Source organism: Palaemon carinicauda, chromosome 16, assembly GCF_036898095.1.
Source record: "Palaemon carinicauda isolate YSFRI2023 chromosome 16, ASM3689809v2, whole genome shotgun sequence".
Classification (NCBI taxonomy): Eukaryota; Metazoa; Arthropoda; class Malacostraca; order Decapoda; family Palaemonidae; genus Palaemon; species Palaemon carinicauda.
This window is the reverse complement of record NC_090740.1, coordinates 132,516,447-132,581,446: the sequence shown is the minus strand read 5'-3', so window position 1 is coordinate 132,581,446 and position 65,000 is coordinate 132,516,447. Positions and strand designations below refer to the sequence as shown.

Sequence of the window (65,000 nt, the reverse complement as noted above, 5' to 3'; positions counted from 1 at the left end):
ATATATATATACATATATATATATATATATATATATATATATATATATATATATATATATATATATATATATATATAATATACTCATATATATATATATATATATATATATACTCATATATATATATATATATATATATATATATATATATATATATATATATATATGAGTATATATATATATATATATATATATATATATATATATATATATATATATATATATATATATATATATATATATATCCTTAACCATATTTACCAATTCATATAAGGTGGTATAAGGAAAAGTACATGGTCTCATATAATATATTTTCCTTTTGCCTTTTTATATTATCATTTAGCATCAAACATTTGTCGCAAATCCCATAACTATAATTCCAACCTCACCTACTAAAACTTAAACTTCTCTCCTAAATGAATAACAACGCCCATTAATATTTCATAACTATTACATGCTCCTTTTACTCCAATATATTTAGCTCAAACCCGCTTGTCCGGGAATCCTTATTTCATTCTTCATTTTTCAATCAATTTTATTTTTGAATTCTAAAACCAACTGCTTTCTTCACAAACTTAAGCAGCTTCGTCCTGTTCAGACCTTTTATTTATGTAAGACATTTAATGTTGTTACTGTTCTTACAATATACTATTTTAGTTGTTCATTCTTTATTACTCATCTTGTAGATTATCTATTTCCTTATTTCCTGTCCTCATTGGGCTGCTTATCCCTTTTGGAGTCCTTGGGCTTATAGCAATCTGCACCCTGAATAGCGTTTACGCTTCGAGGGGGAAAGCGGCAGAATTAGAAGGGGAGCCGTATTAAGGTTACCCTAGTTCCCATACTACTATTGAGTATCACAACAGCGCCATATTCAATATGGCGAACATTCCTTGTAGCATTGAGCATGGTGCTACAGATACAGTAGTTTGGGAGGGATACTGTGAAGATCTTTTCTTTAGAAAAGAAGGGTGGGTCCATCAGGACGACATGGCCATCTCACCCAAAAATTCGTTTTTTGGGCTCAAGCCATGTCGTCCTGATGGAAGCATACCAGAGAATTAATGTATCTGTGGATTTTCATCAGTGCCTTAACCTTAGGACAATATTTCTATGGCCATTTGGACCATTTGAGACAAATGACGTTACAGTTATCCGTCATCATCACTAATCATAAACGATGTTAGTGCTTCCTGCACCCTACAGGGAAAAGTCATTCTAGACGGTAGAAAAGGGGCCTCAAGGTTAGCATATATTGTATGAACAAACGTAAGTATACACTGAATATACAAACAGTCTTATGGTTTGTATATATTGCCGAACCAGTATCAGTGTCCCTTATATCCATTGTTTGCAAGCATACAATGATATGAAATACACTTACATCAGTAAGTCAAGGAATTCTGGCATCTTAACATGCAATTTTTGGGCGAATTAGGATGCAATTACGTTCTAATAGACATTTATTTCGAATAAATGGCTAAATAAATTAACATGTAAAACGCATGTGGAATGATAAAGGAATTATACCTGCGACGTATACAGAAATTATTTTTCCCTTTTTTGAAAGGGAAGAAACGATGAGTGCCACTCTCAGACTGAAGAAAAGTTTTAATAAATTTCTCTTCATAATTTCCGTACCTGTTATATTCTATCAGTACTGTGTACTACATACACACGGCACTAGTGCTATCTGTATAATTCCACACCTGAGATATTGAACAGAGTTAGTGTCACCCTAGTAACCCTATCTAAAAGGGGATCACACTAAAAGTGCTGACACCTTCTCCCTTTAATTGACAGTCCCAATCAATTAACTGTTCATCGCAGAATTAGACGACAGGTTTTAATTCACTACCTGCCGCCACCACATAGTGCTTCAGTTCATGGACCTGCTTAGCATAGTGTTTGTAGAACACCCTGGATGATTTCCATACAGTATATGAGCGAAGACGCTCAAAAGTCCATATACTGAAAAAGTTCAGTGATGAAGCAGTCTTTCTCGGATCATGACCTGCGGGAGTACTGTCAGGATCTGCTCTACGAATAAAGTAGGTGAGCTTCGCCCTCAGTTGTTTCAGGGACAAGTTTGATCCAGAGGTTTCTCCTTTAAAGAGTTGTCCTCCCCTGAAGTCTGAAGTTCTACGAAGATAGACCTTTAGACACTCTACAGGACATAGAGAGATATTCTCCTTCAGAGGGCAGATTCTCCAGGGACCCCACCTCTTAGTGGGTAGCTCGTTCTTAGCGAGAAAGGATGGATCAGGAAAGAGATTCAGTTCTCCCACTTCTGTGAACTGAATGTGGCCCTCATCTCTGGGTAGGGCCACTTTTTCACTAACTCTAGCCCAAGAGGCTATAGCGAACAGAAAAATAACCTTTTGGGTTATATCCTTAAGGGAACAATCTTCATTGTTCATAGATGAGGCATAATGTAGGACCTTGTCCAAAGACCATGAGATGGGTTTTGGTGGTGCTGCAGGCCTAAGCCTTACACATGCCTTCGGAATCTTATTAAAGATTTCATCCGCCAGATCCACTTGAAAGGCATATAGAAGAGGTCTAGTCAAGGCTGACTTACACGAAGTAATCGTGTTGGCTGCCAGACCTTGATTATGAAGGTGGACAAAGAAGGACAGGCAGAAGTTCATTGAAATTTCTTTCAGTTCTTTTGCTTTTACAAAAGCAACCCACTTCTTCCAAGATGACTCGTATTGTCTTCTAGTTGACTTGGAGTTGTATTCTTCTAGGAAATCTATATTACCTTCTGAGATCCCAAATCTTTTCCTAACCGCTAGTGCAAGAAAATCATGAAATGAAGGGTTTAGGCTCTCTGTGATAAATCAAAGGCAATTAACTTCTGAACCTTCTGAGATAGCGGTGGGTTCAGAACTAGGGCCAACCTCAGCTTCCATTCCTTCACCAAAGGGAATAGATTGCTCTTGGGCTACTTGGGAGTCCACAGAACCACTCCTCCCTGGAAGGAACTCAGTATGTTGAGGACCTTCAGCAGGAGATTGGATGGGATGACCAGGAATTCCTGAGTCCATCCCTTCTATACTAGAGACATGATGTCTGTTATTTCCACTAGAGAATCCTCGTATGGGGCTACTTATCAAGGTAGTTTTTTTATGACGCTTGTGATGGAGAGGTCGATCGGCAGTTCTGGGACTCGTTTCCATCTGGGAAAGAATAGGTCTGTGTCCATGGACCATTCCAACTCTACCGGCTTGAGCCCAAGTAGAGCATCCGCTGTCACCTTGTAGATCGATTATACATGAACAGCTGATAGGTGCCATCCTTTTAGGTAAGGGATGGTTAACGTCACCTAGTTTAGATTTCTTTGAGCTTTTGATGCGTATCTTCTCCAGACTCCTAACGCATCTATCAGTTGTGCTCTTAGCACTGGGTCTGTCAGTATTGCGAACTGGAGAGAGTACTGAACTTCTCCCTGTTAGCATCCTGGAATCCTGACTGATTACTGAAGTCTCTTGACCGACCCTGCGATCTCCTTTTACATCCCCAAGGGAAAGGAGAGTTGGTGTGACCACAGGTTTTAATAGTTTTTTAGCCTCTGAAGCCTTTGAGCTGGAGAGAATTGAGACTTCTTGAAGCTTATCTTGCATTCCCGATGTTCCGGGAACCGGATCACTTCCTTGGATGATCATAGACCAGTCACTATGGGTGCTGCCCACCCCAGCCTTTTGTCCAGGCTTGGTTTTTGCGCGACTGTGTCCGCTAATCCCGTGAAAATTCTTAGGACTATGTTTAGTCCGACAAGTATCTATCCTAGGACATACGTTATGCTCCCTAACTTGAATCCTAGGTAGGAGGGGAGGGGGTGACTGACTAGAAGTTGTCAATGGACATCTTTCAGGTCTGACAAGACTACGAACACCCCTTCTTGAAATAGGGTCCTTATGCTCAGAAGGATTAACATCCTGAACTTGCTGTTTTATTGGAACTTGTTGAGTGGCGACAAGTCCACAATGACTCTGACTTTTCTTGAGTCTTTCTCGTGAACACCAAACAGCCTTCCCTGGAATTCGATGGACTCTACTTTCCTCGCCGCCTGTATGCTCAAGAGCTCCAAGGTATACTCTTCCAGGAGGGTTTTGGAGTGTAGGAAGAGTTGAGGAAATGATGGTGGAGGCATGTCTATTTCCCATCCTAGTCCCATCTTCATTAGGCCTTGGACCCAAGGATCGAAGGTCCAGCGATCCTGAAGGAACTTCCCTCCTACCAGAAGCGTTTGTTAGCTTCGCATAATCAGAAGGTTTACATATCCGACCGCTTGCTTGTGCACCGCGGTCATTGTGATTGTGGGATGTTGTTGAACATCCCGAGGAAAACTACTAGACAAGACTACGAACACCCCTTCTTGAAATAAGGTCCTTATGTTCAGAAGGATCAACATCCTGAACTTGCTGTTTTATGGGAATTTGTTGAGTGGCGACAAGTCCACAATGACTCTGACTTTTCTTGAGTCTTTCTCGTGAACACCAAACAGTCTTCCCTGGAATTCGATGGACTCTACTTTCCTCGCCGCCTGTATGCTCGAGAGTTCTAAGGTATACTCTTCCAGGAGGGTTTTGGAGTGTAGGAAGAGTTGAGGAAATGATGGTGGAGGCATGTCTACTTCCCATTCTAGTCCCATCTTGATTAGGCCTTGGACCCAAGGATCGAAGGTCCAGCGATCCTGAAGGAACCTCCCTCCTACCAGAAGCGTCTGTTTGCTTCTCATAATCAGAAGGTTTACATATCCAACCGCTTGCTTGTTTATTGAAAAGCTCCCGAAATTTAAAAATAGAATACAAACATACTTTGATAAAACTCAATTAAAAACAATAATGTCTAATGAAATATGAAAGCTTAATAATGAACCAAATTCAATTACTGTATGAAGCTTTAAAAATAAACTAACCGTACGCAAACACACACAGAAAAAGAGAGAGAACGTATTCGTATGCTAACTAATAATAATGGCTATAAACAAACTGTATGAAAACTATGATACAGTAGCGGAACCTTCAGATCAGCTGATCTCAACCAAAGGTAAACAAAAAAGTTAAAATGATTCCGAAATTGAAAATGCTTCCGAAATAGAAATGTATATTACAAAATGCTTTAATATATATGATATCTTATGAAACAATAAAATGAAATGATGATATGCAGTAGGAAAATATTGATAAAATAGGACTTGGATGATTGCCGAATCATGATGCGGCATAAATCTACGGAAACTTCACTACCAGTATACAGTACATAAAAACATTACAATTATGTTTAAATATATGTATATACTGTACATAAAAACACATGAAGAAAAACCAAATTAAGTCACCGGCCAGTAAAAACAGCCAAAAGAAAAGTGATCAGAATACACAGGTGTGTGAAAGAGGGGTGGCCGGTTATCCCGGTTACCCATCCCACCCACTACCGCTATTCAGCGGAAGGATAGTTCCACCTCGCTTAAAAGTCTTATGGGTAGTTTCAGCTTTGCCAAAAGGATAATACCTAATAAACAGCACTAGATTTGTTGGTGAAGAAACAAACTTGCTTTCTTTGTATTGATGTAGATATAAATTGGTTTAAGAAACATTATAGTTTTATAAACTTTCATCATTATACTTGAAAACATTGTTACATATTAATTAATTTTATAATAATTTTACTGTGCCAACTAAGTGGCATTATTTGGATAATATACATTAAATGAAAAAGCACATTCAAGACCTTTTTGGGAGGAATTTATAAGATTTGATACATTACAGTATAGCATTCAGTTGCCTTGAAATTTTTATCTCCGGGACTAAATCAGTATGTGATATTCCAATCATCACTTCTTAAATACAACATGCTTTGCACATTATACACAGCATCTTTTTCCCTGTATAAAGAATCACTGGATATCAATCTCTTCCTTATAGCCCTCACTTGCCTGAAAACCAAAAATTCTTTGACAACAATTTAGTTTTCTAACACTTCTAAAAACTAGTTAAAGGAGAAAAGTGAAAAGACAGGCAATTACTGAAACCTTTATTTATTACAGATTATTTACAGCTACTAGCTTGACTGGCCAGCCAGCCCCCCCGGGTACCCTCGACACTCGTTATGTAAGGCATTCAAGCCAATATGCTAATAAACATATTAACCCCATCAATTTGTATGGGTGGAAACAGTTCAAGAAAGTAAATACCAACACAAAATAAGTCTACATAAAAAGTAACAGAAAAAAAAAAACACTGCTAATGCCCAATTTTAAACCTTAATCAAATTCTCCAGACCAGTCTGTATAGTACCTCGGCACCACATCAAAGATTTCAATGCCTTTTTGAGGATGTACTCTCGGATATAATACAGTACATAATTCCACTAACGATAATGATATAAAGCTTTCAAAGACAATTGACATAATGAATTAAAAAATTAAATTGCTACAGTTTACACAATATGCACACAAGCACTAGTTGAGGAAGTACATTCAATTCAAATGTCACAAGCTTTATAAAATATGTTTCCCCTGCATATTTCTTTTGTTGCCAAGCAAAAAAAAATTAAATTATTTGTACTTCCTCAGTCACATTTGAAGAAAGATTATTAAATGGTAAAAATTGTAAAATGTGTCAATACATAAATAATGCCACTATATATAATTTCCCTTTAAAAAAAAAACAAGGCAGACTATTTACAATCTATTTTCCACAAATGAAAACATTGATAGAAAATGTCAACTTATCAATAAGCATGCAGTCTCCATATACAGTATAATCAAATAAATAAAACTTTGCAAAACAGAAGGCAAGCTCAATTTGAGCATATTGGATAAAGGGAGTCTTGAGGGAAATCATGGTTTTGAGAACAATAGAATTAAAAACAATCTGTTTAGCAGGCACATTTAAGACATTTCTTCAACAAACTTTATGCATAGATACTATAGTACCACCTTTAAACTTTGCCCTGTCACTTGCTCAGAAAAAAATTAACCCGACGAATAACAGTGAATTATCGAGCTCAAAATATGATGAAATCAGAAGGATAAAAGGACGACCTTGTTTAATAACGGTTCTATTTTTTCTATATTTCCATCGTGTTTTGAACTTTGCCAAATTAATTCAGTCTTCAAGTGATCTTTAATCCTCATAAAAAAAATTTTGATTAAAATTTTATATACAAGTGAATTGTGCATCACTTTCATATAGTCTTTGAAATTAAATTGACTAGTATAGTAGGTTACAAGTCCACTAAAAAGTTCTAGGATTTCAAATACTTTCCAATTCCTTAACAAATGGATGCAAAACTCAAATCTGCCTCATTCCTTTTCCCAAATCAAGGAAACTTAATACTTTAGTTTTTGGTCTAGAAACCTTTTATTGATCTTGAGGCTTGTAGAGGAGCCGAGCCTAATGATAGTTTTTCTTTATTTTCATTATAGAGATGAGAGGTAGTTTTCCTTTCTACTGTATTTTTTATAAAGACAAAATTTCTATATTTCTGCTCCTAAGTTGACGGTTAAGTTCCCTAAGTTAGTAAAAGATTCTTTTTGCATTGTTGGAAAATTGGTTATGTTACTCTATTGGCTGAATATGATTGTGTAACTCTAGTCCAGCCAATTACAACGAAAAATAATCCCTTGTTCTCGTTTGCAGTTTAGCTTTTGTAAGAGCCCAGGAGCTTGTGATTCCATTCTTACAATTTCTGATGCACAAAAATATCTTTTTTTTTTTTTAAGAAAGTTTGGATGCCTGGTCTTGACTTTAGTGCAGCTTTTGACTGTTCAGCATGAGACTGTTGTTTTCAAACAAACAAATGGGAGTCAATGGATAACTTCTAATTACAGTATTATCGATCTTTCAAATCGTACACTGAAAAAGTTTTTGATGGCAATCCTAGTAACTAATGATACATAATCTATGGCTTGTTGCTTATGCAGCTGATGCTACTCCATTTGCATCAATGCATCGCCTGAACGTAGACTTGAGGTTGATGAATCTCAATGAATATCACACTAAAATTAGTTAATGGTGCACAATTATGTGGGGATAATGTTCATTAGCAATATTCCTTTTATCTAAATGGAGCTCATTTCAAGTTTTATGAGTGATTATTGATTATATAATCCAGTCTGTCTCTTCTTCCATTTCATAAAAACTGGTATATTGATGAAGACTTTCAAAATTTCTGCAGGTCTGCCTTTAACTTTAAACAAAAACTTACGGTCCATTAAATTCCTCATTCTCTGTTAAAAGTTATTCAACTTGATTAGCTCGTAAGACATGATATACCGTAAAATTTTTCATAATGTGGATTGTCCTTTACATTATATGAATTTACACAATACAAGGCTCAACAATATTACTGTACTGTGAAGCTTCACCCTGGCAGCAACCAAATTGTGGTATCACTTTCCTAATCAAATGAGTAGTGAAATTGCTGAAATTAACAAGTTAAAATTTGGTATAAATGCTTCTTGTTTGTTGACCAGGTTGACAAGTCTTCTTTATAAGGTATCTACCACTTATCTCTTTAAAAAAAATGTCCTCTTCATTTTTTTATTCTAATATAACTTATTTCCATACTGGTCTACTTTCTCTCTTGGCTCCCTGGGCTTATGGCATTCCACTATTCAACTACGGTTGCAGTTTGCTGGTAGCAATAATTTAATATCATTAAGATCTCAGATAAAAGAAAAAAACAGCACTTAAAACATTATTCTGAGATTTTGTCTGAGCAGCAATACAGTAACAAATGCTAAATCGGAAGGTAAATTATGTTTGAATGTCAATTATTCTATCATGAGGTTTCAATGGAAATAATTTAAATTCTATATATCGCTCTAATATATTCCTATGCTCTATAATTTTGTACAAACCAGTTACAGGACCCTGCTCCATGATTTTTTCAATAATCAATAAAGCTTCAAATTAATCTTAATGAAGCTGGTAATAACAAGGCAATTACTTATATTCCTAAAAATTCTTTGGCAATCTTACAATCACCAACAGCAATTTTAATTATTTAAAAAACAAACAACAGTGACAAGGCAAAGACAGCATGACTCAAAAATTACTTGGCTTGCTTGGTACCTATCATACTAGGGGAAAGCCTCATCACATACTTGCAGTGCACAAAAACTTTTTATGGCATAATAATTTACTACTGTCCATCTGGGACAAAAAAAAAAAAAAAAAAAAAATTAATAATCATTACAGTAAAATACTTCTTAGGTAAAATATTGGAAAAACTTAAGTATATGAATCTGTACATATAATTACAAAAACACATATATAAACTCATAGTAGTATACGTAGATAAATACTAAAATGACTAACAGCCATATACTGAAAATTCAGTCAAATTTTCATCTGACCCACAGAGGAATCACATAACCATCAAGTTATATGAGCTTTGCTTTACTGTACCTACTTTAATCTAAGGGCTCAAACAAGTCAAATGAGAGATGAACTTCAAAAACAAAGGTTTGAATACATTTGCTCTACAGGTAATAATGTTTACAGTACACATTTTACTCAGACTGCTGTTTGTTCTTTAGATATAGTTATGTAATCAGACATGAAACTAACATACATGGTACTGTCAAAACAAGCATTGAAGCTACCACTGCTTCACAAATGAATTAAGTGAAGAATCTTCACCTTATAATAAGCAGTGCTCCATTCAAGACATTAAAATACAAATATAACAGAAGTTAGATCAATTAAAAGCAGAATAACCTTTGATTTGTTCTTGAACTTTATGGCCTTTTTTTGTGGAGCTTGTAATGCTTGGGACATAAAGAAAACGAAAATAAATAATTTAAAATATTAGATATGGAAGCCTAATCAGAAAACCAAAATGCATTTAACAAAGGAGCCTTGAAGTAATAAATCATCAAAACGTCTTTAGTCAAACAGATGACATATAGACCAAGGGAATAGTCTCAAGTTTTAGAGAACTTTCTACATGATTTGAAGGTCAAGTTTAACACTTCTTTCTCTTCTAATCTTGATAAAAATCTGATAAAGCAATGCCAATGTAAAGTAAAGGTTATGTTTTCACATCCAATTGGGTCTATGTAAAATCTAATCTTGGGCCTATCAAAACAGCTAAAATGAACTGTGATTTGGTCTGTATACAATCATACATAATCAAATACAGTATAGCTGGCTGTACTGTGTATGTTTATTTGTGTGCATTTATATCAAATGTATGAAAACAAATTTCATAAGCATTTTGAATCATATCCTAGCTTTTAAAAGTAATGCAGTAGTTAAAAACTGACCACTCAAAGCTTAACAACTTAAACTAAATAGCATAACCCATGTAGAAGTTGTAGATACCCGGGGGGGTTAAAGTGGGCTGGATATGGTCTGGGGTGAGACCGTGTACAGGCTTTTTGAAACTTACGTTGCAAAATAAATAAACAAAATACTCCATTTGATTGCTCAACTATAAAAAAGGCAAAACAAAATTAGAAAAGAAAAAAACTGCGTCCAGATATACGATCGAGACTGATAGGTAAGATTGTGTTTCTTTCACCATCAAAAAAGAAGTCATTATGACCATCACTAGAAATAGAAGACTGCTAACCAAAAATCAGGAAAACACTAATAAAAGATATAATGGATCTGAAAAGTTATGAGTTAAAACAAAATTAAACATAGTTATGCAGAAATAAATTGCACAAAATATGTTGTCATTTGTAATGGAAACTGTAACTAATCAAATTGCTGCAAATTCATGCAAATGAAAAGCAACAATAAACATAGCTGTTCTAATAACATAACTCAATTAAAATAAGAGCAAAAAATATAGGGATGTTATGCAAGCCTTCAACAGTATTCGGCATTAATTACAGTACTGCACCCCAGGCCAAGACAAATGGTTACTTCTGGACCTATAAAAAGAATCACAGTCTGTTCAGGGGCTTAAACTATGTACAGAGGTGCTCGCGCGTGAGGGGGGCAAAATGACCACACACTGACTAGACCACTCGTTCGCACTCCACACACGATTGCAATGCTGGTGGTACATAGTTTAGATTTTCCCTACAGTTTTCAACATGTGTGGATTTGACCCAAGAGTAGCAGCAGCAGCAGTAACCTTTGCTATCGATAATGGTGCACCGCGAGCCACCGTAACCACACTCGCTCAGGGTAGGGGTAAACGGAGGAGGGTTTTAGAAGGGCAAGGCCATCTACCTCAGGGTAACAATGCTACCCATATTATAAGAATAAAAATTAAAGATGGCAATAGTAATAATAATAATAATGACAGTAATGATACCTATGAAATTCATATAAATACATCAACACAAAGAGGGTCTTTTATCTTATTACAAAGTTACATCAAAATGAATTTTTTTTACCAATTTTGATGGCATATACTTGCTATATCTCAATGACCTTGACAATTTTAAAATCTATCTTGATACCCTAACACTGCCACAATAATGAATGCCAAAACACCCAAAGCCTGTTATCTTTCAAAATATTAATTTGGAATCGTTTATTCTGCTATTTCATTGTTTACTTGCACTAATGGTATTTACCTTGGGATCTTTCATGTTAGCCCACAATATAAAATATAACCTCATAAGAACATAACATACAACAAAAGTTTTCACTAGTTCTTCAGTGCAGCATGTCTACATATATTTCATTTATACTATTCTATCTCTAAAACACACACTTTTTTTTTTTCAAAATTAAGACCAGTTCTTCCAAGACAAAAAATCTTATAAAATAAGATCCAACAAATTAATTTTAGCTGTAAATACATTTCACAAGTCTGGCAAAGGCTAAATAAAATTTAGTCTACAGAAAAAGTTGATAAAATATTTTGCTTTTTGAAATCCATGTACTGTATTCCACAATATGTACAAAATTGCATCAAAACAAAGCTTAGCGAAAGATTTAATGGCCTTTCCTACTTTATACTTCAAGAAACTAAGATTGCAAACAAGTACTGTACTGAAAAGAATTACAGTACAACTTTAAACTCTACTAAGGGTATCTCAGTGTATCTGCTGAATGAAAAGTCAAAACGGCAGAGATCATTGTAACGAATTTGAAGCTGGAGAGGACTTCCACCACTCATGTTAGGTGGTGAATGAAAGATTTATGTGAAAAACAAATATTATTAAGACAAGCACATACTCATGCAAGAAAAATATGCATATCATTCACACAAATTTACACATTTAATAGTAATTTTCAAACACTTACACCAGTATATTCAAAACATCTATTGAAAATATTCCAAAATTTGTTAAATTTTCAAGATCATAAAAATTGGACACAATTCAAGAATTTAGGCATATGGAACAGTGTTGGAACCTATGCAATTATTCAGTGCAGCGGTTCATCCAGGAAAAAATTTTATTTTCCTTCAGTTGCTGAATCATAAGAATTGCATCAGAATATGATCAGTGGATATTAATCTGACACAATGATTTTAAAATATTTTACAGTCTATTCCTTATTCATTACTTTCCATATCGTTTGCTTATTTCCTTATTACCTTTCCTCACTAGGCTATTTTTCCCTGTTGGAGCCCTTGGGCTTATAGCATCTTGCTTTTCCAACTAGGGTTGTAGCTCCAGCTTCTTGGTTTCTACTGGAACTTGCAGAGCAGTGACTAATACTTTTTGTCTTTACATTTCTTATCATTGGCAAGGAAGGGGGCAAAAACATCTCTTGCCATTTTCTTAAAATGTGTAATCTAGATGTTTTTTAACCCTGAAGTCCTAAGAAAAGGTATCCAGTACAGATTAATAGTTTAATTCCCCAAAAAATGCAACACACTGAGCTTTTGGAACTAAAGGCTGGAAATTAACATCCTAATATTTTTAACTGAAGTGGAAACTTGAAATTTTACAAATACACTAAAACTAGAGGAGCACTCAGTAAAAAACAGACCTCCACCTTGACCTTTGACCTTAACATGTATTAATTGGCGTGAATTTTCATACACTCAAATATGAACCAAGTTTGAAGTCTCTGTGACAAGGATGTCCAAACTTATGGATGATTAGTTGATATGAAAGTTTTTCTCATCCATGACGTTGACCTTTAACCTTCCAAAATTTACTCATTCTATGCTCTTAACACAAGTTTAAAATCCCTGCAAGTTTCATTACTTTTCGATTAAATTTGTAGCTATATATTTGATGACCGGAATTTCACCTTTTGCTTGACCTTGACCTTTGGCCTTAACATGTAGTAATTGGCGTGGATTTTCATAAAATCAATCATGAACCAAGTTTGAAGTCTCTATGACAAGGATGTCCAAACTTATGGATGATTACGTGATATGAACCTTTTTATCTCATCCATGACCTAGATCTTTGACCTTCCAAATTTACTAATTTCAAGCTCTTAACACAAGTTTAAAATCCCAGCAAGTTTCATTACTTTATGATTAACATTGTAGCTGTATGATTGATGACTGAAATTTCACCTTTTGCTTGACCTTGTCCATGGACTTGACCTTGACCTTCGACCTTAACGTGTAATATTTGGCGTGGATTTTCATACAATCAAATATGAAAAAGTTTGAACTCTGTGACAACAATGTCCAAATTTATGGCTGATTATATGAATTGGACATTTTGCTTGACAATGACCTTGCCCTTTGACCTTTAGCTTCCAAAATTTAATTATTTCCAGCTTTTTACATAATTGATAATCCCTGCAATTCTCATTAATCTACAATTAAAAATGTGGTCAGGAAGATATTCACTAACAACCCCACATACAAACGGGGTAAAACATAACCTCCTTCCAACTTCGTTGGCGGAGGTAATACCAAAACCTTGTCTAATTTCCTTGGAACCATTAGTAAATAAAACAAGTTTATCCATTGAAAAAGCATAAAGTTGCAAGGTTTTTAAAATTAACCTCTTCTATAATAATAGTCTTCTTTGTGAAGGATTTCAGGTACCAAGAAGTTTCTGGTATGAAGGCAGGTTGGATTTAAGGATGGTTAATTTTCGGATATTCCTGCCTCTGAAGAGAGCTATTGTCAACTTCATTTTTTCAATCCAATCTGAAAATGATTCTATGATATTGCCATAATAGCTTATTTTAAGGAGAGGTCACTAGGGTCTGTTAATTCTACACATATACTGCACTGCAGTCCTAAGACACATTCTCCCAATTTTGCTTTATGCGTAGATAAATATATTTAACAAGTCACACTTGACCTGGGTCCTACACACCAACATACAACCTCAATAACACCAGAAAAAAAGTGAAAAAATTTGAGATAATTTTATCAATTTTAGGGCGTAGATGTGACATTACAAACTACAGCACACTGTATCTACCACATTGTATGAAACTTCCAACCCTTTCAAATGCAAGTTCAACATGAAAAGTTATTAAAATGACCATTTAAAATTATCAAAGCAATTACAGTACAACTTAAACAAGAAGCACTTTAAAAGATTCTACTGCATACGAAACAGAGAACAGTATTGTGAGGTAACATTTCAAGATCCAAGGCAATATGTCAATCACATCTTTGATGCATCCAGTAAAATACAATCAAAGAAAAAATTTAAATTCTCAATTTCATAGTTAAAGAAAAATCCCAATTTGCATGTTGTGGAAAACCAAGAGAAATCAAGGGTTTGATTGAATGGAGACATAAATCCATAATATTTTGATTATATGGTAAAAATCTAATTAATATTCCCTTACTGTGTTCATTAGTAGACAAAGTTACAGATACAGTATAGTACATTGAGATATATAACTTTTTATATTTACAAGAATGATTCTGAAAGGTTTTGATCCAAAATGTAGATCACTGCCATCAATAATATGATAGAAACATAGATCACTGCTCTTATAAAAAGTTTATTACAAGGGGGCTAAAATTAATGACTTTCAAATAAGGCTAAAATCATTAGCATTCTTATGCAGCAGTCATTGCAGTTCTTATACTGTTAAAAACATATCAGAAACTTGGTAATTATCCAAATTAATGATAATTTTGAAAATTATAATTTAAATTGCAAACCATGCATGACAATATGAGATGTGGCACATTATAAGCGTTACAACTTTAAACTGGCTGTCAAACATTGACTCCCTTTCATATCTCCATTACATATATTTTTCCCTACCTCTTAACTGTAAATGAAACTGTTGAAGTGTAAGATGGCATAGTAATTAACCACAAGTACAACATAGTGTGTGAAGACATTCTGATGTAAGTGAAGAAAAAAGCATAACAATGTTTCCAAAGTCTACTTTTAACATCTTTAGGATACTGAAACAAGAGTAAAAAAAAAAAAAGTGAACCCCATTCAATAACAAATGATTCTTCCATGCTACGTTACAAAGGGAATATATATGCCGACAGTATTAAAGTTATCTACCTTATAATCATCAAACATGAATGCTTCTATAAGGATCAGGTACGTCTATCCAAAAGAAAAAAAATAAGTTGTTAGATAAGGCCTAACTTAGAACTAGCTGTCTATGTGAACCATTCCAAAAGTAGTAATTTAAAACAACAAGCATTGCCTAAATGTCATACTTGTGACTTTAGCAACCCCTGTCCAAGTGTGTCTATCTCCTCTAGCTGATAAAATGTACCCCTTCAAGGAATAAGACTAAGCCTACAGCCTGCACTGTCACATTGCTTCCATGACAATCTTAAAAGATTCTCAAGAAACCACCAACCAATCTCATCTTACCGTTTTAATGCAAATCTGGTGCACCCTTTACTGTACTAGCTTGTGCGCACACACGCACACACACACACACTCAGTCCCCAGAACACGTACTGTACCTATTCATAGTTGCAGACCCTCTCTTAGAATAATGAAGATGTACAGGTGAGATAACATGTAAGTCATATATAGTACATATCATAGCAGTGACTACGTCTAAGTTCCACATCTGAGTACAAAAATAGCTCATCGATACAAAGGGACACCACTTTTAAAATGTACAGCCTAACTGGTCACTTCAACAAATACCCACAAATACTATTTATAATATTAATCATAATATCTTGAACCTCATGTTTCTTTACTATTTTGTGACTTGCTGACCCCTATCATCCCCAAAAATATCTAATCAGAAATAACAAACAGAATCTTTGGCAGACTCTTCGTACTACACATTGAAGGTTAACCTTGCTTATCATCAAGGACACTTCCATTGGAAATTCTCCCTTTTTTTAGATGAAAACTGCTAAGTTATTTAAACTGCCATGAAGAAACAGTTTTGAATACAAATCTCTGCTGAAACGAATGTGAACACGTCTTACTGTCCATTTACCCATATACTGTATTCAGACTGCCCAATATCACTAGCTCTTACTCTGCACTTTGCGCTTGATAATCATGAAAATTCACCATTTGTATACAGCTTGGAAACTCTTATAGCGGAAAGTATTAAAATACTTTGATACATCTGCTACCATTTTACCAAAAGATATTGCTCATCAATTCAATATAAATACTGAAAAAACTTTCACATTTCCTTTATCACACTTATGAGATCTCTATACCTTGTGCATGTGCATGGGATGTATGAATGCATTGATATTCTGTAGATATACCTGCTTTTTTGCAATGCACACTCACAAACACACAACATTTCTGCTTGGTGAGCTTAATTAAAAAAAAATATTACTAAGAAAAATTCACTGCCCATGACTTTCATACTATAAATCAACACTAAATACTAGTAGTATAGTTGATATATTTTCCCTTTAACTATATATAGCTGGTTAAAGCTTAACATCAGTCCTCTATATTAGGCACACACAAATTATTTCCAGTAGCAAACCCTTTACATTAAGCAACCATTTTTAGTGCATATCATACTAAACAATGCTTGGCAAACCACACACCCAACCTAGAATTTAGGCTGCAAACCTTTACACAGTAAACTGTTATGGTGCACAGGATGCATATATATGATTAATTCTTTGTTTTGAAAGCCAGGATATCAAACAGTTCATATATCGACATACACACTTTATGAAAGTTGCGAGGCAGTGCATGATAATCATTCAAAGAAAATTTAGCAGATGCAAACAGTAGAGCCTTATTTTTCTCTGTGAATGGCTAATTCTGCTGCACAGACTCTACCAGTAAGTATGCAGACAAATCAGAATACTATAAAGTCAGAGGCAGTTGTAGTGAATTCATTCATGGATAGGTAATGGTGATTTACACAGGATAAGTCATTATATAAGGAGGAACAAGATCTCGGAAGATTTTCCACTATTTCAATCATACACAATCCTATTTAGAATGAATACTAAAGTATGCCAAAGTTCCTCAATTATTTTCCAAAATGTTATTCACACACTTTCATTGACATACAAAGAAATGCAATAAGGAAAACTCCATTTTCTTTCAACTTCCTTTTGTACAAAATGTAAACACCAGGAGGTTTTTATGTGTTAATTACAATCTATGCCTGATGCATGATATGAAATGTCATCAATAATGTTCACCTTAATTTTAATAGTGGTTATGCACTACACTACCAACAAAACTAATAATGACCACTTGGTTTTACATTTGTTTTCTTCGTGGAAAAAGTACATCACTTGCTGCCTGAGACGAGATACTTCAATGAACAGCGAGGGGGACAGTAACAAACTCTGAATCATTCCTCCGAACACAGATCCGAGATTCATGCAGTGCAGCAGCGTGTGGGGTGAGTCAAAGAAGGCAAAAGGATCGTCGTATTCAACTCCTTTTTTGCGTTACTGCATCCCTCAGTCATTGTTAATTATTACTCAACAACCAAACGAATACACAATTACTGTATTTTCAATTTATTCCACCAAAGCTCAAGAGCTTAAACTTGCAATTTCAATCAGCTTGCTAGAGTAAAATTTAACATTGAATATAATCTAGTTGCATAAAACACCTGTTAAACAATATACAGTAGATGTACGACTGGTAACTTCAATTTGTAATAAATACTATATTTCATTAAACTGTAGAGTGCAAATAAAACTGTGGGTTGGTGATATGATTCCAGAGGCTGCCCCACACACATAATGCTACGATATATAAAGGGAGGGAATTTAATCGCAGTTGTCTTGAAATATAAGTCGGACAAACCCTGGGTCCCCCTCTAACGGAGAGGCGCAGAACGGACAGGCTGCATGGAACCCATTTGTTCCATGGGGAATAGGCACAGCAGCCCAGTACCTGTAGCACAAAGATTCAGTTAAAATATAAATGCCACAAAATCCAACATCTAGGTTTTATAAAAATAATATTACAAGGCATACTAAAATGTAATTTTTGGAATAAAAATGAACACAGATACAGTAAGCAATAAGGAAAAAATAAATTGATTACAGAGTACAGTTACCTCTTTGAATTCAATAACACATTCTACATCAGGGGATTTCTAATCCCTTCATCCCAAGAAGACGTACTGTATGTAATTTCTGTTACTTTTTCTCTTTTATTACTGGCACATGTATATGGAAATTTAATTTATGTCAATGGTAGGGAATTTTATTCTGCCAAACTATATAAAATACTGTATTCACATGCATTGTTTGAATAGCATTTTTTTGCTACAATGAGGTTAGATAAGATTAACCCCAATATTACTTGGTGTTTAATTGACAAATTTATGAGTGGGGTTGGGATTGAAATGGTATAGCTAAACCTAAATCAAATATAACATGTATTCATAGAACCAATACAAAATGTATTTTTAAATATAATTATGTGTTTCTTAACATACAAACTCTGATTTTACTGATGCCCTATTTCTACCCTTGAATGACCGAGTAAATAAATCATTGGCCTCACTACAGCACAACATTTCACTTTACAGAAGAAATTCTGGCCAAAGGGGACCAAATTAAAGAATTCAGTATAAACCTATGCTTTAGCATTGATTGAAATAAACTGCATATTATAACATCTTAATACTTTTGACTTCAGTGTAGCATTTTCGAACTCCAATTAGTCCCGTAACACAAAAAAGTTTATGTTTCAGGAAGTTCATTATAAGGAAACATGAGGGAAATAACATAAGAAAAATGTCATAACTATTCACTGCTATTAACAAACTTGGACAACAATAAACCATACAGTACTGTAATATACATGAATATAGGATCTAATCATCAGACGCTTCTGGTTTCTAACCTTGTAAGAAATAAAATCTGACAAAGTAACTCACAAATTGGAAAATTTAAGGTATATATCCTTCAGATAATAGTTTTAATTAATTTTTCTATCCTAAAATCAATTGCACTCGAAGCTTATCTAAGCAAATACTGTATTCAAGAGAATACGTGTGGCATCATCTATCAAAAGGCAGCAAAAAGTATAATAGTCCAAATAGAGAGGAGTTACTGTCATGGCACAGTTCTACGTTTTGCTCAGCCTGGAGGATGATCTCACTGGAATTAGTAAGGACTAGCAAGGTCAACTGCCTTAGGTGGATAGGCACTGCGCATCACAAGGAACTGGATATCCATCGATACATCAAGACAATGACTCCTCTATGGATTTAGTCAGCTTAGGAAAAGAGAAAATGACAGAACGGACCCGCAGTCCTGCGTGTGGCAGGGTGCTAAGAAGCTCCCTAAATACTAAAGAAAAACTGAGAATTGGTATTTGGAATGTTAGAACCATGAATCTGATTGGTAAGTTACAACAAGTGAAGAATGTATTTATGAAATAATAAGATATCTTGACCCTAAGTGAAATATGTTGTAAGGGGATTGGTAAGGAAATATTAGACCAAGGGAATATATACAGCATATCTATTCAGGAAGATCAGATGGAGTTGGAAGAGAAGGGGAAGGAATCATGATGATACCAAGAGCAGAAAAGGTAGTAACAGAGTGGCGAGCTGTAAATAGTAGATTTTTACTTGCAAAGTTTTAACCAAAGCAGTGCAATAAGAGTGTTACAGTTTGCTATGCATAAAAACATGATTCCTCTGAAGAAAGGAAAGATAAATACTATGAAGAACTGCAAAGTGTAATAGATGAGATCCCAGAGAGGGATATGAAAATTGTGATTGGTGACCTCAATGCTAGTTGGAAGGAATAATCAAGGTATACAAAATATGATGGGTGATGAGGGTCTTTGCAGAGTTGCAAATGAAAATGGAACACATTTTATAAGTTCAACAAACAATCTTGTTATTAGAGGTACTCTTTTCCTAGCACAAGGACATTAACAAATATACATGGACTTCACCATGTGGCAATTACAAAAATCAAATAAGATCACATGTCCACTAATAAAGAGAAAAGGAGGCCTCTGAGAAATGTAAGAAGCTGGAGGGGCAAACGCTCCTCATTGCCACTCTGAAATTAAAACAAAGCACCAAAAAGCAATGTAGATAGAATACAGTACCCAAGTTTGATACACCTTAGTTTCTAGAAGATGAACGCTGAGAAACTTTTGCAACTGAAAGTGTCTTAAGAGACTTTAAGAGATGAAGAGCAAACACTTAAAGAAAGGTGTGATATTAAGAACATGTATCAGTCAGTTGGCAGTGAAGTTGGAACAAAGTTACAAGGAGAAAGCCATGGATACAAATGATATTTGGGAAAAGGAGACAAAGAAACTGACTATTGAAAGTTTTTGAGGAATTAATGAAAATTACAAGCTAGAGCATGCTAAGTATTCCAGTACTGACAATGAGGTCAAAAGAAAAGCCAGGAATGACTAGAGAGAATATTTAGATAGGAGAGCAGATGGGGATGACAAAGCTATGAATTAAGGAAGTGGATATGGTATAAGAATTGCTCATAGAATTATTAATGAAATATCTTCAGGGGGCAAAGAAGAATAAGCATATACCCATCAAAATGAGAGATGGGTCTATTTTAACAACAGAAGATGAAGAAAGGCAACATTGGATGGAACACTTTAGTGAGGTCTCGAACAGGAAATATGAAGGGAATAATTTGACTGATATACCCGAAGCTTAGAAAGACCTTGGCATGCCCATTAATGAATCCAGTGTGTTTGAAGTCAAAGCTACCATTAGAAAACTCAAGGTATGGAAAGTCCCAGGACACCAACCACCCGTTGAGGTACTACCGCTAGAAAGTTATTGGGTCCTTTGACTGGCCAGACAGTACTACATTGGATCCTTCTCTCTGGTTATGGCTCACTTTCCATCTGCCTACACATACACCTAATAGTCTGGCCTATACTTTACATATTCTTCTCTGTCCTCATAAACCTAACAACACTGAGATTACAAAAACCATTCTTTCTCGCTCACAGGGGTTAACTACTGCAATGTAATTGTTCAGTGACTACTTTCCTCTTGGTAAGGGTAGAAAAGACTTTAGCTACAGTAAGCAGCTCTTCTAGGAGGACACTCCAAAATCAAACCATTATTCTCTGGTCTTGGATAGTGCCATAGCCTCTGTACCATGGTCTTTCACTGTCTTGGGGTAGAGTTCTCTTGCTTGAGGGTACACTCGGGCACACTATTTTATCTTATTTCTTTTCTTGTTTTTTTTTTCAAGTTATTGAAATTTTGTTATTCTTAAAATATTCTATATTAATTGTTAATTACTTTTCTTGTAGTTTCCTTATTTCCTTTCATCACTTGGCTATTTTTCCTGCTGGAGCCCTCGGCTTATAGCATTCTCCTTTTCCAACTAGGGTTGTAGGTTAACAAGTAATAATAATAGTAATAATAGGATGGAATAACTGCTGTGATGATATTGCCTGAAAATGAAGTGACTACTGTACCAGAATACTTACAAGATTATTTTGTAACATGGCATGAAGAGGCAAAACCTGATGAATGGGAGCTGGAAGTGTTGGTGAAAATGGCAAAAAAAGATCTGACCAATTACAATAATTACAGAGGCCTCAAACTTGTGTCAGTTGTCATGAAAATATATAGTATACTTATTCTAAAGAGACTAGAGAGATAGATTGATGAAAAGCTGAGAGATTAACAAGCAGGATTTAGAAAGGGTAGAAGTTGCATTGACCTAATTTTCATTTGAAGACTTGTACAGCAATGTGCAGATTATAGAAATCCACTTTTGATGGCCGTTGTGGACTAGGAAAAAGCCTTTGATAATGTGCACAGTCCAATTTTGAGGACAGTCTTAAATTGTCAGGGAGTTCCTCTTAAATATGTAAATTAGATAAAGTCTGTTCATGGGCATAACAAGTGCAAAGTTGATGATAGTGGAATCCTATCAAATTAACTTCCAGTGAACAGTGGAGTACTCCAAGGGAGTATGTTGTCACCTATGTTGTTTATCATCCTCATGATATTTGTAATGCATAGAAAAGTTGGGGATGGTAGAGAAGGATTGGAATGAATTGGAAATAGAAAATTAGCTGACCTAGAGTATGCTGATGATGCTGTCCTTATAAGCAGAACACCACAGAATTTGCAATACTTGCTTACCAGAATGCATAAAATATCACGAGGTTGGGCTCAACATGAATAGAATAAAGAAACAAATGATGAGAACGGAATATGCAATGGAAGAGGAAATATTATTTGAAAGAGAAAGGATTAATGAGGTAGAATCATTCAAATATTTAGGAACTATGATCTCATACTGGGTCTTTAGAATTGGAGTTTAATGAAAGATTGAAAAAAGCAAATCAAACAATGACTATACAGTATTAAGCAAAATTTGGAAATCAAATCGCCTGAAATTAAATATAAAAATCAGGCTATACAATATATGAATTTCATGAGATCAATGTTACTGTATGAACATGAGTCATGGTATGACAATGAAACAATATCCAACAGATTTTGTAAATTTGGAAACAAAGCCCTCGAAAGAATGTTGAGAGTTAAATGGCAGGACAGGATTAGAAATGAAACTATAAGAGATTACTCTAGTAGCTTATATGGATGAGATCATGGCGAGTGGTAGATGGAGATGGTTTGGGCATGCTCTTTGCACTTCCTAGGAGAGATTAGTTCACCAAATGTTTAACTGGGCTACACATGGGACTAGAAAAGTTGGAAGACCCAGGAATACATGGCTGAGGAATACTTAGCATGAAGTAGGATAGGATGAATGGAGAAGTATTGATTTAAAAGCTCAAGATAGAGAGGACTGGCGAAATCTAACCGAGGTCCTTTGCATCAATAGGTATAGGAGATGGTGATGATGATGAGATTGGGTCATGAATTAATGTACAGTATCCAAAAATACCAGAGGGTCAAATAAGTGATGAACTTAGACAAGATAAAATTTTTATAATGAGGCATTCTCTCTGAAAATAAGACTACCACAAGCTAAATGTGTTGAAGATTATTTCATTTATCACATACAAAATTCATTATTCCATAAAGCCTATCAATTTTTAAAGATGAAATGTTTCAATTACAGGAAAAATTCCTGACACAAATAGGCAATCCCCACAGGTGCAACAATTTAAGTCAAAAAGTCTCATTTTACATTAATGATACTGGTTCAACACTTTGACAGCAAGTATTCAAAAAACACCTAGAGTTACCCTTGCAATTAGTACTTTTGTAGCCATAAAAATATTTAAAAACTTGAAATAAAGTCAAGTGGTTATTACCAAAAGAACAGTGTACGGAATACTACTGTACTTACCTCACTGTTTTTTCGGAGGCCATGTGTCCGCAAGGATTAAAGCAGAAAGTTGGATAGCCACTGTCAACATAGAATGCAGGTTCGATACCCATGCACAGTTTGACTACCGGCCCAACCTGAAGGAAATATTTGGTATTGATAATGGTGATGAAGAATTCAATTTACAAGGACAAATCAACTTTAAATTTTGTGAATTAATTACATTTGTGTAAACATCAAAGTCTACAATAGTGTAATAAAAAAATTAAAATGATTAACCACTACGAAGGATTTTTAACTTAAAGGTAAAACTCAGTACTTATTCGACTGACCCAAAATGGCTTCTTAGAAATTAACACAAATATAGTTTAACTAACAGATAATACCACTGCAAATTTTTTTAAACTGGGAAAGAGGAAATGATGAAAACTAGAAGACATTTAGGCATTCACACAAAATACTATCTTATGCTGTTAATAATCTACTGAAGCTCATTAGTTTCACACAAATTGAATCATGAGTGGTAACTTAAATCTACCCCCCAGGGACAGACAGTACAAAACCCCAAGTTTTTTTCTTTAGTACTGACGACCAATTTTCTGAAGATTTTCTTAAAAAAAGAATGTTAAACATCATTCAAATGGAATATACAGTATACCATATAATTTCCACACCTAATGTATTATAATGTGAAAATAACCCATTATTAGTTTTATCGCAAAACAAATCTTGACATTTATTCATCATAGACTTCAGCTGTCATGTAAGTACAAAATCCCACAACTAGATATTCTCATCCATTGCATATTCCTACATAAACACCAAACAGAAATGACTGGTCAATAATGGGTAAAAATACATAAAATGTTGAAGGAAATTAACTGGTAAGAGATGTGGTTGGGCTGGTAAGGATGTCTACCTCTATTCCTGGTACCCAATCACCCTTCAAACATGAATCTGTTTATTTGCTTCCCATCCATGTGCTATTTAAAAGATATTTTGTATATAATCCTGGAAATTCTAGAAACTGCCACACCTTGAAGTGACTCCATTACTACGAATGCACTAAAATTTAATACTGATATCACAGGAAAAAATACCATAGCAAACTTCATAAAATACTAATATTAATTGGATTTAGAAAATTGAGCCACATGAACTGGTACCTGACCAACCATTTAGAAGGAAACAATAATGAAGGAAAGATAGAAGATACTTTTTATGCTATGAAATTTAAGATTGGTTTCCCAATTATTTTTACTGATGAACAAGTGAATGCAGTATCTTAACATTTCCAAATTTATCCCTTAAAATTACTATGTTTATGGATATATAACATTATACCTACCTACCCAATGAAGCTTTCTAATACAAGATTTATCTTCCCTGGCCCCATAAAGAAATCAAGACCACTTGTTAATCAAAATATGAAGTTCTGGGCTATACAGTACAGTATATGGGCATATGTAAATAATTTCATGTTAGTTTAAAATTTTTGTCAGAATCTTGGCAACCATGTTTAAAACCCTTTTATATACATCTTTAACTAAGAAAAACATGAATGTCATTTTTTTTCATGACTTTTTAGATAACCATATTGGAATTCAAAATGGCTACCTTATATTTTCCTTATTTGTTAATATCCCAACTTCTATTTGTGATAGAGAAATGATTCTATAGTCTATAACTACATTTTCTGGTTAAGTAATTAATAATTTATCATTCTTCATTATCTAGAAATAAAACTACACAATTTTGTGGGGTTTATATAATTTCAACGTATTTTTATTAGGAAAATACTTTGATAGGATCATCTGAATGTAAGAATCCTTTTTACCACTTAATCATTTAAATAACTTTATAGACACAAATAAGATTAAAGGTGTGTTAAATCATTTCAGTTCTAAGGATATAACATTTTAAATATAAATTGAAGTGTTTCATGTTACGAGACAGTCAATACAGAAAACTGTTTTACAGAAAGAATTTTGCTTCTCAAATGTTTAGTCCTCATACAAATGTGCATCTGTATTTGAATATCTCTCATCATCTGCACAGCCAGAAGTTCAGTGCACTCCAATTTGCATTTCCTGCAGGAACACCTTCCTCTGCATGTATTCAGATTCCATACTACTGACTCCAGACTTGCGCCTTATCAACTGAGAGATAGAATCAGGTACAGTTGGAATGTTTGACAACAGAGGGACAAATCTGTTATTTTCTTTAAACCATCCCAGCTTTAGTGGATCATGAAACACAGAAGTTATAACAAGATCCTGTTGGCAGATGGTGGAGGTAGTCTTTCCCTTCCATTAGATTTAAGCTGCTTAAATAGCTGCCATCTGAGATTTAATGCTGTTCTAATGTCCATACCCTTACGACGAAACAAGTAGGAAAGAAATTCATCACAATCAGTATGACTTTAGCTGATGGTTGTTGTTCTTTACCCAAAGATGAGATTGCAAACAAAATTTTTGAATTCAACTCTATAAATGTATTGAAGAACCATTCTTGCCTGGGATATGACCTGTTGAGTCATAGCTTGTCCGTGCATGTCAGTTCATCAAAGCAGATGCTTTTTCATGTCCCAGTTTCACATTAAAGATAATTTACAGTAATTTGTATTTTTCCTAGCTATACTTTCAACAAACTTCCTTCTTAGTATATTTGGTCTGTTAAACCCAGTCACGACCAGACAATTCTGTTGGGTTTCCTTAAGCATCATACATCTGGCAGGACCAAGAATGCCCTACCTAGGATGAGAACACATTCCAGGACAGGGTAGCAGCGTATGTACAGTATAGGTCCTCTGCCTTCCTGCTGTCAGACCATTGTTCCTTTGTGTTGCGTTGCCCGTGTACCCTTTCTTCAATTGTGTCTGCTAGTGTGCTTTCCATTCAGCATGGAGTCAAAAAGAATGAAACATCATTGTCCAGGTGTGAATGAAAATTCATTCGGGGCTTTTCTGTCATACATGGAAGTGTATCCACACTCATCGTGTATCTCATGTCGGGGTCAAGATTGTGTACATGAGGACACCTGTCCCCGAGAGCATTGAGTGGCCTGATTGGTAAGCTACGAGGAAGAAGGCCAGGAAGGAATGCGCTCCTTCGAAGAGGAGTAGAGGTTCCAGGACGCTTTCTAGGGCTTCGACTACAAGGAGCCCTTCTATTCCAACTGTATCCCCTGCCCCATCCAAGGGAAATGCTGCTTCCCCTTCAAGAGAAGCAGGACCCTCGTCGTTACAGTCATCGGCCTCCCAAAAGCCCTCCGTGAAAGAAATTTCCGCTGTTTGGACCCAGTTGTAAGATTCATTGGGACTGCATTTGCCGACATTTTGTCCTAGATGGCCGCGGCTGTATGTGATGTCTTGCTCAATACTTCCTGGCAAAGGCCCTTCCCTTGCAGTCTCTACCACCCCCCCTCCACCTCGATGCTCTCAGGGTCAGCAGCAGGCCATGTGGCCGCTCCACCTCCCTCGCGGGTTCCCTTGTTGAATTACGTGGGTGTGCCAGCTGTCTCAGGACCTGCCTCACTAGGCCTAGTGAGTACACCTGTCATTTCGTACTCTGATTTGCTGGGACATGAAGGCAGGCCAGCCTCTCCGCTGCCGCCAATGCTCAAAGAGGACTTCTCGAGCTCCCCAGAATGGCGGCCGAGGTCCTGTTCGGGTACCGTCCTTACCTCCTTTAGGTCGCCTCAAAAGGGACCGTAGTCATTCTGGTCCATGCTTGCCAAGCCGTTGTCACCTGCTTCTCAAGATTAACAGATTCCAAAGTTACGAAGAATGTCTGCAGAGCCTGTTGGATATCTTTTTGATTTCTGTATACTTATGCAAGCTCCTTAACGCTTAACTAGAGTGTCATAAACTACTGGAGTTTCTTCTAGGAAAGTTTTAACCCACAGATCAAAGAGAACTGGAAGATTTATTTCATCAGTTTCAATTGGTCTGTTGTGGTGCTTTCCGTTGATGATCCGATTGACAGTAATACTACTATAGAGATCAGCCTCCTCCCATGCTTCATCAAGTCCACTTCATTCAAATGTCTTTCCTAAATAGCAAATTGCACATAGTGAAGTGTGAAAAGCTCCAGGACAGAAGATCCATTTGTCTTTGTTATTTTGGGTTGAGATACTCTAGCTTCAGGACCTTTTTATAAAGGTCCATGACATATCTTTATTGCGTAAACATACTTTGTTATATTTAAAATATTTTATTTTAAAATGTATGTTGTATCAATAAAATTAAGTTAATATGCTGATCGATACAAGATTTATAGCTAATTGTGTGCGGCCATCTTGAATTATACCAAATTACGAGCAGCCATCTTGAATTTAAAAATGCGTACCTTAAAAGTTCTGAATAAAATCCACAAACATATTTTTTTCTTATTTGAGATATGTAAAGAAGAGATTAAGAATAGTTTCTATTCTATCAATTTTTTAACATCATCTTATGTTTGCTCATCCACTAGTACAGCGAAACCTTAAAGTATGAAAGTTTCGTTATACGAAAAACTCGTCTAACGAAACGACAAACAAATATTTTTTCGCCTCTTATTACAAAAAAACTCGACACACAAAAGGAAATTCACACAGCTACTATTGTCCTGCTCTCTTATTGATCCACATCTTTACCATCATGTTTCTACCAGCATCCCTCTACCATTTAGTTTTGGCATTCACTATTGTTCAGATTGAATTCAGGATGGCGATTTCAATTTCATACTTATATTTTTTGTGTTTTTTTATTTAACCAGTAATTCTATGACCATGGGTCCCAAGAATGTTGTTGATGTTCAGGGAAAGAAGAGGATACTTTCTATAGAGACAAAGCTGGAGATAATCAACAAGTATGAGGCTGGCACAAGGTTGAGTGTGATTGCTAAGGAATAAGGCCAAAATCCATCGACGATAGGCACTACCCTTAGTCAGATGGATGCCATCAAAGCAGCAACACTTTCTAAGGGCATAACTATTCTTTCTAGTATGAGGAGCCATGCCCATGACAAGATGGCAAGACGACTACTCCTCTGGATTAAGGACAAGGAAATTGCAGGAGACACAATCACCACAAGGCCAGCGCCATTTTCTATAATTATGAGGTGCCGGTGATGGGAGATGAGAATGAGAGAGAGATTACATGAGAGGAAGTGAGGAGAGCACTAGATGAAACGAGAGTGGGAAAATCATCTGGTATGGATGCTGTGAGAGCTGAGATGTTGAAGGAAGGGGGTGAGACTGTACTTCAATGGTTAGGGAGATTGTTTAATATGTGTTTTGTGTTGTCAATGGTACCAGTAGATTGGGTTTGTGTGTGTATTGTACCACTATATAAGGGTAAGGGAGATGTGTATGAGTGCTGTAATTCAAGGGGTATTAGTTTGTTGAGTGTAGTTGGAAAAGTGTATGGTAGAGTACTGATTAATAGGATTAAGGATAAAACAGAGAATGCAATATTAAAAGTACAGGGTAGTTTTAGAAGAGGTAGGGGTTGTATGAATCATATTTTTACAGTTAGACAGATATGAGAGAAATATTTAGCAAAAGGTAAGGAGGTGTATGTTGCGTTTATGGATCTGGAGAAAGCGTATGATAGAGTTGATAGGGAAGCAATGTGGAATGTGATGAGGTTATATGGAGTTGGTGGAAGGTTGTGGCAAGCAGTGAAAAGTTTCTACAAAGGTAGTAAAGCATGCGTTAGGATAGGAAATGAAGTGAGCGATTGGTTTCCGGTGAGAGTGGGGCCGAGACAGGGATGTGTGATGTCGCCGTGGTTGTTTAACTTGTATGTTGATGGAGTGGTGAGAGAGGTGAATGCTAGAGTGCTTGAACGAGGATTGAAACTGGTAGACGAGAATGACCATGAATGGGAGGTAAATCAGTTGTTGTTTGCGGATGATACTGTACTGGTTGCAGATGCGGAAGAGAAGCTTGATCGATTAGTGACAGAATTTGGAAGGGTGTGTGACAGAAGGATGTTAAGAGTTAATGTGGGTAAGAGTAAGGTTATGAGATGTATGAGAAGGGAAGGTGGTGCAAGGTTGAATGTCATGTTGAATGGAGAGTTACTTGAGGAGGTGGATCAGATTAAGTACTTGGGGTCTGTTGTAGCAGCAAATGGTGGAGTGGAAGCAGATCTACGTCAGAGAGTGAATGAAGGATGCAAAGTGTTGGGGGCAGTTAAGGGAGTAGTAAAAAATAGAGGGTTGGGCATGAATGTAAAGAGTTCTGTATGAGAAAGTGATTGTACCAACTGTGATGTATGGATCAGAGTTGTGGGGAATGAAAGTGACAGAGAGACAGAAATTGAATGTTTGAGATGAAGTTTCTAAGGAGTATGGCTGGCGTATCTCGAGTAGATAGTTTTAGGAACGAAGTAGTGAGGGTGAGAACGGGTGTAAGAAATGAGTTAGCAGCTAGAGTGGATATGAATGGGTTGAAGTGGTTTGGCCATGTTGAAAGAATGGATAATGGCTCTCTGCTAAAGAAGGTGATGAATGCAAGAGATGATGGGAGAAGTATAAGAGGAAGGCCAAGGTTTGTGTGGATGGATGGAGTGAAGAAAGCTCTGGGTGATAGGAGGATAGATGTGAGAGAGGCAAGAGAGCGTGCTAGAAATAGGAATGAATGACGAGCGATTGTGACGCAGTTCCGGTAGGCCTTGCTGCTTCCTCCGGTGCCTTGGATGACCGCGGAGGTAGCAGCAGTAGGGGATTCAGCGTTATGAAGCTTCATCTGTGGTGGATAACGGGGGACGGTGGGCTGTGGCACCCCAGCAGTACCAGCCGGATTCGGTTGAGTCCCTTGTCAGGCTGGGAGGAACGTAGAGAGGAGAGGTCCCCTTTTTTGTTTCATTTATTTGATGTCTGATACCCCCCAAAATTGGGGGAAGTGCCTTGGTATATGTATGCATGTATTTATTATTTTTCATTTATTATAGTAATAAGTTTTAATATCTACTTCCTTTACAGGTATTGACGGTTAGGTTAGGTATATTGAATAACTCAAATGTATTTGGCTCTACTGTATTTCATTCTGGTTTTACCTCTATTATAAAATTTAATGAGGTGTTTTCATAGGGCTTGGAACGAATTAGGCGATTTACATGTAAAATGAGACTCATACGAAAAAATAATGTTACGAAAGACAATCCAGAATGAAATAATTTTGTATCCTAGGATATTAATGTATCATCATCATAAGACAAACTACAACAATAGCTGGAAAAGCAGATTCCTACAAGTCAAAAAAGGAAAAGGCAATAACTAAAGTATAATAAAATGTAAACTTTAAAAAATATTAATACCAAAGAATAAATTAACTAAGAGATTTGGCCCTTTAAACCAAGTACAGTACTAGAACCCAAGAAGCCTTTCAGAAGTTTTTTTTGTAATAATGAATGAATGAATGAAGGAAACTAAAAATATGATTACACAGTACAGTGAAACCTCGTTTATCGCGGTAGATAGGTTCCAGACGCGGGCGCGATAGGTGAAAATCCGCGAAGTAGTGACATCATAAACCTATTTATTTAACATGTATATTCGGACTTTTAAAACCTTCCCTTGTACGTAGTACTGTTAACAAACCACCCTTTAATGTACAGAACACTTAATGCATGTACTACAGCACCCTAAACTAAAACAGGCACAAATATTAAAGGCGATTTTATATCATGCGTTTCCTAAACACCTAAAAAGCACGATAAAAAATGGCAACCAATGTTTTGTTTACGTTCATCTCTGATCATAATGAAGAAACAAACTCATTTAGTGTACAGTACACATATATGTATAGGTTAGTTTTTGCATCGATTATATTGATTATACAGTACTGTACTGTATGTTGATTTGTTTATTACCAATGTTTTAGTTTACGTATTTTTCTTAGGACTTCCAAATGAAATGTTTTTCTTTGTGACGCCGCCTGAAACGACGGCGTGTACGCTCAGTAAACAACCACGCTCAGAACAAACAAGGCATTTAACGCGCATGATGATCGTGATAAATAATGATACAGTACATACAGTATTTACAGTAAAAGCATTTACAAAATATGTTACCTTACAAATATAAATTATACAGTATTGTACGTAGCAAAGCAGGAAAACAATTTACGAGAGAGAGAGAGAGAGAGAGAGAGAGAGAGAGAGAGAGAGAGAGAGAGAGAGAGAGAGAGAGAGAGAGAGAGAGAGATTGTTTTACGTACGTAAATGTAAATTTTAAACAAAAAAAATATGATAGGTTACAACATGTAGACTTTTAAAACCTTCCCTTTAACTTAATGCATACAATACTGTACGTATTGTATGCAAGAATATTAAAGTAAAAAATAAAGATTGTTACTGTACTCACCACGAAAGAAGTTGAAGAAAAACTTGAATGGTGATGGCGATGAATTTGCTGCACAGTAGAAATGATGATGATGAAGCTGATGATGTGTTCTACTGTGCAGCCAATGATAGTATTTTACGTCTCTTCAGACGGAGGTGTCTTTTCCTGGGACACCTCTTCAACTTCTTCCTGGGAAACTTCAATTTCTTCCGAAGGCGTACTAGCAGGAGGAACTGGCTCTTTTTTGCGAGGCTGGAAGAACATTGTGATCGGAAGTTGTTGCCGCTGCTTCTTTTTTCGATCCAAGAGCATTTTGTAGGGAGTCATTATGTCATCAACCTTGTTGCAGAATTGCATCGAGCGAACCATATCCTCGTCCCACTCTTGCAACATTTCTTTCAACTCCTTCACGTGGTTGCAGGCCTTGGCAAGCTGTTCTAATGTTAAGCCCGTTTCTTCGACATTTTCTTGGGTCTCTTCCTGGGTATCACTCTCTTCCTCACTTGCCGATTTCGTCAGGTCTTCGAGGTCTGCGTCAGTTAGGGGCTGGGAATGGCAGTCCAACAACTCGTCGACGTCTTCAGTCGTCATGTCGCCAAACCCGTCACCTCCAATTATGGCAGCCAACTGCACAGATTTCCGTATTGCAGAGTGTTGGATTTCCGACGGAGTAAATCCCTTGTCGTCGTAAACAATATCGGGCCACAACTTCTTCCAGCTCGCATTCACGGTTGCAGGTTTCATCTCTTGAAGTGCCTTCTGAATATTCTGCAGGCACGTGGCTATGGTGTACTGCCGCCACTACGCCTTCAAGTTGAAATCTTCATCCTCGTCATCTTGGGCAGCATCCACACACGCAACGAGGTCCGCCAAGGTATTCTTCGTGTAGAGGGCCTTGAACGCCCTGATAACCCCCTGGTCCATCGGTTGAATTAATGACGCGGTGTTGGGTGGCAGGAACTCAACCTGAATGCCCTCATGCGACAGGTCAGTTGCGTGTCCACCAGCGTTATCCATAAGGAGAAGGATCTTGAATGGCAAGCCCTTCTCTAAGAGATATTTACTGACTTGTGGGATAAAACACTGGTGGAACCAGTTGGAGGTCAGCATCTTCGTAATCCATGCTTTTTGATTATGCATCCAGTACACGGGAAGGAGATTCTTATTTTTATTTTTCAAAGCGCGAGGATTTTTCGACTTACAGTGATACCTCGGTAGTCGAACGACTCTATACTCGAACAATTCGGAGTTCGACCAAAATTTTCGAGAAATTTTTGCTGCGGTGCTCGACCAAAAATTCGGTACTCGACCAGCCGAACACGTGACGACCGCATGGGCTTTGTGATGATCGCGCCATCTCGGCCACTCTCGCTTGTTCGGGAAGCATCAGTTCTCTCGAGAGCGTCACTCAGACAACGCGCGATCAGCATTCGTTGTGATTTAGTGATTTTCAGTGCTTTTAATTGCTTTTTTAGCTTTCATAATGAGTCCCAAGAAAGTAATGAGTGTTAAGGGGAAGGAGAAGAGGAAAACAGTGCGAACAACGATCGAGTTGAAGAAGGAAATTATAGCGAAATATGAGAATGGTGTACGAGTGTCCGATTTAGCGGTAGAATACGGAATGGCGAAGTCGACCATTTCTACGTTTTTAAAGCATAAAGAAATGATTAAGAAGGCGAATGTTGCAACGGGAGTTACGGCGGTAACTAAGCAAAGGCCACAAGTGATTGAGGAGATGGAAAAGTTGCTTTTAATATTTATTAAAGAAAAACAGTTGGCCGGGGAAAGTGTTAGTGAAGCGTTCATTTGTGAAAAAGCGTTGCATATCTATGAAGAATTAGTGAAGAAAAGTCCGAGTACCAGTGAAAGTGATTCATTTACATTTAAAGCGAGCAGGGGTTGGTTTGAAAAGTTTCGTAATAGAACAGGTATTCGTAATAGAACAGGTATTCATCATTTTCGAAGAATACTGCAGAGGAGGAAGAAACAATTAACAATAGACCAGTTTTTCACAAAAGAAAAGAAAGCTGCTACATCAAAGCCTGTTTCTCCTCCAAAGAAGAGACAAAGAAGAGAAGAAACCCCTGAAATAGATCTGCCCACCCTTTCATTGGAGAGAGAAACAACTCCTGAAGGAGAACTACCCCGCCACATCATGGAAGGGGACTCTCCTTCCAAGCAGTAACCTCCCCCTTCCATCCTCTCCACATCCATCCCTGTATGCCATCGAACCGCTGCTCAAAGGTATGTTCACTACAGTACAGAAAATGGTTTAAAATTGTTTTATTTTAGTACAGTAAATGGTTTAAAATTGTTTTATAGGATTTTCTGACCAATTTCATACACATTTAGATAATTATTGTTGTTTAGGTACACGTTTTATTAATATTTTGGGCCTGTTCGAGTGCTTGGGAACGGAATAGAATATATACCATTATTTCTTATGGGGAAAAAAAATTCGGTACTCGAACAAATCGGAGGTCGAACACGGATCTCGAACGGATTATGGTCGAGTACCGAGGTATCACTGTATAAATAAGCCCCGGCTTTAACAAAAATCCAGCAGCATTGCCACACATCACAAGGGTAACGCGATCCTTGAATGCCTTAAAGCCAGAGGCTTTGGCTTCCTCTTTGAACAGGAAAGTTCACGACGGCATTCTCTTCCAAAACAAGCCAGTCTCATCCATATTAAAGACTTGTTCCGGCTTGTATCCACCTTCGGCGATAATATTCTTGAACGTCTGGTTCACGTAAGTTTCAGCAGCGGCAGTGTCAGCGGAAGCAGACTCCCCATGCAGGGAAACGCTTTTCAGGGCGAAGCGTTTCTGAAACTTCGCGAACCATCCTTTGCTTGCGGAAAAAAGTTTCTGAGGCTGGGAATCAGTGGATGTCCCTGGTTGAGGATCATCTGCATCATCATCATCTTCAGCATGGTTGCCGTCGTCGTCTTTAGGTTCCTTTGCAGCAAAATTCTCATATAAACTCAAAGCCTTTGTTTGGATGGTGTTCGTATCCAAGGCTATGTTCTTCTTCCGGCAGTCGGCAATCCACACAGCTAAAGCACCTTCCATGCGTACGATCGTTTTATTACGCGTTGTAACGACTCGCTTCGCTGATCTGCTAAAGGTGATTGCAGCCGTCTTTCTAATGTTCGCCTCGTCCTTTTTGATATAGCGAACGGTGGATTCGTTGATGCCAAAATGGCGGCCGGCGGCCGCGTAACTTCTACCATCTTTTAACATGTCGAGAAGCGTAACCTTCTCAGCTATCGTCATCATCCTTCGGTGGCGTTTAGGCTCACTACCAGCCTTAAGAGAAGCAGAACGCTTGGGAGCCATTACAGTAGGATTTACGTACAGTACTGTAACAAAAAGTTCAACTTAAAAAGGTCGCACACAGCACAGATTAAACTTCACAAACTTAAGAACGTCTACTCAGCGATACGCGGTAACAGAGAGTGAACGATCCAGCCCCGCGAGAACTTTGATGCTGCGGGTAGAAGATGCGGGCAAAACACCAATCACAGGCTAGATAACAAAACTTGAGTTCTGATTCGTCATCTATCAGCGCTTGAACCAATCGCAACCCGTCTTACAGTACTAGGATGCGTTGGTTACCTACTCATAGAAGATGCCCCGCGCATACTGAACGTACGTAGATTAAGTACAATACCGTAATAATAATAAATAATGATAATAATACTGTACAGTAATAATAATAATAATGATAATAATAATGATAATAATAATAACAATAATAATTTTATTAACAACAACAACAATAATAATAATAATAATACTACACACTTTACGTACGCTATTTTACGTCTCTCTCTCTCTCTCTCTCTCTCTCTCTCTCTCTCTCTCTCTCTCTCTCTCTCTCTCTCTCGTATGCTTATTCGAAATGTGATTTTTGCAACAAAGAATATTATTGGATGCAGTACTGTACTACGTACGTATACATACAAAAGATTCATGGAAAAGAAGCACATCCATTACAGTACACACCATTCTAATATGGTATGACTGCATCTGATTTGCGTTTCATGTTCAATTTAATTTTACTACGTGCTGAATTATCGTATGATCACATTCTCTTTTCGTGTTTTATTTCTTTCTGTGCTGAATTATATATCATATGTAATGCAATGAACAATCAGTAAGAGCAGATATTACTAATTACAGTATTAATGGAATTACAGGTAACAAAATATCGTATTTGATTGTCTTCAGAATTCGCGGTATTTTTGAATTTTCCGGAAAATCCGCGATATGTATATATATATATATGGGTTATGGAAAAACCCCGCGAAGTGGTGAATCCGCGATTGTCGAACCGCGAAGTAGCGAGGGTTCACTGTAATATGAAAATCAAATGAAACATACCAATGTAAGTATGATTGTGCAACTCTTGTACATACATTGCCACAGCAAAATTTACCTAAGATAAAATCAAAGTTAACACTTAAAAAATTGTAGGCTAAACATGAGGAAATACTGTACCCAAAAAAAATATTTCTTTAAATCTCATAAGGGTCAACATATACAATAAATTATGGAACAATATCTATGCCAAGCTACTCAACAAAAAAGTATTTGCACGACGTTTGAACTTCCTCACATTTCACCAATCCAACAGGTCAGTGTTCCATAATTTGATCAAAACAAGAATAAAAATCTAAGGATACTGTTATGTAAAGAACTTCAAATTACAATAAGAAGAAGAATAAAAACACTGCCAATTTCCACTTAAAGCAAAATGGGTGTATCAACTATTTTAATGAACTTTTATATTTTATTTTATCTTTGAAAGGTCTCTGGTCACAATTTCTATCTACATTATCATGTATTTAATTTTTTTTTTTTTAAGGCAAAAATTAAATAAGAATAACACCATTCTAAGTAAGCCAAGGAATCATTGCATTAGAACAGTTGAAGCTTGATGGATGCACTACCAGGAGTTCTAGGTATACATAAATTGCCTTTTATCACTTTTCATGTAGTCTGGAAGGGAAGCTGCAATATTGATCACCAGAAGGAGGGAAATAATACCTATAGGTTTGTATGAGAAAAAAGAATTAATGAGTAAATTTTTTTTTTTTTTATCGGAACCCCATCATGATAATTGCAATTTAGGTGGGATCAAGATTTGTGTGATCCAAGAGAACACTTGGGAAGATGGGTTTAAACCTTTTTAGTGTGAAATGTCACTGTTATAAGCGTAAGCTGAATTGGCAAAGTATGTCCCATATATGGGAGACAAATGTCTCCACATATGTGAGACAGGAATACTAATAACCCTGGAAGTCTTCACCTCTAAAATTCCATATTTGAAATAGTTAAGAGAAGAGAGAATCAAAAGAGGTAAAGGATTCCTTTTGACCATTCCTTAAATGGAAATTTGGCTAATTACTACTGGTGGTTTCAAGGAAAGTGTCCATCCACTTAAATGCCTCAAGTAAAATCTTGTATAAAACATACTACAGTACTACCATCCAAGTAATAGGACCAGAAGACTTTGCCCCTCTCTCACAGACTTGAGAATGACTATCCAGTATCAATATGAGACCATGAACTTTTAGCCGTTTCTTAAATCAATCCATGAAATGATAATAATAGGAAACAGTTACTTCAAGAACTTCTGGTCCTCCTAGGGTAATAAAAGACTCCTTTTTCTCATCCAAGATAGTAGTATTTTTCATGGGTGACAGGAGTAAAGCACTCTGTACTGTATAACAATACCTACTGTCCGGAATTTTAGGTCTTTACCAGGAGATAATCTACTAACAGCAAACCTCTGAAAATTTAAGCTACTGTATCTACCAGAGAGCATGAATCTCACTACCCCAGTTTGAATATGCAAACCACAGGAGAAAAACTCTCTCGAGTGTAAAGTCCAACAGCAACATTGCCTGTAAAAGTCCAAATGTAGGCTTCGGGTTAAAACTTGATATCTGTATTTGCTAAAGCTTCCTGGTGAGAGTCCTGAAGGACCACAAGAACAACATCCAGAGGATTAATGGAGTTTACCAAATTAACGTCCTCCCTCCATTGTACAAAACAAATAGTTCTTTTCTTCAATATGAAATTTGGTTTATTGATGACTACGCATAAAAGTTATAAAAATTTTCCATCTTTCCTTTCAATAGAAAAATGACTAGTAAAGTAATGAAACACCAGTGGTTAGTTATACAGTAGTAGAGTAATGTAATGAGACGCTAGTAGTTAATGGTAAGAAACGAAGCAGTGACGTGCCAGGAGCACTTAGTTATTTCAGTCTCGCTGTTGCATCTGTTGGGAAAACTGTAAGTTCTCCAGGCTCCAAATTGTAATATGTTTTAATGAATTTTAAGATAGCTTTCACTGGATTTGTTAGCTATTATGGGAGCAGTACTGTGATAGAAAAAAAAAAAACTTGTGAGAAGTGCAAATGCCTCTCTGTTCTTTCCATGGAAGTGTTTTTGAGCTTGAAAGCACAAATGAAACTTGCTTTTACTTCAAAGGGAAATCCAGAAGCCTAGGCTAGGTGTTTATAGTGGGGATAATAATGATAATGACAAGCAAGCACCATTCTTTAATACAGCATTTAATCAAACAAGTTTTGATGGTGATGAACCCCAAAAGCTCTTTATTAGCTCCCTTTGTTTATCTCAGTAGCCCTGCAAAAGTTCTCTTAAAGGCAGTAATTCTGATCGATCCTTCCCCATTGCTAACGTTAACCTAACTTCTCAAGGCAAGTCTAGTGGTATCAAAGTTTCTTTTAGTAATGTTTCTATATGTTCACTGTGCAATACAAAGTCAACATCCTGTAAAAGAACCTCTAATTCTTTATTCACTTCAGACCCTTCTGTTGCTTCACCTGTTAACTCCTGCAATCTACAATGCTCTTTTAAACAACTTCTTCACTATTTTGGGGCTTGTGGTAGATATATAAAAATTGATAAAAGCAGATGCTCTGGTGGATACCAGAACTCACCATGCTTTGAGGTGTTTTTCTAGGAATACCAATCTTTCTGTCTTCAAACCAGCTTCAATCTTGGGAGTTACTTTCACAGCATTGGTAGTCAGGATTGCCATCAAGTAGACATTCCAGATGAGTTGTCAACTGGACTTTAAGATCTTATGAGAGAATCTTACAATTATCCCTCAGGGAGAATTTCAGTATAAGATTCTACCATTCCCATCAAAATTGGAAAAACCTTCTTGATCCGTGGGTGCTAGTTGTAGTCAAAGGTGGTTACTAGATTCCTCTAACTTCAAATCATCCTTTGGCCAAGGAGCTAGTTCTGTATCCGAGTTATCTTACAAATACAATAAAAGCTCAGACTTTCAACAAGAAACGGTGAACCCTCCTGAGAAATTTGTGAAACAAGAGGTGTTAAACCCTGCTCTGGGTGTTTTACAACACGTTATTCCTAGTCCCCAAAGCTTCAGAGGGTTGGAGGAAAATTCTAGTTGTCTTGACCCTCATAAGTTTTATCTTCACACAGTTTGAGAAGAATAAGCATTCCTCCCCAGTTTTTTTCTGGGATATCGAATACTGTATCTTAGCATGTCATCAAAGCAAAAAATCTATGCTTCCAAACAAATGGTCACTACGCCATTATAGCTAGAAATTTGGAAATGGTAGGGTTGCCCATTTGTAGGTATGTTTACAACGTCAGTGAACAAAAATAGTGAGCTTTGTTCACCCATTCTGGATTCTTAAGCATGGAAGGTCAATGCCCAGTTGCAAAAATGGTCACATCTGGATCTTGTACAAGTTCCCTTCGCTTACCAAGATCCAGCATGTGTTTAACAAGTTCAGAATCTCTGCAAAAAGCAGGAACACTCTAATAGCCCAGTTTTGGCCACAAAGGGGAAGGGGCACATATCTGTGGCCTCTGTTGTAATAGGGTCTGATCAGACAATCAATTTCAAAGATGATTCATCCAAACTCATCCACAATACATCTATTCTAACTACATAAGAGAGTATCCAAGTATTCTCATTAGCCATGAGTTTTTGCCCCCTCTTGATTGCCTTTTATAGATAATTATTCTGTATCAGACACTGGAATTTATATTTAGAGTGGTACCAGTCTAAGAATGTATCAATAACTAAAACTAACAAGAATAATATTTTGAGTGGTACTAATCTTAAGTATGTATCAATTGTTATATCTTTAAGGTTCAATTTTTATTTTTTAAAAATTCAATTTCAGTCATTAAGGGATATAGATCAATACTTAATTCTGTACTGAGAATATATATCTGAATAGATATACCCATTTAGGGCACTATATATATATATATATATATATACTTAGGGCTCTTAGCTCTAGTATCAAAAGGCATCCAGTAATCACAGCCATTTCTTTAATTTGGATGTAGTTATATAGTATTTAAAAGGTTCAACTTTTGAATAGTTTGAAAATATTTCACTTATATTTATAGACTTTGTGGCTGAAACTTTTCTATTGACATTGGCTTCAGCTAAATACACAATATCCTAGAAGACATATATTTTAAGGTAGGCTTCAGGGAGTATTAGATGATTTTGTCTGTCTTCCTTCAGAGCAGAGCAGAAAAAAAAAAAAAAGAAAAAAAAAAAAAAAAAAAAAAGTTAAAACTAAGAGTCTATTGCAAGCCTTTCATCAGAAAATAGATTTCTTTGTTAAGTATTATTAGGAAACTCACAAGAAATAGGATCCAAATCTAATAAAAGCCTTGAAAGTCAAGGTTCATATTAGAAGTTCTGCAATAACATCTTAATTTTTGCAGTAAACATTCTTTGGAAAGTGTTTTAGTGGCAGGTCACTGGCATACCAAGTTGTCATTTGCTAAACAATATCCTGAAGAGTGCTGGTTTACTTATTAAGATTATATGACTCTAGGTCCAATAGCGGCTGCTGTCAATGAGGTCTATGAACTATTTTGGGTTCAGGAAATTGATAATTTTCTCATCCTACAAATATCTCTAGAAAAACAATGAGTCCTATAACTCAAAATGTATTTTGAGATGGCTCTTTTAAAGGTTTAAAGGCCATTCATGAATGACAGAGGAAAGGGACAGTGACATTGCCATATCAAGCAGGACAATGCCTTAAGGACTGACCATATCACATATGATCAGTGCCCAAGGCCCTCTACACCCAAGCTAGGACCAAGGAGGGCCAGGCAATGGCTGCTAATGATTCAGCAGATAGACCTACAGGCTCCCCCAAACCCCCATCCTTAGCTCACAAGGATGGGGAGGTTGCAGCAACCAAAGGAACTAACGAGTTCGAGAGGGACTCGAACCCAAGTCTGCCAATCACCAGGCAAGGACGCTACCACCAGGCCACCACACCCCTAATAATCAAAGCCAGTCAAGTCTAGAATTATCTCTTTCCTTAACTGGTGTCCTACTTCCATCAGTGTGTGGGAGTTGGCAACGTGAACATCAAGGAAGATTCGCAGAAATAAACAGAATCTTAATCAAATTTTCCATGTACATACTCACCTGATGTTCACATATATGCCCTCCTTTTGCTTCTTGTCACCCGTTGAGATACTACCCCTAGATTTATTGGATCCTTTGACTGACCTTTCTCTTTGGTTCAGGGTCATTTTTCTTTCCCTACACATACAACGAATAGTCTGACCTATTCTTTACACGTTCTCGTCATTCCTCATACACGTAACACTGAAATTACCAAAGAATTCTTCTTTGCTCAAAGGGCTAATTACTGTACTGTAATTGTTCAGAGGCTACTTTCCTCTTGGTAAGGGTAAAAGAGACTCTTTAGCTACGGTAAACAGCTCTTCTAGAGGGGCACTCCAAAATCAAACCATTGTTCTCTTAGTCTTGGGTAGTGCCATAGCCTCTGTACCATGGTCTTCCACTGTCTTGGGTTAGAGTTTTTTTGCTTGAGGGTATACTCAAGCACACTATTCTTTCTTATTTTTCTTTCTTCCTCTTGTTTTTTTTAATGGTGTGTTGGGCAAGCTTAATAGAAGGGTCATGGATGCCTGGTGGTTTATCAAGATGTTGTCTTTTCCTCATGCATTTCTTCTTCTCAAAACCATCTTTATTGTCCTCCCTTCAGTTGAAGCAGCTATCTTGGAGGGTATTTAGCCCTGCACGATTTAATGGTTGCCCCATGTTGATCAGTTTTTCCAACTTTTTCTATAGTCTGTGAGTTTGATCAATCACTTTATTTACATTTCTGTAAATATTGTTTTTGTTGTCCTTGTTAATTTAATTTTAAAATATGATGTATCTTTTTCATTATCATTAATTCTTATGCTGTCTGGAGACATTGAGCAAAATCTGGGACCAGTACGTTCTAGATTTCGTCAATGTCATCTATTGTTTTGTGATATTTGTGGTCTTCATGCAAATATTCAAGACCTTACAGTTGCGTCCAGACAGTACGATATTCTTTTGCACTCAGAAACTTTGTTTTCTAATATGAGGCACTAACCTGAACTCCTTATAGCTGGTTTTAAGAAGCCAATGATTTTGAAATGGGATGCTATTACTTGGACTAGGGGAATGGCAGTGTATATTAGGACTAAGCACCCTGCTTCACATAAATCCTGCTATGAATGTGGATGTCATGGGATTCAGGTAATGAAAGTTTGTGGCAGGCATAACAACTTCTATTTCTGTTCGATATACTGGAATTCTGACATGGATGATTCTATCTTTGATTGCCTTCTTACCATTATAGCTAAGATACATGATGATGATAGAAAGCCCTCTTTTGTCTTTGTTGGTGATTTCCATGTTCACCATAGGGAGTGGTTAAATTCTGCTTCTCCTACCAACTGCCATGGCTTAATAGCTTTAGACTTGGCCTCTGAATCAGGCTGTGAGCACATCATAAGTGATGCTACTCACAGGTCTGGTAACTGCTTGAACTTCATATACAAAGACTACCCTGGCATTATAACAAGTAAGGTTGATGCTTCAGTTGGGACATCTGATCATGCCTTGATTTCATAAGTAATGAGACTGAGCAACCCGTCCCTGATGTATTATACCCGTGTAAGACTTATATGAAATTTCACGCAGACTGGAATTGGATTTTGAGTGATCTTTTGGCACTATTGGTCACAATTGTATAATAGTGCTGATCTATTGACCCTTTGAATGAGAATCTAGTCAACATAATTGAAAGGCATATCCCTTTTAGTGTGCTAAGGTACTGAGTGAAGGTCAATCCATGGTTTAATGATGCTTGTAGATGTGCTTATTTGGGGAAAAAGGAGGCCTATCATCTTTGGAAGGGTGACAGATCAGATTTGACTTGGAATAACTACACTCAAGTTTAGAGCTTTTGCACAGAGTTTATGTTACAACAGAAAAGGAATACAATTTAATCATAAAAAACCCTTTCTGGTACAACCCATGAACATAAGTGTTGGACTACACTTAAATCTGCATTTAGTCAGGCTTTCTCCATCATGAGGCTCAATACTACACAGTACTCTAGAAGTTTTATTCCAGCTGTTACCAAGTTGTGGAGTGATCTTCCTAATCAGGTAGCTGAATTGGTAGAACTTCAAAATTTCAAACTTTCAGCAAATGTTTTTATGTTGAACAGGCTGACATAGATTTTTTTTATAGTTAATACATGAAATATCAGGCTTGGTGTTGTTAATGTTTTTAAAATATTTTATTTTAATTGTTCATTATTTCTCATATTGTTTAATTCCTTATTTTCTTTGCTCACTGGGCTATTTTTCCTTCTTGGAGCCCTTGTGCTTATAGTAACTTGCTGCTCCAAATAGGGTTGTAGCTTAGCTGATAATAATACAGTAACAATAATAATAATAACTGCTGGTGGCTCATTACTTAACCAGAGGCATATGTCTATTGAAATTAAAGATAGAAAGTTTTTAATTTTACGGTTAATGTCAATAAACAGCTTCTAAAGAAGAAGCAATATGAACATCAGGTGAAAATGACAATAACAAATTCTACTGTTAAATTTCATGCTTCTACACAAAAGCTTACTCAACATGCATTATCTTTGAAAATTGTATGCTAGAACACACTAAAATCAACCTAAAGGACAAACAAGAGCTTTTTATACTGTGATTATTGGATGTTTTTTTTCTTAAAGACGACAAGATACATACTGTATTGTTAGAACGTATATACCCGAATAAAGAACATCCAATAGAGAATATGCACCGTAATCATAGTAATGTTCCTTACCTTTATGAAACCTAAATGTAATATTTGATGGTAACCATTACTGGGCACAATAGATACTGTACCTCCACAGGTGGAAATTAGGACGTCATACTTTACCTTCTCAATCAACTGAGTTAGCAGGGAGCAAATACAAAAATTACCTAGGAATGCACACCAGAGGATTATACCCATTTCATATAAACTGAAGTACATTACCAAATGAAGCACTAATTTCCCATTCACTAAATGCAACCACTAACACTTCAATGCCCAGAATATTCACGAGGAAATAAGTATTTTTTTCCTATGCTGTACTAATCTCCATTTTTTCTATATTTTTACTGATTTTCACTTTTCACCTTAATTCTTTTACCTTAAGACACATAGGGCAAGTGTGAGAGTTTGAGTCCTTTTCGTGGCCCCACTCATGTAAGCCTTGCACATGGCCACAATTGAGGTACACAACAGGTTGCTTTTCTGTGGCAGTCAACGTCGCCTTACGGGGAATTACAAGTGTGTTCAAGCCAACAGGACACTGCGGTCGACCAGCATTCAACTCGTCCACCATTTGCTCAAGGTGTCGCTTGGTCTGAAATGGAATTTTAATGGAGATGTATATTAATACTTTGAAATTTTCACGTAAACATTTAAAATACGGTCTAATTCAAATATCTACAATGTTTCCTTTATATTCAGGAAACCTGAATATTGCATCAAAAGTCAAGGGACTTTTGATGGTCTTAATTTGCCACATTTCTATGCAAAACACCACAGCATGAGCATAATTCCTTAAAAAGAAATAATTCATTACATCGTTTAATAACAATGCTTTAGACCACACAAATTTTCCTCATGCAAGGCATCCCTCTGATATCATAAGCTGTATATATACTATATCAAAGTTTTGATAAAAAGAAAATTTGAAAAATTGACAAACTTTAAATCATATTCCAGCTTCAAAAATAGTAAATTTCCTGACATCTGCATTTTTGTCCCTTTAAGGCTTCTGGGTTAAAAGAAGGTTGACATAACTGCATCAGTCAATCAGGTAAAGCACCAAGCATCTAATGCACACAATACTTTCTCTGTTGTCTGACCAACTTGATTAGAGGAATATTTTCAAGGGATTGTGTCTCATTCCCTGCGATCTTAACACATTTCCTACATGAAAATTACTAATGCTCAAATCCAGACTAAGACCATAACTATTTCTGCACCATTCATGGCTACGTTAACTTCCTTTATCATTGAGTTTTTACCAAATATACTCAAAACAAGAAAATTATTGTGTCAACTCAGCTATAGAGCTTCAATACAAACGAACTCCAGAAAACTATACAAAGATATACTTGAACACTAATTACATCAATGAGCGTTTAACTTAATATATTTCAATTTAACATTTAAATAATCTACATTGCAGGATTCCGGCAGCAAATTAGTCTACTTGTTTATGAATCCTTACAAACAAAATAAAAATTTATGAGATCCAATATAGACAATGGTCAAACACCACACTTAAGTGTCCAAAATATTTTATTCCAAGACAACTACTGTATGTAAAAAAAAAATTCTGGGAAAAATTTAATTTAGCTCCATTATATTTTAGCTCTCTTAAAAATTGAAGATAATGGAGGGGCCATATTGAACTAGAGATATTTCCTACTACCTGATGCAAATGCACAAAATAGCTATCAAACTTACCGGAGATTTTCCAAGCCCCTCAGCCGATCTCCATAATAACGTGGCGCCGCACAAGTCAATCAACGTTCCGTCTTTCAATATGTGAGTTTCATCCTCAATCTGCTCAATACACAAATGAAGATAAATTAGCAAGCCATTTCTGAAGTTACTGGGCTTTTGCATAGTGCTCTTACTAAGTAAGTATTACAATATAGGTAATTTACAGAAGTAACAAAATTATTCATGATATAGCACTTGCCACTGTTTTTGTGAATATATTCTTACTTATGGGTTTCATCACCAATTTGCTTAACACATTCAATTGCAAATGACATCACCAACATTCCTTTCAACCTTCCTCACTATAACAGGTAGTATCTACACATACAAAACAAGATCATTTCTTTATGATTTAGTTTAAAATAAAAGTATTGCTGTCATGTGGGGTAGATAAATATCCAGGGGTTATGCACATTAATAGAAAGATCAACAGGACAATAGTAAAATTACCGCGCTGCATTTCGCTCTTGAAAAGAACAGCGATAAAAAACCAAGTTTCTTTTACTTTTTTCAAGTTCACAATTCCTCTATGATGCACAAATATTCTATTTCAACATTCACATCAGTTACATGTTATAGATCTAAAAGAATAACACTATACAAACATATTTTTGGGACAGAGGCTCTGTGGAGTTCAATGGCTTTTTAAGTTACAGTACTGAAAATTATTTGCTTTTACAGCACAGTATATGAAAATTTGTTTCATTTCTAATTATAAACACAGTATTGCCAATAGTTCTGCCATAAAAGCAAAAAAGGCTAAATACCAAGAACTGCCTTGTTTCATTCTGAAACTATGCAAAAAATTATCCTCCAGGATATTACAAGACCAAGTCATGAATTTTAAGTGTGAAGCTTTTATGTTTAACTTTCTCCATAAAGATACCTGTTCAAAGTGCTTTATTAAAGGTTAGCTATGAGCAATAATGGCAAGGAAGAGGTTACTGCAGATGCATACAAAGCCAAAGATACTGTACTGCATACATATTGTGCTGCTCAGTAACCAGGCCTTTTCTCCCCCAATATGAGCAATTAATAGAATTGACAAATCAACAGAAGATACAGTACATATATTCCCAAATGCCTAGTCCCTAGTTTAAAAGGACAGTAAGATCAATTTGGCAGTGAAAATCTAGAGAGGAAGACATGTGAGGAGGGTTTAAACATGGGGACCACCACAGTGAAAAGTTACCAACAATACCACTGAGCCATCACTGTTTGTTTTTCTTTTTTTATCAAAAATGGATAATCACCATTATCATAAGAGAGTTACTTGCTTTACAGAAAGTCGTCATCCCCATTCAGTTGAGAGGTCATATACAGTAGTCACAATAAGTCTTATTTCTTTTAATCTTTAACTGAAAGGATCATTGATGCTTTTATGCTGCCAATATGGTTTCAGATGCACCATGCACCTACACAATACATAGCACAGAATGTCCATTAACGTAAGGATTTATCTCGGAATATATTCGGTGGTTATTTTATTCCTACCGTTTTTTCTTTGTTTCAGTATACAGTATATACTATACACATATCAATTTTATTCAATAGACGTATAGTCTATGACAATGGCCTTTCAGGGTTGTACCGGAAAAATGTCTACTCATAAAGAAGAGAACTCTAGGTAAAAAGATAGTCTGCTTAGACTATAAGGCTGTATTGAACCATAATATTTCTTATCTTCAAAGGTACCGATAACTATTTGATAAACACAACACCCCAATACTGATTCCACTTGATAATATATGATTTTGTTTTTAAGCATAATCAGGCAAATTAAAATGGTTCGGCACACAGTACTGTAGTACCTTCAACACCCAGGCCATTCAAGCAAATACAATAGATCAGTAGATGGGCGAGACTGGGCTCCCTAGGAGACACCAAAACACAAGTCTGGGGACTAAACCGTGCAAGGACCGCCAGCTATCAAGTGGGTGGCATAAGTGAGGCTAGAGTACCATTTAGGGAAGCATATCTAGAAGTACTGTACATGAATATGGCAAGTTTTGTGTATAGTATTAAGTTCAAGATAAATTACCTGCTTACAAGGTAGTAGATTGGCCAGGGCACCAGCCATCCATCGAGATACTACCGCTAGTGTTATTGGGTCCTTTGACTAGCCAGACAGTACTACATTTGATTCTTCTCTCTGGTTACAGTTTATTTTCCCTTTGCCTGCACATACACCAGATAGTCTGGCCTATTCTTTACATATTCTCCTCTGTCCTCATACACATGACAACACTGAGATTACCAACATTTGTTTCCTGCTCAAGGGGTACTACTGCATTGTAATTGTTCAGTGGCTACTTTTCTCTTGGTTAGGGTATAATAGACTCTTTAGGTATGGTAAGCAGCTCTTCTAGAAGGACACTCCAAAATCAAACCAATGTTCTCTGGTCCTAGGTCTTAGTTTACCATGGTCTTCCATTGTCTTGGAGTAGAGTTCTCTTGCTTGAGGGTATACTTCGGCACAATATTCTATCTTATTTCTCTTCCTTTTGTTTTTTTTAAAGGTACTGATTATGCAAATTTGTCTAAAATCCTACACAAATTAGACGCTTCTATACATTTACCTGTATACCCCTCTGCGGTGCCGACCGAGATTCTCTTAAGGCGTAAACCCCACCACCTACAGATACTTCTCTCCATATGCCAGGTGTTGCTTCACCTCCACAGAATTGATTCGGAGGATGCATTATTAACACGCCATTCGTCGTTAACCCGTCAATTTCACCATTATTCTGCCACTTGGTTGCTTTCTCCTAGAAAAGTGAAAAACATTTAGGAAAGTTATCAAATTTCAACTTCACTCAATTAGTGTATGAATTAGCATTTCTCGGATTTTGTTTTTACATTTTATTGGTTTTCTAAGAGTCCACAGCATTAAGAACATATACAGTAAGAGTAATGATACATTTCTGTTACAGTCAATCAAAAAACAAGGAAAACCATTATCATGATACTCACACCAAGAAAAATATTTCTTGACGAATCGAAACCAGCGGCATAAACCTGAGTGACACGCGTTGTTCGGTGAGCAATTATCCGACACGCAAATCTACTAATTGTACTCTGTGTTACCTGAAAAGACATAATAGCTCAGCTTTAGTAATTTGATTAAATCATACACTATTACATACGATACCTTTATGATGGAACTTTAATCATTCATGCAGAAATGCAATCAGTACTGTAGTGTTACAACTTATTTCTATTATATGAACACAACTTCCAATCATAAAATAGATCTTTCTGCCTTGAATTTAATTCTGTAAACATAGTATGCCTCAATGGTTCCAATGCCAACTAATAAATCTGAACTATGTACTGTATTCACCTTCATTTCACCATGTTTGTCACCAGGTATGGTGTCCATGACAACGAAATCTATGGGGGCCTCTGATGACCGACCAATTTGGAACATGTCCGTTTCAGTATCAAGCTGATACTCCACTATGACCGCTTGGTTTCGTGATAACGTATAAGAAATACTATGCTGCTGGTTGTCCAGTATAGCCTGGAAAAAAATTTTAACACCATTAATTCTTTTCAATAGCTCATTAACAAACCCTCATTTTCTGTATTTCAGAGGCTACAGGATGAAAATTAAAAAGACAAGATTAGTAACAAAAAAACAAAATATTATAAACGGAGAATACAATAGTACTGTACCTCGGTTTACGCGTAACTTTGAATACAAACACATAGAATAAGAGCCTACAAATTCAAATCTGTTCATGAGCAGAAATTTCCCTCCATATGTGCATTCTTTGTGAACAAATGCTATTGAGACTAGCATGTGATGCATATGAAGAAGTCATATGGTGCCCACATACCAACCACGTAATGTTCATATGAGATTTACACCCCTTTGGATCATGTGAGCATCTTTGGAACTGTTCTTTGGAGAGAGATGACCATGAAATGATTACCGTAGAGGTATTGAAAAAACTAAGGTATGTGTGTGGCAGTAACTGACAAAAATGTACATACAACAACAATTTGTACAATTCTCAAGAAAAAAGAAGGTATCAAATCAATTGATGTAACAAAATGGGTGCTGACATTGACGAAACAACAGCCACATTCTCTTGATAACATAGAGAAGTTACTGCTCATCTGGACCAATGAGAGGCAGTTATTAGGCGATACAATTACAGAGTACTAGGTTGCCCAAGGCACCAGCCACCAGTTGAGATACTACTGCTAGTGATACTGGGTCTTTTGACTAACCAAATAGTACTACATTGGATCTCTCTCTGGTTACAGCTCATTTCCCATTGCATACACATATGATATCAAATAGTCTGGCCTATTTACATATTCTCCTCTGTCCTCATACAACTAACAACAATAAAAATTCTTCCTCGTTCAAGGGGTTAGCTACTGCACTGTAATTCTTCAATTTCTACATTCACTTGGTAATAATAAAAGAGACTTTTTAGCTATGGTAAGAAGCTCTTCTAGGAGGACACTCCAAAATTAATCATAGCTTCTATACCATGATCTTTCACTGTCTTGAGTTAGAGTTCTCTTGCTTGTGGGTACACTCAAGCACATTATTCTATCTGTTTCCTCTTTTTCTTTCCCCACATACCTATTTTACCTTTTATAGCACTTGGATTTGTGGTTCAACTGAAAACAAATACAATATTTCCATAAAAAAAAACTTTCTGGTTCAACCCAGGAAGACAAAAGTGGTGGGCTACCATTAAATCTGCACTTTAGTACATTTGTAACAGTTCCTCCTTTAATGTACTTAAACCAGATGGCTGTTACTCAGTCTCCAAAGAAAACGGCAATCATATTTACCGATGTATTTGACAGCAAGCAGAATAATGAGACTATCATCATAATTCCTGTTTTTGTGAGATTAACTCTCTATTGATGGATCTTGGTGTTTATGAAGATGTAAACCCATATGGCATTTTCCCTTTGGTTGTTATATACTGCAGATTTCTTAGCTCCAATATTACCATGAAAGGGTTCTTTTTGCACTTACTGTACTGGAGAATTGGTAACATTACTCCATAAATGTGTTTTTGGTAGGTATAGATGCTGATCACTGCCCAATTTCCATAATTCCCTTATTGTGTTAAAATTTTTAACATCTTTTGGCAAAAACATCTAAAGTATGTTGAAGATAATCATCTGTTCCCTAGTCTGCAATTTTACTTTTGCAAAGGTTTTGGAGCATGTGATCCCCTTCTTACAATTTCCAATGCTGTATAGAAATCCTTTGACAGTGGTCAGGACTTTGGTATGATTGGCCTGGACGGTAGTGCTGCCTTTGACCATATTAATCATAAGCCCTCGTTTTCGAACTCAAACAGTTGAAAGTAGGTGGGGTTTTTTCTTAGGAGGATTATTAAGTTTTCAAATAATAGATTAAAAAGAATTGTTGTTGTTGATAGGCACCACAGTGAGTACAGTATAGTAATGTGATATCTGATGTTCTAGGTATGTTCTTGCTCCATTACTTTTCATACTAGACACACATGTTGTGTATCAATTTTATCTCCTGAATGTACTGTAGATCTAGGGTTGCTGAATCCCCTAATAGACCCCTAGCTAAAATTTGTACATGGTGTAAATTATAGGGACTGAAGTTGAACCTTAATGAAACTCAAAGTATGATCAAAAGAAGATCTCAAACAGAGGCGTCAACATCAAGATCTCTGCAATGATGATGTTTCTTAAACTATATAAAACTCCTTTATAACTTTAGGTGTAATTCATGATTGCAAATCTACTTTTGAGAATGTTTTTCTTTAAAGATTTTTATTATCATTCCATTCTGAAGAAATGTTTTAATTCTTTCATTCTACCTAGTTTTAGGTACTACATTGCTCTCCTGTCTGATGCTCAACTGCTGATTCACAACTTAGTTTGTTGGATAAAACTTGTGTCTATTAAATTTCTTATTCCAGATCTGGATATTAAGCTCTGACACCATTGTTCAGTTAGTTCTTTATACATGATGCATAAGATTTTAAAAAAATCTGACCATCCTTTGCATTCAGAACTTCCTTGACTGTACCAACCCGTACATAGTAGAGTAATAGGTATGCTGTTAGTTTTAACAGACTTGCAGTCACCATCATAAGGCTTAATACTTCGACCAGATTGTGAAATAATCTTCCTACTCGTGCAGGTGAATCGGTGGAACTTCAGAAATTCAAACTTTCAGAGAATGTTCTTATGTTGAACAGGCTGACATAAGTGTGTCTCCATAGTTTATATATGACATTTATTTTAACATTGTTACTGATCTAAGATATGTTACTGTATATTCTTTATTCATAACTTTTTATATAGTTTATCTATTCACTTATTTCCTTTCCTCACAGGGCTATCTTTCCTTGTTGGAGGCATTGGCCTTGTAGCATCCTGCTTTTACAAGTAGGGTTGTAGCTTAGCTAGTAATAATAATAATAACAAATAACCAAAGTCTCTTTGTTCTTCAGAGCAAAAATAATGAAGTATTACTATAATTTTAAGACCAATAAGGCCTTTCATTTCAGACCAATGTTGTACTAAAATAAATTCATTCAAATGTCAATTTCCTAGAGAAATTTAAAAATATTGTAATGTGCAGACATAGGAATGGAGGTAGAGAAGTCATATAAGGTTTAAATTTTATGAGTACTCCTACTTTGATGTTTTACCAATTTTAACAACTACTTATATATAAAATCAAAACATGGGACAAATCAAAACTATGGGACAAATCAAAACTATGGATAAATGTATGAATAAATTTCTGTAAACAGTACACAACCATAACTAAACAATTTGTGGAATCATATATTTTTCTAATAAAACCGGAGGTAAAAAGTAAATATCAGGAAAGGTTGCAAATGACATATGACGAAGTGAAAGTAAGAGAAACTGGCAATTTAGAGGAGAAGTGGAAGTTAGTAAAAGAAAATTTTGTTGGGATTGCAAGTGATGTGTGTGGAAAGAAGTTTGTTGGAGGCAGCATGAGGAAGGGCAGTGAATGGTGGAATGAAGGAGTGAATGTAAAAGTGGAAGAGAAAAAAAAGAGGGCTTTTGAAGAATGGCTGCAGAGTAATAGTATAGAGAAGTATAGAGAAGTATGAAAAATATACAGAAAAATGTGGAAGTAAAGTGCAAGGTACGTGAGGCAAAGAGGGCAGCTGACCTGAGATGGGGTCAGGGATTAGGTCATCATATGAAGAGAATAAGAAGTTGTTTTGGAAAGAAGAGAAGAGAGTAAGGAAGGCTACCTCAAGAATTGAAAAGACCGTGAAAGATGGAAATGGAAGGTTGTTAAAAGGAGAGGAGGCAAGGAAAAGATGGGCGGAATATTTTGAAAGTTTACTGAATGTTGAGGATAATAGGGAGGCAGATATAATTGCTGTTGCAGGTATTGAGGTGCCAGTGATGGGAGATGAGAATGAGAGAGAGATTACAATAGATGAAGTGAGGAGAGCACTAGATGAAACGAGAGTAGGAAAAGCGTCTGGTATGGATGGTGTGAGAGCTGAGATGTTGAAGGAAGGGGGTGTGACTGTACTTGAATGGTTGGTGAGATTGTTTAATATGTATTTTGTGTTGTCAATGGTACTAGTAGATTGGGTTTGTGCATGTATTGTACCACTATATAAGGGTAAGGGAGATGTGCATGAGTGTTGTAATTCAAGAGGTATTAGTTGTTAAGCATAGTTGGAAAAGTGTATGGTAGAGTAATGATTAATAGGATCAAGGATAAAACAGAGAATGCAATCTTAGAAATACAGGGTGGTTTTAGAAGAGGTAGGGGTTGTATGAATCAGATTTTTACAGTAAGGCAGATATGCGAGAAATATTTAGCAAAAAGTAAGGAGGTGTATGTTGCGTTTATGGATCTGGAGAAAGCGTATGATAGAGCTGATAGGGAAGCATTGTGGAATGTGATGAGGTTATATGGAGTTGGTGGGAGGTTGTTGCAAGCAGTGAAAAGTTTCTACAAAGGTAGTAAAGCATGTGTTAGGATAGGAAATGAAGTGAGTGATTGGTTTCCGGTGAGAGTGGGGCTGAGACAGGGATGTGTGATGTCGCCGTGGTTATTTAACATGTTATTTTTATAATAAAATAAATTTTTGAATATACTTACCCGGTGATTATATAAGCTGCAGCTCTGCTGCCCGACAGAAAAACTCTACGCTCAAAATCCGCCAGCGATCGCTATGCAGGTAGGGGGTGTACTGTACTTCAACAGCGCCATCTGTCGTGCAGGTACTCAGTACTCAATGTAAACACAGAACTCAATTTTCTCCTCGGTCCACTGGGTCTCTATTGGGGAGGAAGGGAGGGTCCTTTAATATATAATCACCGGGTAAGTATATTCAAAAATTTATTTTATTATAAAAATAACATTTTTCAATATTAAACTTAGCCGGTGATTATATAAGCTAATTCACACCCAGGGGGGTGGGTAGAGACCAGCATTAATTGTTTACATTATTATGAGCTAAGGATTTTGTATTTCATTTTAGCAGTTATTCAAAATAACAAACATAAAATAAATAAGTACCTGGTAAGGAAGTCGACTTGAACAATTACTCTGCCTTTTTTAAGTACGTCTTCCTTACTGAGCCTCGCGATCCTCTTAGGATGCTGAGCGACTCCTAGGAGCTGAAGTATCAAGGGTTGCAACCCATACTACAGGACCTCATCAAAACCTATAATCTAGGCGCTTCTCAAGAAAAGAATTTGACCACCCGCCAAATCAACCAGGATGCGAAAGGCTTCTTAGCCTTCCGGACAACCCAAAAACAACAATAAAAAACATTTCAAGAGAAAGATTAAAAAAGGTTATGGAATTAGGGGAATGTAGTGGTTGAGCCCTCACCCACTACTGCACTCGCTGCTACGAATGGTCCCAGGGTGTAGCAGTTCTCGTAAAGAGACTGGACATCTTTAAGATAAAAAGACGCGAACACTGACTTGCTTCTCCAATAGGTTGCGTCCATTATACTCTGCAGAGATCTATTTTGTTTAAAAGCCACTGAAGTAGCGACAGCTCTAACTTCATGTGTCTTTACCTTCAGCAAAGCATGGTCTTCTTCATTCAGATGGGAATGAGCTTCTCGTATCAACAGTCTGATATAATAGGAAACTGCATTCTTTGACATAGGCAAAGAAGGTTTCTTAATAGAACACCATAAAGCTTCTGACTGTCCTCGTAAAGATTTAGTTCGTCTTAAATAGAACTTAAGAGCTCTAACAGGGCATAAGACTCTTTCTAGTTCATTTCCAACCATATTTGAAAGGCTTGGAATATCGAACGATTTCGGCCAAGGGCGAGAAGGTAGCTCGTTTTTGGCTAGAAAACCAAGCTGTAAGTAGCCGTTTCGGATGAAAATCCGATGTTCCTGCTGAAGGCGTGAATCTCACTGACTCTTTTAGCTGTGGCTAAGCAAACCAGGAAAAGAGTCTTTAAAGTGAGATCTTTAAAGTAGGCTGATTGTAGTGGCTCGAACCTTTCTGACATCAGGAATCTTAGTACCACGTCTAAATTCCATCCAGGTGTAGCCAAACGACGCTCCTTCGTGGTCTCAAAAGACTTAAGGAGGTCCTGTAGATCTTTGTTGTTGGAAAGATCTAAGCCTCTGTGATGGAAGACTGTTGCCAACATGCTTCTGTAACCTTTGATAGTGGGAGCTGAAAGAGATCTTTCTTTCCTCAGGTATAATAGGAAGTCAGCTATTTGGGTTACAGAGGTACTGGTCGAGGATACTGATACCGACTTGCACCAGTTTCGGAAGACTTCCCACTTCGACTGGTAGACTCTAAGAGTGGATGTCCTCCTTGCTCTAGCAATCGCCCTGGCTGCCTCCTTCGAAAAGCCTCTAGCTCTTGAGAGTCTTTCGATAGTCTGAAGGCAGTCAGACGAAGAGCGTGGAGGCCTGGGTGTACCTTCTTTACGTGTGGCTGACGTAGAAGGTCCACTCTTAGAGGAAGAGTTCTGGGAACGTCCACCAGCCATTGAAGTACCTCGGTGAACCATTCTCTCGCGGGCCAGAGGGGAGCAACTGACGTCAACCTTGTCCCTTCGTGAGAGGCGAACTTCTGCAGTACCTTGTTGACAATCTTGAACGGGGGGAATGCATAAAGGTCTAGATGGGACCAATCCAGTAGAAAGGCATCTATATGAACTGCTGCTGGGTCCGGGATTGGTGAGCAATATATTGGGAGCCTCTTGGTCATCGAGGTTGCGAAAAGATCTATGGTAGGTTGGCCCCATGTGGCCCATAGTCTCTTGCACACATCCTTGTGTAGGGTCCATTCTGTTGGGATGATTTGACCCCTCCGACTGAGGCAATCCGCCATGACATTCATATTGCCTTGGATGAACCTCGTTACTAGAGAAAGGTTTAGATCTCTTGACCAGGTGAGGAGGTCCCTTGCGATCTCGTACAACGTCATAGAATGGGTCCCTCCTTGCTTGGAGATGTACGCCAAGGCCGTGGTGTTGTCCGAGTTCACCTCCACCACTTTGCCTTGAAGGAGGGACTTGAAGCTTTTCAAGGCCAGATGAACTGCCAGTAGCTCCTTGCAGTTGATATGTAACGTTCTTTGATTCGAGTTCCACGTTCCCGAGCATTCCCGACCGTCCAATGTCGCACCCCAGCCCGTGTCCGATGCGTCCGAGAAGAGAACATGGTTGGGGGTCTGAACAGCCAGGGGCAGACCCTCTCTGAGGTTCATACTGTCCTTCCACCAAGTCAGTGATGACTTCATCTTCTCGGAAATGGGGATCGAGACCGCTTCTAGCGTCTTGTCCTTTTTCCAGTAAACAGCTAGGTGAAATTGAAGGGGACGGAGGTGTAGTCTCCCTAACGAAACGAACTGTTCCAGGGATGATAGCGTCCCTATCAGACTCATCCACTGTCTGACTGAACATCGTTTCTTCTTTAGCATGTTCTGGATGCATACCTGGGCTTGACTTGTTCTGGGGGCCGACGGAAAAGCCCGAAAAGCTTGACTGTGAATCTCCATCCCTAAATACACTATAGTTTGGGATGGGACCAGTTGGGACTTTTCCATATTGACCAGGAGACCCAATTCCTTGATCAGATCTAGAGTCCACTTTAGATTCTCCAGACAACGACGAATGGAAGAAGCTCTTAGAAGCCAGTCGTCCAAATAGAGGGAGGCTCTGATATCCGCTAAATGCAGGAATTTGGCAATATTCCTCATCAGCCTCGTAAACACAAGAGGAGCCGTGCTTAGGCCAAAGCACAGGGCTTGAAATTGGTAGACAACCTTTTCGTAAACGAATCTCAGAAAAGGTTGGGATTCTGGGTGGATGGGGACGTGAAAGTATGCGTCCCTTAGGTCTAAAGAGACCATCCAGTCTTCCTTCCTGACCGCTGCTAGAACTGACTTTGTGGTCTCCATGGCGAACGTCTGCTTTGTGACAAAGACATTCAGCGCACTGACGTCTAGCACCGGCCTCCACCCTCCTGTCTTCTTTACCACTAAGAAGAGACGGTTGTAGAAGCCCGGGGATTGATGGTCCCGGACTTTGACTACCGCTCCCTTTTCTAGTAAGAGAGACACCTCCTGCTTCAAAGCTAGCCTCTTGTCTTCCTCTTTGTACCTGGGAGAGAGATCGATGGGAGACGTTGCTAGAGGGGGTTTGCGGACAAACGGGATCTTGTACCCTTCTCTGAGCAACTTCACAGATTGTGCATCTGCGCCCCTTTTCTCCCAGGTCTGCCAGAAGTTCTTGAGTCTGGCTCCCACTGCTGTTTGAAGAAGGTGGCAGTCAGACTCTGCCTTTAAAGGACTTGGTACCTTTCTTCTTCCCACGTCTCCCTTCGGCACGAGCACCTCCTCTGCTGGAGGCTCTGCCACGAAAGGGCGGAATGAATCTGGACGCTGGAGTGTCCATCCTGGGTCTAGACACGGTAGGCAAAGGGGTGGCTTTGCGGGCAGAGGACGCAACCAGGTCATGGGTGTCTTTCTGAATCAAGGAGGCAGCAATCTCCTTTATCAATTCCTCTGGGAAGAGACACTTTGAGAGAGGAGCAAAAAGAAGTTCCGATCTCTGACACGGTGTTACTCCAGCTGACAGGAAAGAGCAAAGGTTTTCCCGTTTCTTGAGGACCCCGGATACGAACGAAGCCGCAAGCTCACTGGATCCGTCACGTATGGCCTTGTCCATGCAGGACATAATGAACAAGGAAGCTTCCTTGTCAGAAGGGGAGATCTTCCTGCTCAAAGCTCCCAGACACCAGTCCAAAAAGTTAAAAACCTCGAAGGCTCTAAACACTCCTTTCAACAGATGGTCTAAGTCTGAAGGAGACCAACATATCTTAGAGCGTCTCATGGCTAGCCTGCGGGGAGAGTCTACTAGACTTGAGAAGTCGCCCTGGGCAGAGGCAGGAACTCCCAAGCCGAGAACTTCTCCCGTGGCATACCAGACGCTCGATCTGGAAGAGAGTCTCGCAGGGGGAAACGTAAATGCTGTCTTCCCAAGGTTCTTTTTGGACTGCATCCAATCTCCTAACACTCGTAAAGCTCTCTTGGACGAGCGGGCGAGGACGAGTTTCGTAAAGGCAGGCGCGGATGACTGCGTGCCTAAAGCAAACTCTGACGGAGGAGAGCGTGGGGCCGCAGATACAAACTGATCAGGATACATCTCCTTGAACAGAGCAAGAACTTTCCTAAAGTCCAAGGAGGGTTGCGTGGTCTTGGGTTCGTCGATGTCCGTATGTGGGTCGTCAATGTGTGCAGCGTCGTCATCATCAGAGAGTCCATCATCTGAAAACTGAGGAGGAAGCGGCAAAGGAGTAGGAATCGGCTGGTCAGCTGAGTCCGGCAGCACGGGTGCACGCGTGACTGAACCGGACGCAACGTCATGGAACTGTTGCCCAGTCTGTGAACTGGCAACAACCATAGCAGCGCGGGGACGCAAAGCGTCTACTCCAGACTGTCTAGTCTGCTGTGGGCGAGTAGAGGTAACCACACTGGGTTGCGGAGGTTGACGCACCGCGTCAAAACAAAACAACTTAGGCTGTTGTTGTAACTCGCGAACGTCAACGGAAGGTTCCGTGCGTCGCTGAACGTCAACATGCGGCTGGCAGGGTACACTGGAACGCATGGGTGGCGGGACTCTCACAGCTGGAGTGCGGGAGAAGGTAGCCTCAGCGTCCACTGGACGCACAACCGTGGGTGGTTGTAGGCTAGAGGTTGGTGCAGCGTCAACCTTCTCCGCACGAAAGTCCTGCATCAATGACGTTAACTGTGACTGCATGGTCTGCAGCAAATACCACTTAGGGTCTACAGGAGCAGGTGTGGCAACAGACGGTGTTACTGCCTGATGCGGTACCGCTTTGCCTCTCTTAGGAGGTGAGCAGTCGTCGGAAGACTGCAGCGAGTCCGAACTGACCCAGTGGCTACAACTGGGCCGTTGGACTTGCGCGGAAGGGACCGACTTGCGCTTAAGAGGCCGCGAGACCTTGGTCCATGGTTTCTTTCGAGAAACCTCTTCCGCAGACGAGGAATAAATGGGCTCTCTCGTCTTCGTGTGGGTGGGGCGATCTTGGTTAGATACGCCCGAAACCACGGAGGGAACGTCTGTTCGCTGATTAAAGCCTCTCGAACCCTTTGGTCGTACGACATTGCTTCTCCCCTGGGCTTGGGAGCTTGCAAGAGGTCCCGGACTGGGAGGACGACAGGCACGAACAGACGAACCCTCAAGCGCAACACTATCCACAACACTTTCCACAACACTACCACTCACTTTATCACTACCCACTGCACTCTTGCACTTCAACTCTTTGACGTCTGCCATGAGTTGGTTACGGTCACTAGCCAAGGACTCGACTCTCTCACCCAGAGCCTGGATGGCACGCATCATATCTGCCATCGAAGGTTGTTGAGTGCTAGAAGGGGGATCAGGTGCAACCACTACAGGGGAAGGAATAGGTTGTGGGGCATGAGGAGAGGAAAATTCAACGGAGCGAGATGAACTTCTCCTGACTCTCTCTCTCTCTAGCCTACGTGTATATTTCTGGAATTCGATAAAATCGAATTCCGAAAGCCCAACGCATTCCTCACATCGATCTTCCAATTGACAGGTCTTATCCCAACAATTGGAACAAACGGTGTGAGGATCGATAGAGGCCTTCGGAAGACGCCTTGAACAGTCCCTAGCATTACACTTCCTGAACTTAGGGACTTGAGAAGGGTCAGCCACTTTGAATTAGTCAAAGGGGAATTCAAAATCTATCCAAAGTCGTCAACAAATAATCCGATATCAACAAAAGAATGCAAGGATGTATTGAAGATAACGTCTGCAAAGCGAAAGCTCAAAACTAGAAATGTGTACTTCACCAAAATATGTGAAAACCAATCCAGTAAGCAACAGCGAATTTAGTAGGTCTTGCCGGTGGCACGACAAGAGAGAAAATTGAGTTCTGTGTTTACATTGAGTACTGAGTACCTGCACGACAGATGGCGCTGTTGAAGTACACCCCCTACCTGCATAGCGATCACTGGCGGATTTTGAGCGTAGAGTTTTTCTGTCGGGCAGCAGAGCTGCAGCTTATATAATCACCGGCTAAGTTTAATATTGAAAATTGTATGTTGATGGAGTGGTGAGAGAGGTGAATGCTCGAGTGCTTGGACGAGGATTAAAACTGGTAGACGAGAATGACCATGAATGGGAGGTAAATCAGTTGTTGTTTGCGGTTGTTACTGTACTGGTTGTAGACACAGAAGAGAAGCTTGGCCGATTAGTGACAGAATTTGGAAGGGTGTGTGACAGAAGGAAGTTGAGAGTAAGGTTATGAAATGTACGCGAAGGGAAGGTGTTGCAAGGTTGAATGTCATGTTGAATGGAGAGTTACTTGAGGAGGTGGATCAGTTTAAGCACTTGGGGTCTGTTGTTGCAGCAAATGGTGGAGTGGAAGCAGATGTACGTCAGAGAGTGAATGAAGGTTGCAAAGTGTTGGGGGCAGTTAAGGGAGTAGTAAAAAATAGAGGGCTGGACATGAATGTAAAGCGAGTTCTATATGAGAAAGTGATTGTACCAACTGTGATGTATGGATCGGAGTTGTGGAGAATGAAAGTGACGGAGAGACAGAAATTGAATGTGTTTGAGATGAAGTGTCTAAGGAGTATGGCTGGTGTATCTCGAGTAGATAGGGTTAGGAACGAAGTGGTGAGAGTGAGAACGGGTGTAAGAAATGAGTTAGCAGCTAGAGTGGATATGAATGTGTTGAGGTGGTTTGGCCATGTTAAGAGAATAGAAAATGGCTGTCTGTTAAAGAAGGTGATGAATGCAAGAGTTCATGGAAGAAGTATAAGAGGAAGGCCAAGGTTTGGGTGGATGGATGGAGTGAAGGAAGCTCTGGGTGATAGGAGGATAGATGTGAGAGAGGCAAGAGAGCGTGCTAGAAATAGGAATGATTGGCAAGCGATTGTGATGCAGTTCCGGTAGGCCCTGCTGCTGCCTACGATGCCTTAGATGACCGCGGAGGTACCAGCAGTAGGGGATTCAGCATTATGAAGCTTCATCTGTGGTGGATAATGTGGGAGGGTGGGCTGTGGCACCCTAGCAGTACCAGCTGAACTCGGTTGAGTCCCTTATTAGGCTGGAGGAACGTAGAGAGTAGAGGTCCCCTTTTTTGTTTTTGTTTCATTTGTTGATGTCGGCTACCCTCCAAAATTGGGGGAAGTGCTTGGTATATGTATGTAGGTATGTATATATTTTTCTTTACCTTATTAATCCTAACCTCTCATTCCCTTCGGAAAATACCTAGAGCGAACACACATGTTAATCCCCAACCTTATAAAATGTTCCACTATATTCTATAATACAAATTAACTATATAGTTAAATCAAATAAACTTTTAAATGTCTAAAGACAATAATCTTACTACTAATAAAATTAACAAAATAAGCATAGTCCTGTACAGCAAAAAGACCAGCTTGATGTTTTAAATAAGCTACCACATCATTATAATGTACAGTATAGTATAATAAACCACTGTACTGTATACACCAATTAACATAAAACAATGATTATTTTTGAGGACATAACATAAAAAAACTTGAGCTATTGCTTTCACTAACCTGTGTATTCTGAGGCGCCAATAGCTCTACACTAACCTGTGTATTCTGAGGCGCCCGGACAACATAGTGTCGGGCTGGCTTGACCCCATTAGCACACTGTCGTCTGTGGAGAACAAACTTGCTCCTTCGCCTACCCTTGTCGCACGGCGGAAGGTAACCATTATACCTGAAAGAAACAGCAGGAGTTAACTTGGTTGAAATGCATGTATGTGTCATTAAGAGTTATGATTAAAAGGCTGACTTTTTGAAAACAATAACCAGTTTAGAAAAACAGTAAACCTATGAGAAGACAAGACCCAGAAAGAGATTTTTATCAGTGCTGTACCAGAATTTGGAAATTTCCCATTCCTAGTTTCTTGATTCCTGCACCTTTCAAAGTAATGCCTAAACTTTTTGCATCCTAATTTCATTGCGTATTCCTATCTCCGACAATTGTCTAATCCTCGCAGCTTTGTCGTATGATAAAAATACCATGAGAAAATATCTACAGTACATGACAGTACCTAATTCCATACTGCCCTCCATACTATATTCAGCTTGACATTCCAAACATAGTTGGCACTCCATCCTTCTTCCTGCCTACATTGATTTGGTATTAGTTTTCATGAATCTTGGTACTGTACACTTCAAGGAAAGCTGAGGAGACATCTGGAGAAACATAAGGACAAAGCCAGTTTAACAAAAAAAGGACCAATTAATCGAATTACAATAAAATAAGAAACACTAAAGTATTGTCTTAAGGGAATAAAAACCCCTGTATTGTGCTGACAATACTGTACTGTACATCTAGAACTGGCATGTTTCCCCTCAGTTTCTTGTGATGGAAAATGAAAATCATGAACCCAACTGTACATTGGATAAATTAAAATTACGACCATTTTCCTAGACTAAACTAAAATAAAAATTTACAATAATAGCAAGCAGCACAAACATCATGCTGTAAACCCCCCCCCCCCCTTACAAAACATAGCATACATTAATACTCTAGACCAATATAAAAAAAAAAAATCCTCTGCTGATGAATTTAAAAATTCTGATCAAGGTGATACCAAATGTAGTATGGTCATATTACAAATATGTTTTATATCCAACAAATTTAAAACAATGTACATAACATGTACGAATGGAAGAGGTATTATATTTTCTAAAGGAAACATTGACTGAAATGAGGTGTGAATCTGTGATTGCAATATTTTTTGCAAAAAAAATATACTTAGCATATATCAAATGTAACGATGACAGATATTTACCGATCAAAACTGCTTTATATTGAACAATAAAACATAGCAAGAACTGAAAAGGTAAACAAACCTTTTTTTACTCTCATCCACATTTAACATTCTCCTTCCACTTCATAAACAAGATATAGCTCAATGATCCCTTCAAACATTTAAACCTTTGGCTTTCATAAACAGATCTCTCCTCTGCAATATCTTTAGCATTCACCTTCCATTACTTTATTTTCTTATTTCTATGATTTCCGGCTTTTCCCAACAAAATATAATCTAACATTTACTACCATGAAATTATACAAATAAAAATTACATTCTTTGGTCACTGGTAGAAACATTAACTGCTACATGTTCATGATCATCCTCAAAACATCAATTAATCTGGCTTAGATTAATTTTCAAATTACATGAGCTCTTTTTACAAACACTTTTAAGGTTTTCACTAGTTTCTGCATTTTTTTTTTTATTACAAAAAAACTGATTTTTCCATTCCTATTTCCAACTCGATTTCTTAACTCAGAAAAAATGATCATGCATCTTGTCTTTCCTCAAATAACTAGCATCGCTTCATCCACGAAGATGCATACCGAAGAAAAGACATACTGCTTATTTCGAACCTCCTAGCTCGTCATGCACTGCAAAAATATTAATTACCATACTTTCAATATATTTAGCCAGAATATACCACCAGAAACCTCCACTTTATATCTGCGTCAATTTCATCAAAAGCTTTCTGTGGGTCTATGTATGGAACATACCATTTCTTAACATTTAGTAAAACTTTTACATAACCATTTTCAATAAACACTAACTATAATTCATTAAACGTGTTAAAAGACACTACTAGTTTCCTTATCAATCCCTTTGTCACCAGTCTTTCTTTCTCAATCAAAATCGCAAGGTAAATCTTTCCGGTACATAAGGTAATGTTATACCGTTATATTCCTGGCCATCTCGAGCACCTTTACCCTTACACAAATGAATAGTTATTCTCTCACCCGTTTGTTCCTTTTAAAACTTTTCCTTCCTGAAGATCTACCTTACACACCCTGGTCAGCCATTCTACTAACATTTTAATTCACTATATTGTGTTATTTTCCTTGCCTTCCTATAAATTTTTCTTCTTATATTCTCAACTATCTTAAATGTCATCCTTATATCTTCAACAGTTATTCTCTTCTTATATCTTTAACAATCAATGTCACCGGCAATCAAAAAAAACTAACTCTTATTAATCTTTAATCCCTCAAATCTGCCTCTATTTTTTCCTGCTCTACTACATTCTCAGTCTTACTCCTATAGAGGGACTGCATTATATTAAGACTATTTTTTTTAGCCTGTGATCCATTGCTCATTAAACTTTCCATTTGTATTTAATAGCCTAAAGAGCAACTTGCCTTCCAAAAGTACCTATGTTACCTTTATCTATCCCTTGGAATAGAAATATTCATCTGTTCTTCAAGATCCAGTTGTATGTTGTATTCTGGTTCACGTCTCTTCTGCCCCGAAATTGCACCTCATACAGTCCCCTTTCCCATACATCTGCTTTTAATATAATACACATACTGTTACTACTACTACTTTCTCCTGTCTTCTCTGGCCACAAAGACTGCACACTACTTATGTGACCTCTTTGGGGAATGTTCATCATAAATTTACCTATTGTAACTTTAATCAAAGCTACATTTTTTTTCACACATGTTTTGTTTTCAAGCAATTCTGAAATCATTCATAATCACTAAATCACAATATATACACCGCTATTAAATTTCAATATAGCACGTACATCAAGTCGTGACAGACCAACTTTTCGCAATTCTAGAAGGACCTCATAATCACCTAAC

At 37.5% G+C, this 65,000-nt stretch overlaps 1 protein-coding gene across 2 annotated transcripts; it reads right to left on the bottom strand.

Annotated features, from left to right (window-relative positions):
* Nucleotides 1-6,029: 6,029 nt before the first annotated feature.
* Nucleotides 6,030-62,084, bottom strand: Pli (E3 ubiquitin-protein ligase pellino). Of its 2 annotated transcripts, none has more exons than XM_068390105.1 (8): nucleotides 61,961-62,084; nucleotides 49,167-49,346; nucleotides 48,797-48,910; nucleotides 48,403-48,591; nucleotides 45,785-45,883; nucleotides 44,454-44,669; nucleotides 23,596-23,711; nucleotides 6,030-18,199 (listed from the first exon to the last, which is right to left on the bottom strand). In XM_068390105.1, exons 2-8 carry the CDS (start codon nucleotides 49,251-49,253, stop codon nucleotides 18,073-18,075), a joined length of 948 nt encoding a protein of 315 aa, XP_068246206.1. In that variant the 5' UTR covers nucleotides 49,254-49,346; nucleotides 61,961-62,084; the 3' UTR covers nucleotides 6,030-18,072. The 2 variants fall into 2 exon arrangements, with proteins under 2 accessions (XP_068246206.1, XP_068246207.1); XM_068390106.1 differs by having other exon boundaries at nucleotides 61,925-62,057.
* Nucleotides 62,085-65,000: the final 2,916 nt, after the last annotated feature.

Excerpts from the sequence above, each read along its gene's own strand:
- Pli (XM_068390105.1), bottom strand. The coding sequence starts at position 49,253 with ATGTTCCAAATTGGTCGGTCATCAGAGGCCCCCATAGATTTCGTTGTC. Across the intron at positions 44,670-45,784 it reads AGGGGCTTGGAAAATCTCCG|ACCAAGCGACACCTTGAGCA; the intron begins GTAAGTTTGATA and ends ATTCCATTTCAG. Across the intron at positions 18,200-23,595 it reads GCCTCCGAAAAAACAGTGAG|GTACTGGGCTGCTGTGCCTA; the intron begins GTAAGTACAGTA and ends TTTGTGCTACAG.